At 47.4% G+C, this 72,089-nt stretch overlaps 1 protein-coding gene across 9 annotated transcripts; it reads left to right on the top strand.

The window, feature by feature from the left end:
- Nucleotides 1-14,716: 14,716 nt before the first annotated feature.
- On the top strand, nucleotides 14,717-67,434 carry SCAI (suppressor of cancer cell invasion). Of its 9 annotated transcripts, XR_013639473.1 has the most exons (19): nucleotides 18,483-18,644; nucleotides 20,708-20,844; nucleotides 22,281-22,376; nucleotides 24,057-24,143; nucleotides 25,460-25,558; nucleotides 34,107-34,203; nucleotides 34,901-34,996; nucleotides 44,344-44,499; nucleotides 44,947-45,057; nucleotides 47,269-47,364; nucleotides 47,659-47,737; nucleotides 48,599-48,707; nucleotides 50,756-50,837; nucleotides 51,882-51,954; nucleotides 52,961-53,131; nucleotides 54,236-54,336; nucleotides 54,551-54,666; nucleotides 62,570-64,890; nucleotides 66,264-66,344. XR_013639473.1 is itself a non-coding variant. In XM_078870650.1 (18 exons), the coding sequence occupies exons 2-18, from the start codon at nucleotides 20,714-20,716 to the stop codon at nucleotides 66,409-66,411; spliced, it is 1,848 nt and encodes a 615-aa protein (XP_078726776.1). In that variant the 5' UTR covers nucleotides 14,717-14,752; nucleotides 20,708-20,713; the 3' UTR covers nucleotides 66,412-67,434. The 9 variants fall into 9 exon arrangements, 6 of the variants coding, with proteins under 6 accessions (XP_078726776.1, XP_078726777.1, XP_078726778.1 ...); XM_078870650.1 differs by lacking the exons at nucleotides 18,483-18,644; nucleotides 62,570-64,890 and adding an exon at nucleotides 14,717-14,752 and having other exon boundaries at nucleotides 66,264-67,434; XM_078870648.1 differs by lacking the exon at nucleotides 62,570-64,890 and having other exon boundaries at nucleotides 66,264-67,434.
- Nucleotides 67,435-72,089: the final 4,655 nt, after the last annotated feature.

Here is a 72,089-nt window from a genome sequence, read left to right as displayed (position 1 = left end):
TAAAAGTGTCACGTTCTCTTCTCTCCGCCCCCCAACCCAATTGTGTGCACTTACTAGTATAGGATTGGTAGATACTAATATTATAGTGCTTAGATAGCATTATTGTAGCTCTTTTAGAAGGATGGTGGGGGGGGGGGTTGCGGCCCAGCCCACAGCCTCAACCGGCTGGGCAATCTCGGCGAGGCCATGGGCACTGTACGGGACTAGGCCTCACCACGGTACTTTGTCAGATGAGTACTTTGTGCTATAGAGTCGATATATACTGCTATAGAGTCAGCATGTACTACTGTGGTCATAGCAGATACCAGTCGGTATGCACTGCTGTAATCATAGCAGGGACCACCACAGTCAGTATGCACTGCTGTTATGAAACCAGGTACCACCACATTATGCACTGCTGTAATCATAGGTACCACCACAGCAGTATGCATTGCTGTAAACATAGCAGGTACCACCACAGTCAGTATGCACTGCTGTAGTGAAAGCAGGTACCACCACAGTCAGTATGCACTGCTGTAATCATACAGGTACCACCACAGTATGAACTGTTGCAGTGAAAGCAGGTATCACCACAGTATGCACTGCTGTGATCATAGCAGGTGCCACCACAGTCATTACGCACTGCTGTTAGATTTTTAAGAGTAGTTTTTAAATATTTTAAGACACGGGCAACGCCGGGTACTTCCCGCTTGTACCTAATAAATGAAACTGAAACTATAAAGCCAAAAATATCATGTATAGCCTTAACAAACTGTTGGGGCAAGTGCTGTTAGCGAGCACCTATGAAGGACGGCATGGCACACGAGGGTGTGGGTGGCCAGCACCACGCCCGGCCGCCTTTAACTCTCCAGTGGCGATATTCACACATTGCACCAGGTACTCATTTGAGTCTGAGTCGACCTAGGAAAGACCCAGGATCGGTTCAGATAATTCATCGTCACTGGTGTTGGCCGTGAGCGAGAATCGAACTCGGGTCCCCGGGTTCCCGGGTTCGTAACGCAGCGCGATAACCGCTACACTACCGCTCCCCAAGGCACACACACACGCGCGCACTGCCTCCTCTACGGTCACACTGACACACTTGGTCTTGAGAGCGATGGGTGACGTGGAGGTGTGGAGTGTTTTCTGAGTGCAAACACAGACCCAGTGCCTAGTAACCAAGGCACATTGTGTGTCGCACATTCGACTCGCCCGTTCGTCTAGGCACGACGCACGCAGGCACCAGCTTAGCGCTACCAGCGTTGTGGGTTTACAGGTGAGCCTTTAACAGGTTTACGTTACAGGAGGCCTATCCCATTTAATCAAATCCGTGTTCTCACGACCGTCTCCTGTCGCTTAGCATGTTGTTCTTCGAGATGTGTGGCTTACGGTGTAGATTAACTAACGAAAATCAGTGCCGTTTTTGTGGGCCTGCTATTCCACCATACTATTGTTGGTAATAATTTATAGACTCAATTTACTAAAATACGTTCTACTTATAGTATCATCATCAGCCTTATTCAACAGTTTCGTTCATAAACTGCGTTAGACATAACCTCGTGTCGCTCATTATATTGAGCCCAACTGTATATCCTCCTTAAATAAGTTATTCGATTTAATCATGAGGTTCGTTTCCATTAGTTATCATGACTGTTTTCTGCAAATTTGAGATGGCTAATACTTCCCCCGTGTATATTATCCCTTTATACAGTAATACCCCGATTTACGTCTCCCCCGTTTACGTCGTTTCGCAAATACGTCGTCACATTAATGTCGCTACCCGATATGCGTCGCCTAAACCTACACTAACATCGCTGCCAGCATCATCGTCCATCCTTTCTTGTATCCATCGCCTCTCAGCCTTCGCATTTACCTACTCTCGACACAAACTACTTTGTGTCGCACGTAAAGAAATGTACTGTAGAGTACAATATATGTACGCACAGTATTTTGTTGATGTTTTTTAATAGTATACTGGATAATTTATGTTAAAGTTTACTGCTTTACACTCGTATTGAGTACATTTTTTCGTCATTTAATTTAACGGTGTGGGTACGTGAAGGATGTGTGTATGTTGAACTTCTTTCCCACCGTACTTAGCCAACCGTGCGAATCGGAGGATGAAGATGTGCGCTTTAATACAGCTTCATATCCTACGTTACCATTGTTTAGCTCTCGTGAAAAAATCGCTTTGGTTTACGTCGTTCCAATATTCGTCGCACATTTCAGGAACGAATCCCCGACGTAAACCGGGGTATATACGACTGTATATCCAATCAAATGTTTTGTAACAAAAAAACACATCTTCTCGCGTTTCTGTTTAGTGCCCTGGTGAGAGCACATCTCCTTGATTGACTCTTCTGCCACTTTGTATTTTCATTCTCGTCATGAAACCCCAGTGTAGCAGATTTTTGCGAACCGATTCTCATGCAACCAAGGTACATGCAGAGTGGACGCTAACACATCTAACAATTCTAACCAATCACCAGCAAGAGAGAGCACTTGTACTGGTTACTATAACAATTGTGCCCAGTCGCGTGGCTGGCACGGACCTCGGCGATATACATGAATCGGGGCCCCCTGTCCAATTACTCCCCTCTACGTAGCCCGCCACGTGGGTCCCTCTGACCTGTGGATCTCAGTGCAGTTGCACCGCCTGCATTCTCAGTATCTACGTCACTGCTTCCCCGCCCCGCTGGCGACCATTCCATTGTTTGCTATGCGGGGTCTCGTGCAATCCTCCTGAAGAATATATGCTTTGTGATAAATGTTCATATTTAGTGTAACACGTACAACATGTGAATGGTTGCCCTATTCTGGTTGACAGCTAATCACTTTTGATTGCAGGTTCCTCGCATGCACGAATTTAGGAGATATTTAACTCGGGGACCGATTCTCACCCACGTGCGTCTGGATGGACGAAAAGGAGGTGGATGAGCAGAGATGGCCCAATCACGAAATACAAAGGTCATGATCCTATTCAAGACTATAATAAAGTAATACACATTTCGCCACTTTGGAGCACCACCCTGGTGATCAAATGGCACATTGGTAATACTATGGTACCCTGATGATAAGATGGCACATTGGTGATAAGATGGTAACCCTGGTGATAAGAAGGTACCCTGGTGTTTTTGGCATCGTGGATGCTACAGGCGTACATTCCTGCAGAGAGACCGTGTCGAGATGGCGAGGAGGGCCCAGGAGAGCCGTGACAGGATCGAGGCACAGCGGCTGCGCTCGCTCACACAGAGGAGGTGGCACGGGCAGTGCACGAGCGTGGGGCTCGTTTGCCTCGCTGGGCAGTCCCCAGGCCACAGACTCACGCAGCGCAGCCGTGGCTCCGGTCAGCATGTGGACAGCAGGGCCCAGCTGACACGTAGAGGTCTGTACCCAGGCAAACATGCCAGTTAGAAATCTGACACGTTACATTTTTTAGACCTTAATGTGACCCTACAAGAGACCAGCTGTAGTTTTGTTGTTCCACTTATTTGAAAGAGTTTTTTCCCATTTGTTTTTTTTTCAGTTTTGGTTAAAATCAGAATTCTTCACGTTTGACGGTTTTGAGTTCAGTTTTCAAGTTTTATTTAAAATTCTGTTATTTTTAAATGGAAGTAAATTTTTAAAGCAGGATCTGCAGATGAAATACACCTTACAAATGTAAATTATTATTATTACAGTAATACCCCAGTTTACGTCGAGATATGCGTTGCCGAAAGGTGCGATGACGATTATCAAAACGATGTAAATCAAAGCAATTTACAGGATAGGTAGATGCAAAGGCTGAGGTGATAAATACAAGAAAGGACGGACGATGCTGTCATCGACATAAGTGTGGGTCGAGGAGACGCAAATCAAGTAGTGGTACAGTATTGATAAATTGACAACGGATTTGATAAATGAAAGGGGGAGACGTAAATCGGGGTATTGCTGTATTATTTAACCTGGATTCTGCGAACCTCACTCCCTCACTGGGGTACGTGGCCAGCACGCGGTCATGGTGTCCTCCGCGCGACCAAGTCCCCGCGCCAAAACAAAAAAACTGAAACCCAAGAATGCCAAATGTACCGTTATATCTCTGGAAGGTGGCAGGGGTGGAGTGAAGTCACATCGGGAGCCGGTTAAATTCGAATAACCCTTGGGGTATGCAGAAAGCAGTGTTAGGGTTTGAACTGTCGTCCAAGGGCAACTGCCAGAACCCCGACAACAAATCAAGGGTGGAGAAGAACCGCACCCCTGACAAAGCGTCCAAAGAGTCATCCATCCGTGGGAGCGGTCACGCGTCAGCAACGGAGAATTTGTTGAGTTTGCGGAAATCGACGCAAAACCTCAGACTCACATCCTGCTTTTTAACAAGCACAATGGGAGCCCCCCATGGACTGGTTGACGGGGAAATTATGTCAGCGGCCAACATCTCGTCGACTGCGTGGCACACCTGTTTCTTCTCCTTGGGACTTAATCTATATGGGTTTTGGTGAATGGGGGCGGCGTTCCCCGTATCAATGTGGTGACATAACAGCGGCGTAGAGCCAATATCGTATTTAGTTTTACTCGAGCCTCTGTGCCTCGGATAAATCCGGGCTCTCGGAGCAGAGTGCCCTCGGAAGGTCCACTGCACGCGGCCACGGTCGCACGTTGCTGGATGTTGAAATGTGCCTGGAGGCACCGTGCAACTTTGAATGAAGACAAGTCGTCCTCTTCCGTGGCTGGCATACGACTTTAAATTCTTGGGCCAGCAGCAGCATTCTTTCGAGGACCAGGGAATCCCTTCCGACATGGTCCATCCCGGGGTACACAGACTTCGCCAGTGTCATGAGCGCACTGTGACTTCGTGTGGCGAACTTTTGGCACTTGTCGGACGGCGGTGCCATCTGTGCGAGGGCTTGAGGCAGCGTTGACTTGTCTTTGGATGGTGTCGAATGCTGCCAAGGCGTCATCATAGAGTGCTATGGGAAGCGCCCGCAGCGCCTCCACCTCTATCCACCCCACAAGATCACAGGCGACAGTGAAGCATCGTCGAAATGCCTCCCAGTCACCATCCGTAGCCGCAAATTCCTGAACGAAGGGAAGCCTCTTCAGAGTGCTTTCTTGAAGCTTCAGCACTTTCGGCGGGAGGTAATTTTTGGCGGGAGTCCCGTACCGCCCGTCCATCAAAATGGTGTCTGCTTGCGCGTTCCACGCCTCTGTTTTCCCGCGCACGGGAACCAATGGCGGCGGAGACATCCTGCCCCTGCCCCGGCACCCTGATATCCTTTTTCCGCTTTAAAGCGGCGGCCAGACCTGCCACGGTGGCCAGAAGGTCATCGATGTACGTGTTCCATGATCGGCGTTCCCTCTCCAGCGGCGACGGCGGGGCGAGGTCTGGGCTTTTGCCTTGCTCCGCTGGTAGACGATCTTCGTGCTCCATCACCGGGGCTGCAGCTCCCGGGGCTGTCTGTGGAATCACCCCGTCGTCCTCCTCCTCGTCTGAAGATGACTTAGTGAGTTGTTTCCACCTAGTTAACATTGTTTAATGCTAGGCTATCACCTATTTCGTTTCACTTCTGACTCCAGTTGTAGTGTTCTTCACGGAGGCACACACTTGACTTGGAGGCAACATGTTTATTCCAACACCCCAACCAGGTAACTACATAAATGTGTTGAATAACAACAGAGGTGATAGCCACTTTGAGTACTAACTAAACCACAACGGGGCAACTACATAACCGGGTCAGTCAGTAACATCCTAACTGACCCACGATGCCGAGCAAAGACCGAAGATCGGAGAGACGTAGCACCGAGGGTTGATTCCAGAGAACAGCCCCGATTGGGGCTCGGGACTCGGCCTTTATCGGCCGCGGCGTGGCCAGGCTCCGCCCCCTCGCTCACTCTCGTAGAGAGGACGCACTCAGAGGCGCGAGGAGGAATCACAGACAAGCAGAAAGGCAGCAGCCACGGCGTCAACAATTGCCAAAGGTCTGCGGTCTCCTATATACTAAGCTGTTATCGGTAAATTAATTCGCTTTTGCGTGTGGTAGAAAACAAGAGTACCCGGCGCGTGTAATGGGGAAACAGGTGGAGTTAACATTTTTGCTGTACTGCCTTCTCATGGCGAACCAGGGTATGACACCTCCTCGACGCCCACCAACCCTCGCTGCCTCCACAGTGCTGGGAGTACAGGCAGCCGCGTGCATCGCCACCACCGCCGCCTGGATGATCACTGAAGCTCTCTTGCGTCTTCTGTTGGCAGCTGTTTTTCTCTTGAACAGTGTGGCTTCGACTCCCTATGACAACAAACGACCTTCAGCAAAGCATCAGGATGTAGGGTCCCAGCTCTGCGTGGAGAGCTGCTGCACCAGGGTCCTGCCAGAGTGCAGAATGTCTCATCTCCACAGTAATGCCTCTGAGTACCCGTACAGGTAGGAAGGTTGTGGGATATAATCTGAGAAGAACGATTATCTGTGTGCCATCATCATACATTCATGGCAGTGCATTCCTTCAAGTGCTTGATATAATGTATTGCTACACAATTAAAGATACAGAAATCGCATTTAAAATGAGACGGAACTCAATTGACTCTTGCTTTGATTCAAGAAACACCATTTGTAAAAATAGCAATAAACAGGTACCTTATGTAACTGGTGTGTTATTGTTGAGTATACTTATTCCCCCCCCCTTTCCTCACAGATTGAGTTTAAGATTGGACAGATCTCGGCCGCAGGCAGTCCTAGAGTGGTCGATGATGACTGGGATTGACTCTGAGGTCCTCAATGAACAAGATAAGGTCAGCTCTGAAGGCAGAAGACCACAAACAACCAAGCACATATGTTCCATCCCTAGTCGAGGGTACGTGAGATTCATACATTTCAACTGAATGACTCGTTTTAAGCTGATGAAGCCTACTAAGATGTATTTACACTTTGTAATGGCTACATTAATAACATTACAAATAGACCATGCAGACTTTGTCCTGAATGTCCAAATTATGTTACAGGGCCTCTAACAACCTCTTTACACGTAGCACGCTGTGGTCGTGCATTGCAAAATCGCTAATTGATAAATTAATTGAGCTATAAAATGCATGCACGATGGATCCATTACTGCATAGACGTCGTGCAGACTTTCATAAAATAATATTAAATATTTAATATCTTAATCAAATAAAAATATCTTGTAAGAGCAATTTATTTTACATATATCATGAATGCCAAGCATTGCAGATCACCCTTCATGACATGGATTTAAAATATGGATTCTGATAACACAGAATAAAGATAAAATATATGCACAGAGAGGTGCATGCTGGAAAAATTATACTGAGAGACAAAATGGGAGCACGTAGATAAGAACACAAATAAGAGACGTGTTAACGGTTAAGAAACATAGAAGTCAGCATAGGGCATTGCTTAAGAGGATGCTGGCAAATTGCAAAAGATGAAACCCACTTGAGAGGATGACCACTGAAGAGATGGAGCAAAGAGATCAGCTCATACGTAACGATGAAATAGATGTTGTTATTTAAAAACCGTGGATGGTGACAATATGGGAAGGCACTCAACCAATTAATGGCTAATGATGATGATGATGACATTAAAGCAAATGGGTTCCAATTGATCGTTTGGAATTAATTGGGGGGAAGGACTTGTTTTGATTTATGTAATGAATGGATTTCAGACTACAACCATTACAAATCGTATTACATAGTGCCCTATATCACTCTGGAATTAGTTGTGTCCCTGATCATAATTTCCAACTAACCTCGTGCACCTGCTGAATTTCCTTTGTAGGGTTTACGTGGTGATCAAGAGTGAAAATCAATTGCCAGTGAACACCTTGAGCCCCAGGCCTCCACAAGTAAAGCGACTGGCGAGAAGTTACACATCGGGCAACATGAAATAATTTCCCAGAGACAAGGCCCTCAAGTTGTAGTTACAATCCGTGCATGCACTTACGAGCAGCTATCATAATATGGTACTTTGTTATGAGTCTACAGTATATGCAAATTGAAAAATATCCATGAATTTGTAAAATATAAAAAGTTATTTTTTTTATTTACATATTTTAAACATGCCCTCTTACACCATGCTCAACAGGAGGGTTGTATCTGTCTTTCAGTAGATAGCGTCGTTAACTTACAGGCAGACCTCCTCGAACGCGGGGGTTTTATTCATGGAAAATGCCGTGTTGAGCAATACCCAGCTAACTTTTCTGTGCTTTTCCTGTACTCCGAGAGTAAAGTTCTCTGCCTGGTTCTTCTCTTCGTCTTGGCTGCCCCCAGTCGCTGAAGTCCTCTGTTCCATCTTCAACAGACTCTCGATCTGCGTTACCGCCGTCCTATATAGTACGGTATAGTACTATATAGTACAGTACAGCCCCAGTCGTCACAACTTCACTACGATCTGAATTCTAGATTTAAAGTTTTCGTGACTGCAAGGATCTATACTCTTTGGTTCTCTCGGTAAAGTCACGTCGGTAAAAAATAATAAAAGTAAAAAATAAAAATAAGAAAGATTGAATTTATTTGATTTCTTATTTCATTTATATTTTTTAACTTTAATTATTTTTTACCTACGTGACTTTACCGAAATAACCAAAGAGTACCATCTGAATCTTTGCAGCGCTTCCCGACTCTCGCGGCTCACTGTCTCTTTAGCCATTGGTTCCTCTAGGATTCCACTCTCAGCGCCACGGTGGCAAGATGTTAACTACCTTGCTTCGGATGCAGGAAGTCGTGGGTTTGATCCCGACCATGAAGCCTGCTGTATATTTGGAATTTGTGTGTTCCCTCTCCTTGTAGTCACGTGTAATTTTATCCGGGTCCTCCGGTTTTTCCTTCCACATTTATAATCCACATACGAGTATTTGGCTGCTATAGATTTCCACATGATAAGCCACATAAATTGGGCATTTGTGGCCAGGTCACATCTGAAAACAGTTATATCTCAGTTAACTTTACCGAGTAAAATACGAATCGTTCCTAGTTTAGTTGATTTGCCCACCTATGATCCTGGCATCCTCGAGACGAGGTCTCCTCCCTCGCTTTCACAGCTGTCCCCCGATCGGACAATGGCATTTGAATGCTGGGCGTTTAAGAATACTGCTCATCCTGCATAGGCTGTGGGGGCCTCCTTAACACAGCAAGCGCCACACGATGCCAGCCGCACATCAGCCTCTCATATGCAGAGGCATCGACACCCCCATTATTATCTTCATCTCTGTTACCAACATGTCACCTTCATAATTGTGCAGTGTGCTAATTCAAAGGCACTAGTAGAAGGTACTCCCTTTTATTCCGGCCTTCACAGCCTTAGGAGATAACTATATACCGGGTCGGGACAGCCAACATGCTGCCAGACTCACAGCTTGCAGAGGGCGAAGATCACGACGACGACGGCGGCACGACAAGTTCCATTCCAGATCCCGGCCGCCCCGACTGTGTTCAGGATATAATGAGCTCGCCCCATATCTTTAACAGCGTGGCCAGGCTCCGCCCTCAGCCCCGCACCCCTCTGGATCCCCCAGAGCAGGGGTCCCCAACCCCCGGGCCGCGGACCGGTACCGATCCGTGGCCTGTTAGGAACTGGGCCGCACAGCAGGAGGTGAGCGGTGAGTCTGCGCGTGGCCCGCCCATGATTTTATTTACCACTTCTGTCCGTGCCTCTTTCCCGCACTGCGCACTTGTCTCAGTCAGTTTTGGTAAGCCCACAAGCTAACCCTAGCCAAAATGAGTAAAAAACAAACGTTGCTGGAGAGCTTCTTTGAAAAGGGGAAAAGACCCAATGATAACCCCCCCCCCGTCCGTGAAAAAATTGTCTTCCACGAAACCTGTCCCTGGTGCCAAAAAGGTTGGGGACCGATGCCCCAGATGGCTCCGTGCCTTGCCCACAAGTGCAACTGGTAAAACGGGCTGTTACCCCTAATTCTACAGAGTGTTTTAAAACGATGGACCCGATTTGAAATCGCTATATCTCTACAACCACGAACCGCCCATGAACTCTTACCACTTGGAAGGGCGGAGCAAAGAGTTTCAAACGATTACCACTAGATGCCTCTCCCAGCGCACAAACAGCCCCTAGCCCAGACATGGGAAAAGTACGGCCCGTTGGGCTTTTTAATCCGGCCCGCCAAACTTGTCCAAATATTATTATTAAATTAAATTTTACCTTCCGCCTGTAATGCCCCCATTTCGCCATTAGATGGCACACTTTGACCGGGAGTGTGGCGTATAGGGCTCGAAAGGGCACATGATCTCGCAATGCATTGTGGGTCGTCAGCGCCATTTTCAGGGTTTGTTTACATTGCTGAGTTAGATGCGGTGCTCCCTTCACTTTTTCGCTTTGCCCTGTGAGCCTTTCTGTAAAATGAGCGGATCAAGGAAACGAAAAGTGGACAATGAGTGCCGAGTGTCTAACACGGAGTGGACAACAAAATACCTTTTAACTGAAGTCCAATCGAAGGCTGTATGCCTGATATGCCGAGAAACTGTCGCAGTTTTCAAGGAGTACAACATCAGCCGTCACTTTGCTACGAAGCATGCTAACTACGCTAGCAAGCAGTCAACACAAGAACGGACGGCTACAGCTCAGAGGTTGGCAGATAATTTACAGACTCAGCAACATTTTTTTCACCGACAAGCTGCGATTCAAGAGTCAACTACCAAGGCAAGATTTTTGGTGGCATTCGAAATAGCAAAGGCTAGCAAGCCTTTCTTCGAAGGCGAGTTTGTAAAATAATGCATGGTACAGACAGCAGACATCTTGTGTCCGGAGATCAAAAGCAAATTTGAAAAAGTCAGTTTATCACGCAGGACTGTGACTCGCCGTGTGGAACTGATTGATGAAAATATAGCCAGTCAACTAAACAAAAAGTCTGATTCCTTTGAATTATATTCACTAGCACTGGATGAAAGTACGGACGTAAAAGACGCTGCTCAGCTCCTCATTTTTATCCGAGGCATTGACAGTTTTGCGATAACAGAGGAGTTTTTGACCATGGAGTCCCTGAAAGGAACAACGCGGGGAGAGGACTTGTATAACCAGGTATCTGCTGTCATCGAAAGAATGAAGCTACCTTGGAGTAAACTTGTCAATGTCACAACGGATGGATCGCCAAATTTAACTGGAAAAAATGTTGGGCTGCTGAAAATAATCCAGGATGAAGTGAAAGAGGAAAACCCTGTCCAGGATCTTATTTTCCTTCACTGCATCATCTATCAGGAATCCCTGTGTAAGTCTGTATTGCAGCTTAATCATGTCGTGAATCCAGTCGTAAAACTTGTGAACTTTATACGAACAAGGGGACTTCAGCACCGTCAGTTTATTACGTTCCTGGAGGAAACTGATGCGGATCATCAGGACTTGCTGTACCACTCTCGTATCCGCTGGTTAAGTTTAGGGAAAGTGTTACAACAAGTGTGGGAGCTGAAAGAGGACATCATCGCATTTTTGTAGTTGATGGGGAAATCTGACGAATTCCCTGAGCTAAGCGACAAGAACTGGCTTAGTGACTTTGCATTTGCTGTGGACATATTTTCACACATGAATGAGCTGAATGTGAAACTACTGGGGAAAGATCAGTTTGTTCACGACATGTACAAACATGTGAAAGCCTTCAAATCCAAGTTCACTTTGTTCTCTGGACAAATTGTGAACAAATCTTTTGCTCATTTCCCCACACTTGCCATGCAGGAAGAGGCACCGCGAAACGCAAAAAATACAGCAAATTACTTGAGGACCTGCACGGAGAATTCTGCCGTAGGTTCTCTGATTTCAAAAACATTGAACAGTCACTTCAGCTGGTGTCCTGTCCCCTGTCACAAGACCTTGAAACAGCACCACAGGAGCTGCAGTTGGAACTGATAGATCTTTAGTCTGACTCCGTCCTAAAGGAGAAGTTCAACTCTGTTAAACTGAATGACTTTTATGCTTCACTTAACAGAGCCACGTTTCCAAACCTCCGGAGGATTGCATAGAAGATACTGACTTTGTTTGGCTCGACTTATGTGTGTGATCAGACATTCAGCGTCATGAACGCCAACAAAGCCCGTCACAGATCAAAGTTAACGGATCAGCACCTCAGATCTATCCTGAGAATTGCCACAACCAAAATAACTCCAGACTTGGATGCACTGGCAAAAATGGGAGATCAACAACACTGTTCCCACTGAAACTGAAAGTGATTATGTGTTGCTGCGGCGAGGTTGGAGCCAAATCTCCGACACACAGCCTGCGTGGCTGCTCTAACCTGTTAATGTAGATAATAAATAAGTTCAAGTGAGGTAATTGGTTTGGGCGCAGGCCTCAGATGTCCTCATGATGTTTGATCAGTCACGTTACGACATGTTTTTGTATTGTTCATGTTCGTGAATTTGTTAAATTGCCTTGCAAATAAATGCTTTGCTACCCGTTAAAGGCCAAATCCTTTCATGTAATGATGTCATTTATATTAGTTCACACAAACACTCCATCCATCTGTTCCTGGCCCGGCCCCTCTGTCAAATTTTAGAACCCATTGTGGCCCGCGAGTCAAAAAGTTTGCCCACCCCTGCCCTAGCCTCAGTCATTCGCAAGACACACTGCCTCAACGTTAGATAGGTCGCACAGGACCCCAAGACTTGGCGCTACACTCTTGGCCCTCAAGATCCCCAGACGTCACACCCTGCGACTTTTTCTTGTGGGGATACGTCAAAGACCAAATTTTTGTGCCACCATTAGCGACTAATCTGGATGACCTCAAAAACAGAATCACGGCAGTGGAAGAATACACTTTGAGAGGCGTTTGGGACGAATTAAACTATCGTCTCGATGTTGTCCGTACAGCAGGTGGAGGGCACACAGAGCTTTATAAAATGGTTAGTAAAACTTAATAACTCATTAAACCGTTTGTAACTTTTTGTGTAATTGTATCATATTGCCATCGTGAAATATACTGCTTTGAAATTGTGTGCATCTTCTTTAAACACCCTGTATTGTCTACCAATCTCCCAGCGGCACGCGCTACGGTGACACATTCAATGTCACTACAATTGTACCCTACAACTCGTAAAAACAGAAATACAGTATTGTAATTAATGTTATCAATCTAATAACCGTAATTATACAATTAAAATGTGATGACAGTTTAAAAACAACACATTCTTGGACTGTCAGTTGAACAAATATAAGATGAATACGTTTACTCTAAAGCTTCCCTTACCCATGTAATGGGTGCATTATTAAATGTTAAGGCTTAAAACTCGTGGGGCGGGGGCTATTTCACAAAGTGATATTTGTTTAGAAGGAAACCCTACGTCTTCTTGGTTTTTTCGGTAAAGTCACGTAGAAGGGAAGTAATAAAATAATAAAAATAAAACAATAAAATGAAACAATTCTCACAAACCCTACGTGCCTAATTCATAATTGACGTTTTTGGTTAGGGGGCGTCCATAAATGACGTCACGCACCTAGGGGGGGGGTCCGACATTTGTGACGATGTGTGACGAGGGGGGGGGGGTGAGAAATGTGACGTCACATCAAAATGCGCAACTTTAAATAAATATCAACACGTTCTACTTAATTATATAGACTTTTAATAAATGTTTTCTCCTATAACATCCGAGTGCAGTGGCACATTAAATACGCACTACAATGACAATAGTTTAAAGCGATTTGAAGCATGTTTTATTTTTTGGGGGGAGGAAGCAGAGCTTTGTAACGTCATATTTGAGGGGGGGGGGGGGGGTCTGACGTTTTGTGACGCCGTGTGACGATGGGGGGGGGGGGTCAAAAATCGTCCAAAATCGCGTGACGTCATTTATGGACGGCCCCTTAGGAAACGTCATGATCTGATCAAATTTGCATGATTTAGAACCCTCCACCACCCGACACAGCAAACCAAATTAAATCGCTTGCTATCGCAGGAATACATTTGGTGTTTGACAACTGTTCTTCAACTCACCGGGGGAGTGAGCCGTAAAGCGACGAATCATCGCGTGTGAAGCTGACTGACTACAGGGGGACGGTTGTCACGTGTTGTGATATTACGTCACGCAGAGCTCTTGTGACGATAGCCCTGACACGCATGGAACAGAGGGCCCTGCCAATTCACTACCAGAATCTTTATTTCGACTGCAGGAGGAATCCGATGGGCTATGAAGCTCTCTTTCACAGATATCCAGCATTGGCGGATGAGCAAGTTACAATAGCAAACAGTACAAAAAACACATAGGAGTGCAAAATAGAGATAATGGTAAGCAAGTCACTAAATATAAATAAGAAATTAATTATACTGGTAGGAACGAAGTGAACCAGCCTACAATCGATTATATCGTCCGTCCATCCGTCCGTGTAGCAACATCGCCCCCTACTGCAAACACTTGGCATGACCCTACAAAAACCTTTAGACTCAGTGACGCTTTCCTGGCTAAACAAGTGTAATAATACATTATGTTTATATTCTTTGGTTATTCGTTCCTACCAGCCCACCCCGCAGGGTCCTGTTATAAGTCCGATTTATCAATATAGTGCAAGGCAGAAAAAGCAACACAGCCCCAGACAACACCAAGATAACACACAGTAGTCCCTCAGTACAATACTGTAGACGCATCTTTCCCACAATACCAGCCCTCTACACAAAAACAATTAAAGTATATTTTTGTACACATCCCATTGTCCGGTTTCGACATGCGTTGACTCATCAGCAGTTTGGTATTTTCCTGATTTTCGAATCGCGCTTTGCATTGTTCAGCGTGGCTTGTCGTAGTCGGCTCGCGCGTGACGTCACTCGCTGACGTTAAGCCTGGAGCTGTGCAGCGCGGGTGAGCGGTCGTGGATGCTGGAGCGCGTGTGCGTGTCGGGGTGTGTGCGTGTCGGGGTGTGTGCGTGTCGGGGTGTGTGCGTGTCGGGGTGTGTGCGTGTCGGGGTGTGTGCGTGTCGGGGTGTGTGCGTGTCGGGGTGTGTGCGTGTCGGGGTGTGTGCGTGTCGGGGTGTGTGCGTGTCGGGGTGTGTGCGTGTCGGGGTGTGTGCGTGTCGGGGTGTGTGCGTGTCGGGGTGTGTGCGTGTCGGGGTGTGTGCGTGTCGGGGTGTGTGCGTGTCGGGGTGTGTGCGTGTCGGGGTGTGTGCGTGTCGGGGTGTGTGCGTGTCGGGGTGTGTGCGTGTCGGGGTGTGTGCGTGTCGGGGTGTGTGCGTGTCGGGGTGTGTGCGTGTCGGGGTGTGTGCGTGTCGGGGTGTGTGCGTGTCGGGGTGTGTGCGTGTCGGGGTGTGTGCGTGTCGGGGTGTGTGCGTGTCGGGGTGTGTGCGTGTCGGGGTGTGTGCGTGTCGGGGTGTGTGCGTGTCGGGGTGTGTGCGTGTCGGGGTGTGTGCGTGTCGGGGTGTGTGCGTGTCGGGGTGTGTGCGTGTCGGGGTGTGTGTGTGCGTGTGTGTGGTGTCGGGGTGTGTACGTGTGTGTCGGAGTGTGTACGTGTGTGTCGGGGTGTGTACGTGCGTGTGCGTGTGTCGGGGTGTGTACGTGCGTGTGCGTGTGTCGGGGTGTGTACGTGCGTGTGCGTGTCCGGGGTGTGTACGTGTGTGTGCGCGTCGGGGTGTGTACGTATGTACGTGTGTGTGCGTGTCGGGGGGTGTACGTGTGTGTGCGTGTCGGGGTGTGTACGTGCGTGTGTGTCTGTCGAGGTGTGTACGTGCGTGTGTGTCTGTCGAGGTGTGTACGTGCGTGTGTGTGTGCGCGTATCGGGGTGTGTACGTGCGTGTGTGTGTGTCGAGGTGTGTACGTGCGTGTGTGTGTGCGTGTCGGGGTGTGTACGTGCGTGTGTGTGCAAGTGTGTGTACAGACGCGTGTGTGTGTGTGCTTGTCGGGGTGTGTACGTGCGTGTGTGTGCAAGTGTGTGTGCAGACGCGTGTGTGTACGTGCAGGCGTGTGTTTGTGCGTGTAAGGGGTGTGTGCGTGCGTGTGTGTGCAAGTGTGCGTGCAGACGCGTGTGTGTGCAGACGCATGTGACGGGGTGTGTCCGTGCATGTCCGTGTCTGAGCGTGCAGGCGCGTGTGTACGTGTGTGTACGTGTAAGGGAGGTGCGTGTGTTTACGTAGGTGTAGGTGTGCGTGTAGACGCGTGTTCGTGCAGGCGCGTGTGGTTAGGTGCAGGGGTGTGTACGGGCAGGGGCGTGTCTGTGTGTGCATGTGTGTACGTGCGGGGTTGTGTACGTGCATGTGCGTGTGTGTACGTGCGGGGTTGTGTACGTGCATGTGCGTGTTTGTGCGTACAGGGGTGTGTACAGTGAAGGAAACAACTATTTTATCCCCTGCTGATTTTGTACGTTTGCCCACTGACAAAGAAATGATCAGTCTATAATTTTATTGGTAGGTTTATTTCAACAGTGAGAGACAGAATAACAACAAAAAAATCCAGAAAAAGCATGTCAAAAATTGTATAAATTGATTTGCATTTTAATGAGGGAAATAAGTATTTGACCCCTCTGCAAAACATGACTTAGTACTTGGTGGCAAAACCCTTGTTGCCAATCACAGAGGTCAGACGTTTCTTGTAGTTGGCCACCAGGTTTGCACACATCTCAGGAGGGATTTTGTCCCACTCCTCTTTGCAGATCTTCTCTAAGTCATTAAGGTTTCGAGGCTGACGTTTGGCAACTCGAACCTTTAGCTCCCTCCACAGATTTTCTATAGGATTAAGGTCTGGAGACTGGCTAGGACACTCCAGGACCTGAATGTTCTTCTTCTTGAGCCACTCCTTTGTTGCCTTGGCCGTGTGTGTTGGGTCATTGTTATGCTGGAATACCCATCCACGACCCATTTTCAATGCCCTGGCTGAGGGAAGGAAGTTCTCACCCAAGATTTGACGGTACATGGCCCCGTCCATCGTCCCTTTGATGCGGTGAAGTTGTCCTGTCCCCTTAGCAGAAAAACACCCCCAGAGCATAATGTTTCCACCTCCATGTTTGACGGTGGGGATGGTGTTTTTGGGGTCATAGGCAGCATTCCTCCTCTAAACACGGCGAGTTGAGTTGATGCCAAAGAGCTCCATTTTGGTCTCATCTGACCACAACACTTTCATCCAGTTGTCCTCTGAATCATTCAGATTTTCATTGGCAAACTTCAAAAGGGCATGTATATGTGCTTTCTTGAGCAGGGGGACCTTGCGGGCGCTGCAGGATTTCAGTCCTTCACGGCGTAGTGTGTTACCAACTGTTTTCTTGGTGACTATGGTCCCAGCTGCCTTGAGATCATTGACAAGATCCTCCCGTGTAGTTCTGGGCTGATTCCTCACCGTTCTCATGATCATTTTAACTCCACGAGGTGAGATCTTGCATGGAGCCCCAGGTCGAGGGAGATTGACAGTTCTTTTGTGTTTCTTCCATTTGCGAAAAATCGCACCAACTGTTGTCACCTTCTCACAAAGCTGCTTGGCAATGGTCTTGTAGCCCATTCCAGCCTTGTGTAGGTCTACAATCTTGTCCCTGACATCCTTTGAGAGCTCTTTGGTTTTGGCCATGGTGGAGAGTTTGGAATCTGATTGATTGATTGCTTCTGTGAACAGGTGTCTTTTATACAGGTAACAAGCTGAGATTAGGAGCACTCCCTTTAAGAGTGTGCTCCTAATCTCAGCTCGTTACCTGTATAAAAGACACCTGGGATCCAGAAATCGTTCTGATTAAGAGGGGGTCAAATACTTATTTCCCTCATTAAAATGCAAATCAATTTATTACATTTTTGACATGCTTTTTCTGGATTTTGTTGTTGTTATTCTGTCTCTCACTGTTCAAATAAACCTATCATTAAAATTATAGACTGATCATTTTTTCGTCAGTGGGCAAACGTACAAAATCAGCAGGGGATCAAATACTTTTTTCCCTCACTGTACATGCAGGTGCGTGTCTGTGTGTGCAGGCGCGTGTGTGTACCTTCAGGGGTGTGTCGTGCAGGTGTATGCATGTAGGCTCGTGTGCATGTGAATATCTGTTACGAAAAAAAAAAGAATAATCAAATAAAATAAATATTAAGATTTTTCCACTGATCTGTGTTATAAATGTCATTTCTGTACGATTCCAATCATTTTTATAGTCAAAATCGCCGAATTTGCGGAGCTCTGCTGAAAATACTGGAAGCGACGAGTGGTGAGGCAGCGACGAGCTCAGCCTCCCCTCTGATTGCGAAACCCCTCAGTAACTGGATGGAGCGTGGGCAATAAGCGCGTGCCTGTTACTATCTCAGTATGTCACCAATGTAATGTTTGTAGACCCCTTCATTTAACGTCCTCGCCTTCCATACTCCAGGTAACTTATTTCACATGTGTGTATAAATATATTTTGGCTCGCTGGTCTCGTCATGAAACTGCAATGAAAAAGCACCAGGGGAGGCAGCTATCACATCTGCCTCACTGAGGGGGATGTGTCTAACACGCCCCCCTCAGTGAGGCCACGCCCCCCTCAGTGTGTGAATCTGGCTCTGACACTAGCCAGTGCCTCCCCAGCCATTGACCTGACCGCACGTCACTGGTATGTGCAGGGGTGTGAAGGTGTGTGCGGGTGAAGACGCATGTTTGTGTGTGCAGGCGCGCGTGTGTGTACGTGAAGGTGCGTGTATGTGCAGGTGTGTGTGCCTGCAGGTGTGTGTAAGTGCAACATCGCCACTGGGGAGACAAGGGCGGTCGGGCGCGGTGCTTGTCACTCACCCCCTCGTGTGCCGTGCCGGCCTTCATAGGTGCTTGCTTACAGCACTTGACCCTGAAGTCTGTGAAGGCTTTAGGGGGGACTTTGCTCTTTTGTGTGTATGTGCAGGTGTGTGTGCGTTCAGGTGGGTGTGCAGCCTCAAATGAGTACCTAGTGCAGTGTGTTAACATCGCTACTGGGGAGACAAAAGTGGCCAGGTGTAGTGCTAACCGCACTTGCCCCAAACATCTGTTCAAACTATACGGAGGATCTTTGTGTGCAGATGCGTGTGTGTAGGCGTGTATGTGCACGTGTAAGCACAACGTGTGTTTGCATGTGTGGGACGTGTCTTGTTCCTGCACGTGTGCCTGTGTGTGCACTTGTGTACGTGTGTGCGCGTTGACGTTCAGGCCCGTGTCTGTATGTATGATGAATGTATTTTGCACCGTACGTAGCCTAATCGGAGGCGCGTGTCGTCGTGTTCCTCCACGCACCACAAGTCGCTGCTGTGCGCGACAGAGAGACGTGGGTGTCCCGGGGAAAGGGAGGAATAATTAATGCATTCATGTTCATAAATACATAGAGACTGACAAAGGGATGAGGTCATCGAAGAATATCTTAAGGCTGGACTTGGGCAGGGAGTCGACAAGCACTGACTGCAGGGGGGTTCAGAGAATGAAAGCAGCACAAATGAAAAAGTACCCGTGCTGGATTATGTGATTCATGCATTGTGTGTGTCATTTACAATACATGTATGTGCGTATGTCAGACGGTTAGGTGCATGAGTGTATTATGTGTTCATTCGTTGCTGCACGTGTCCATGAATAATTCTAGTGTTGATGCATAGCATCATGTGGTGAGGTGCACATGTGTTCGTGTGTGTTTGTCATCCTAATGCACGTGGTCTGGTTTGTGTGCTGTACGGATGTCGTGTGAACCCTAATTACCTGCCCATTCGTTCAAAAGTAAATCTGTTGATGCGTTCATGCCTGTGTGAATACGTTAGTGAACATGTGTTGGCGAAACAGGCACGTGTGCGGGCACACGTGAACATGCAAAAATTATGCTTTGTATGATATCACACCATCATAATCTCCACTTATCCTGGAAAGGAATCGGTGCTTTTACCTCTGATTTAGCACTGAGATATCTGATCACTCAAGTAATCGATTACTCTACTGATTTTATCAGTTCGATAACTCAAATGATCGCATAAGTTGGAGAAAAAAGTTGCATTCTTGTTCCCAAATGCGCCGCTGGACGGGAGGTGATGGGTTGTGGCCTTATATCATCGGCATCATCAGCCATGTCATGCTCGCTGTGGCCTATAAGGAGTTTCCCACCATCAGGGGGGAGGCAGGATTGTTGGGCAGCCAACATTTATTTATAAAGGGGCTAGAGTAATTGATTACAAAGGAGTATTCAGTGATGTTTATGTGGTTCCCACATTTTATTTTTCTGCATTGCAAATGTTTTGGAAACTCATTAAGCAGAAAGCTATAGCAACTACCCCTAAACGCAATGATGTGGGTTTTTTGTTGTGTAGGTGATGGCGGAGGAGCTGCTGTTATTTCACAACACTGCACATTTGCCATTTACCTGTGCGAAATGTACAGTTGAAAGCTTTTTTTGCGTGACTTTTCTTGTTGTGCATATCACAATTAATGATTTTCACATTCTTGCCACATACACGTGATTTTTACAATTGTATCGTTATTTTGTTTTGCACCCATTAAATCTCCCTTGCTCACGAGACATTTGTCTCAATGGGCTATAAATATAGTTCACATATATCTGTGTATTTGTATTAACTTTACTTATTAATATATTTCACCTGGTTGATCTCTCGAGATGGAACGCGTTATTTTCTAGGGTGTCCAGTGTTGTCAGTTGACACACACATAGCAAGCACACGATGGCATATCCATTTGTATACATAATACAAGCAATGAAAGGCACACCTATTTATTTATTTAAGACTATTTTTTTAAAATAGAAGGCTCTGCAGGCTGTGTTAAGTTTGTTGCCATATGCTGTTGCGTGCTAAAGCGATTTGAGGTGAGTATACGGTGTGAATGCTGAGGGAGTTGATTGCTCACGGTGTGTGTGCTCTAGGGCAGGATGAGCGCAATGGTGAGTGGGCAGGGTACGGGGATCGAGACAGCAGAGCCCATGGCAGGTGACGAGAGGCGTGCCGTCTCCGAATTTACGTACCTCCTTGACAAGTCACGGCAGCTCTTCAACGGCCTACGGTATGCGCTCGTGTGTGGCGCACATTTCCATGTCGGCACACTAGGCAGGCGTGCGCGTAACGATTCACCACTATAGCAGTTAGGGTTAGGCAAATGGACGACATCCACTGGTTGATGCTGTCGATACACAAGACCAGGTGTGGAAGCTGTGTGATGCACGATGGAAGCTTCATTGTGAGAGTAGAGCCGCGTGTCATCAGCATAGGAACGCACACCGAGACCATGATGACGAGCCAATGACATCGGCAACCTTGAGGAAGAACAATAGTTCCAGCACACTGCCTTGCGCCATGCCGCCACCTGCACCGTTGATTTAGTCGACTGCTGTCCGAAAGCAGAGTTTGTATTCGTCACTATGAATTACTTGATCCATGGCAGCGTGGATCCGTGGATGCAGAAAGCTTTTTGAAGACGGTCGATGAGGATGCTGTGGTTGACTATGTCAAAAGTAGCCGACAGATCAAGTAAAGTGAGGAGTGTTACATTGCAATGGTCAGATGCCAGGAGAGCGCCTGAGATGACCATGAGAACTGAAGTCTCTGTTGAGTGGTACCACCTGTAAGCTGACTGAAGCCTTTAAATAAAGGCCATGTTGCTCCAAGAAGGTGACAGACCACTCTCTGGACACCCTTTGACATGAAGGTTAGGTTGCAGATTGGTCTGTAGTTCTCGACATCAGAAGAGTCGGCATTGGCCTCCTTTGGCCATGGTGTGGCGTGTTACTGACTCTGCAATGATGTGATAAATTGCACGTATTTGTTATGATTGGCTGGAGTTTCAGAAATGTCCCCCTTGTTATAAATGAATAACAGCAGCTCCAGAAAAAATGCCTTTAGCACATTTGTTGACAGCGAATCAAGGGCACAGGACGTTTTCAGAGCAAAATACGTCAAATGTAAGGAGCTTGAAAATCAAGCAGCAGACAAAGCATTATGTGTACACATCGAAGCATGAAGACTGCAGCTCTGTATCCACAAATTATTAATACAAGTCTAACAAGAAGATTTTTAATCAGCTGAATGTAGAGAGTAACAGAAAAGAGGACTGACTCAAGAACTCATCTGTTGGTGGCGCTGCGTCATTGCTGTAAATTTCACATTATCGTAGGGCTCAGACTACCCATGGGATAACCACTGTTGATTTCCTGCAAAATGGTACCCATGTTTTTAGCCCCAGAGGACTGATGGACCGTGTCGATCCCCCACTTGGATGTGAACTCATCATGTTTCACTTGTAAATGGAGTGCCCTGCCACAGAGCCACCCAGCCATATGATCCTGAAATAACCCTGGAATCATGTAGTGTTATGTGGTGTATGCTTCTACTAGTATTGTTTTTGTGTTTCTGCCCAATTGTAAATAATTTGACTGCAGGGGTTTGTTTTGTGACATTTTTTTTTTATATTGGCAATGTTTCCATTCTGGCTTCACTCTGCAGGGACCTGCCGCAGTATGGACAAAACCACTGGCAACCTCACTTCACGCGCACCTTCGATGTGTACACACGCCTATGGAAACACCAGCAGCAGAACCGGTGCGTCAGCTGCAGTGTCCTAAGTAAAGACACGTGCAATTATATGAGCGCCGCTTGCGTACCTGTGAATATGCTCGTGTTGGCCAAATTTAATGGTGTTGCTGTGTTTGTGCAGACAGTAAGTGGCTGAATATCTCCGTGGTTAGCGAGCTCACCTCTAAAGCCAATGTGCACAGAGTCAATAAATTGATTCCTGAGTTTGACCATTACTTTTTATTACTTTTTGGGCAATGGCGCATCTTGTGAATGTTCTAATGTTAGCCAAAATGTTCATATTGGCAATTATATATTCACATTTGAATCAGGGCCATTTCCCTAAACGTCGCCTGTGCACAGCAGTGCTTTCACACGCACCCTTACTGCGAGTGTGTGTGCGTGTCACCAGCAAATGTATTTAAATTCAAATATTAAAGTGTCAAAATAGAATTTGGGCATCGGTCATCTTCACTTGTGGTCCAGAGCCAGTGATGGAAATTATACATTCCCATGGTGAGGCCGAGTCCCTCCATAGGACAACCCCTGTTAACTTCCATCAAAGTGTTGCTCATTTCTATCAGCGATGATGGACTAAGTAAACCTCCCGCCAGGATTTGATACCGTACCCTTCTGAATATGAACTTATGGCTTTGCCAACAGTGTTACCAGATTGGATGTATATGCTATTAATATACCGTGTATATACAGTAGAGTAGTCCCACATTTTTCACGAACTTGCTATCCTTTATTTTTGCTGTCCACGAATCGCATCTGCAACTATACACTTGCATCTGGAGAGAGAGAGAAAGAAAGTAATGAGAAAAAGTGATGAGAGAGAATGTGATGTCAGAAATTAATGAGATAAAGTTATGAGATCAGGTAAGTTCATTTATATACTATTATTTTATACTTGAATATACATTTTTATTTACTTTATGTTTATTATCACCAATTTTTATTGTGTATGTGATCATAATTTGTGTGTGGATTTAAAAGCTTATTTACATATTTATGTTAGGTAATGCATTTAAATGTTTTTGTAGGCCAATATAATTTTCCATGAAATTTGCTATTCAAGAACATCCCGGAACATATCCCTCACGAATAACGAAATAATACTGGATATTTTTAAAATATATATATACACATATATATACACAGCATTGTATAGAATGCTCGACTCACATTTGGATAACTGCAGGGTAAAATTTCGTTTGGGGTAAACTGATCCCATTTGTGGCCAGGTGAGAGCCCATACACAACCGGCATCAGTGGTTGTAGTGTGGACAGCCTGTCCACTGTCATAGGAATATGAACTTTCTGCCAGCGGCTCAGGGTCACTGTGCTTCTGTGAGTTGTGCGTTGCTTTGGATTGACGTAATGTCGTGCCTATGCGTATTTATGTGTGTGGGCATGTATGGGGAGCGGTAGGTTCATGGTTAGCACGCTGCACTATGAATCCGGCAACACGAGTTAGATTCCCGCTCACGTTTAACACCAGTAATGATTATTTTAACTGGTCCTGGGGCTCCCCTAGGTGGACTCGGCCTCAAATGAGTCCCTGGTAAAATGTACTGGCTACCCACTTCCCCATGTGCCATTCCGACCTTCATAGGTGCTCACTAAGAGCACTTGCTCCAATTGTCTGCGAAGGCTATGACTGTGCATGCATGTATGTTTACCTGTCCGCATGTGTGTGTGCAGACAGTTGTTGGATGCACGGTTTGGCCTGAAGCGATGGCAGATTGGGGAGATTGCTTCCAAGATCGGGCAGCTCTACTATCACTACTAGTAACCATGCTGCACCGCACTGCTCACTTTATGACCATTTAACTTGGCGCTTAGTAGCATTTTTCTCAAATGTGACGGTGAAACGTTTTTACGGTATTTATCTGTCAAGGGCATTTTTAGGTTTGGCATCTGAAAAACTCACTTGTTAGCTATCGTAAAACTCCTCTTCTTCACCATGATGCTTGGGGAAAGGATCACAGTCAACAGAATGCATTGAGGTGACCAAATAGGATCTTAACTACATTCTATTAAATGCCAGTTAAGTTTCCGTAGACTCAAATAAGCTCAGGGGTTATGCCCATCTCCCACGGTGTTCCTAAGCCAGTGGTGGACATTCCACAGTGTTAAAACATGAACCAGCCACCTTGTAGGGCAGCCACTGATTCATGATAAATTAGTTTTTTTAACCCCTATCCACCCGACCCAGCAAATTAATCAACTTGTCACGTGATGAACAAACCTGGCAATGTTTTAATGCTTCAGCACACAAGTATGTTGGAGAGCGATCTCACAACATTTAACAATTCTCCCCAACAACACGCCAGTGGTGCTGAAGCAGGCATACATTGGCACGATTGTTCATCACGTAACAACTTTATTAACTGGCTGTGTCGGGTAGAGGAGGGTGTACGACACACACGGTTTGCTCATGTGGCGATTTGACCCAATTGTCAATATTAAATCATAATATTGCTCGCAAAGCCTATGGGTAAAATTTAGGGCAGCCACTGTTTACTCCCCACAAATTGGTGCTCATTTTAGTGACCCATGACAGGAATTTGAATGTGAAACTGTTTTATGATAATGAGTCAAATGCATTACCACCATGCCACTCAGCAGAATCATTAATACTCATATTGCATTAATAATAACAACACAGAAATTGTTATTGTTGGTGACTGCGTTAGCATTGCCGCATCAGTCTCGAAGGCCATGGTTTCATGTGAGACGTTCTTGTAGCGAGTATTTGTTGTTCCCAGTCAAATTCTTTGCTTGGGGTAAGCCACTCTTCACTTAGCATTGACTGTAGCCTAGTGGTTGTAGCGAGAGAGGCCTCTTGACATGACACCAGCATTATTTCTGTGTTGTCTTACTGTTGGGTTTTCATTATTGCAACCTTTCGGAGCTTTGGAAAATTTTGGATATTACATAATGACTCTTACTTGTACATAAATTTAGTGTAATTTTTGATAAACCATACACCAGATAAAACCAAACGTATTTCAGTGAGCTCCTAGCTGAGTTTTTGATCCTGCCTTGAGCGGTGTTGTGATGCAGTGCGGCGTGTATTTTAGTGGTGCCCGCTCTGCCTGCAGCCTGCGAACGTCTGAGACCGGGTACCTGAACGAGGCCTTCTCCTTCTACTCGGCGATCAGACAGCGCGGTTACTACAACAGCGCTGACACAGACACACGGTGAGGGCTGACGGGGGCCTGGGGCTGTGCCCGTGTCTCAGCTTGTCTGTCTCCACCTCTGTATATGTGCGTATGTCTGCATCTCCGCCGGTTGATTACTCATGTTTGCTTTGGCCGGTTTGTCCCCCAACCCTGGAAGCACCTAACCGTTCAGATAGCTACAGGTTTCGTGCTGCTTCGAAGCGAATCATCAAATAATACATTGTTTAAATGCATGCCTATTCAGGTCACCATACATAAATTAGCTGTTCGCAGATGTAATGTAGTAACTCCACGGGAGACGACTTCACGGGTAACACACTCTTTATTTTATCAAACTTGGTTACAGGTGACTAACACCTACTTTGTATCTCGGGTGACAAACACCCACTTAGCTACTTGGCGACTAACGCCCACTGAGCTACTCGGATGACCAACATCCACTTAGTACTCGGGTGACAAACACCCACTTAGCTACTTGGCGACTAACGCCCACTGAGTTACTCGGATGACCAACATCCACTTAGTACTCGGGTGACAAACACCCACTTAGCTACTTGGCGACTAACGCCCACTGAGCTACTCGGATGACCAACATCCTCTTAGCTACTTGGCGACTAACGCCACTGAGCTACTCGGATGACCAACATCCACTTAGTACTCGGGTGACAAACACCCACTTAGCTACTTGGCGACTAACGCCCACTGAGCTACTCGGATGACCAACATCCACTTAGCTACTCGGCGACTAACGCCACTGAGCTACTCGGATGACCAACATCCACTTAGCTACTCGGCGACTAACGCCACTGAGCTACTCGGCTTCACTAGGTCTTCAGCTCCGTCTTCGGGTCTTCAACTGGGTAACTCTCCCCGAGTGCTCTCGCGCGTCCCCCTTTATACCCCACCTGCGGACGTCGCTGCGAGCACCCACTTATTCGACCAATCGCCGGGCGCTGGCTACGATCCTCTTTTCCCACATCTCATCGTGCCTCACCACTCACTCCGCGCCGCCTCGTCATCTGTCACTCCCGGCGCGCGCGTCCACACCACGCCCACAACGCGTGCCCAACCCCGCACCCCGCGCCGCCCCGTGATCCATCACTGTCACAGTCGGCGCACGTCAATACCACCACTACATCACCCCCTACCACATAGCTCGCAGCCGCCCCGGCTGCTACAAAAATATACAAACCCTCCCTGTGTGCCCCGTAACACAACACAACAACAAGAACAACAACTAAGCTAACAACACAACACGACGCGAACACCACCATCCGCAACCCTCAACCAATGCCACCGCGACAATAGAACAATATATACAAACCGGCGAGTGACAATAGCAATGTGTATACAAAAAAAATAAATGGAAAAATTTTTTTTTTCTTTCAACTCGTGCAGTGTCCCCTTTTCTTCCGAGCGTCCCTACAACGGGACATTACCCCGGCAGAGGGGAACACCGGGCGAGCTCGGTGTAGAGCACAAAAAAACCGTCCTCATGAAAATTGTTGAGACCTAGCCCGAGTCCGCCTTGCCGGTCCGTCGTACGGCACCAGACGCGGTTGAACGTCCGGTGGTGCCGGCGGTTCAGGAAGACATCGGCCAGGCATCGAGGACTCGTGCGTGCCCCGGGGTTCAGGCTCTCGACGGTCAGCAGCCGTCAAGCCCGAGGCACCTGGGGGTGGGTCAGGTGGAGACACGTGAGGATCAGCCTGCGACACCTCCCTCCCCGAGTCGACGGTCACATCACACGCCCGGTCGTCACGGCACAGAACGGGGTCACACGGTGCCGCATAGGGCTTCAGTCGGGAGGGGTGCACATACCAACGGCGTTTCCCCCATTTAATCTGTATACTCTGGGGCCGTGCAACCCGCACAATTTCCACCGGTCCCCTCCAAGGTCTCAACAACTTGGGGGACGTAGCCAACGGTGCATGTGGACAATGCAGCCAGGCCTTATCGCCTGGTTTCCAATCATGCGTATGCACCCTCCGCTCATGCAATTTCTCGTTTGCAATTTGCCGCGACCGCGAATTCAACCTTGCCCCCTCCCGCGCTTCAGTCAATTTGGCGATATTAAATTTGATGTGGTCTGCCAATTTAGATTTTGCACGTGGCTGGGAAATCCCCAGTTGGACGTCCATGGCCGGATCGGCCTCCCGCCCATACATAAGAAAAAATGGGGAAAACCCTGTCGCCGCATGAGGGGCCATTCGATAGGCCGCGAGTACCCCCGGCACCTGTAAGTCCCAATCAACCTGATCGTCGCAGACCTGTTGGCACAACATAGACGTAATCGTTCTGTTCAGACGCTCAACCATCCCGTCAGTCTGCGGGTGGTAGGGGGAAGTACGCACTTTCTTTGTACCCAACAGGTCGCACACCTCGCGCAACAAAACGCTCGAAAAATTCTTCCCTTGATCCGTCAGCAAGCGTTCGGGGGCGCCCTTGTCCAACACATAACCCTGGACAAAGGCGTCCGCCACCGCCGCAGCCGACTGGTTGGCGAGCGGCCATGCCATAGGCCATCGGGTGAAGTATTCCACGCCAACCAGCAGGAACCTATTTCCCCTTGGTGTAACCGGAAAGGGCCCCAAGATGTCCAACGCTACCAATTCGTTTATACGCGAAACCTGAATGGATTGCAGCGGTGGATTAGCTGCCAATGGTGGCGGTTTCCTTTTGGCGCACCCTACGCATCCCTTAAGAATATTCGCCACGTCGTTACCCATCCCCGGCCAATAATAGTCTCGCTGGATTAGGGCGAGCGTTTTGTGAAAACCCAGATGCATGAGCCGTTCATGAGCTGCCAGAACAACCCTACCCCGCATAGCAACAGGCACAACGAGCACGTGACGCCGGGACATGTTGTCCCACCTCATCAACAGGCCCTGTCTGCACACCCAGGACCCGACCCGCGCCTCCCCTTGTTCGGGAGCGCCAACTTTCCGACGCAGCGTAAGTAGGGAGCTGTCGGACATCTGGAGGCGGCCCCACTCAATGAGGGGCAACGACAACAGCGAATCCCTCCCCGTGGGGGCGTCCTCTCCCGGGGTGTCAGTGGCGGCGAGCGCAACTCCCGGGGTGCCGGCGACCGGGGGTTTGCACCGCGCTGATCCCAACAAACATGTGCAGTCCGTGCACGGCGGCAACCGCGACAAGGCGTCCGCGTTTGAGTGCCGCAACCCCTTGCGGTAAATCGTCGTGAATTGGTAGTCTTGAAGGACCTCCAACCATCGGGACAATTGGCCCGATGGCTGCGCCACGCGCATAGCGTATTGTAGAGCCGCATGGTCCGTCCGGACCGTAAAATGACGGCCGTAAAGATACGGCCTGAATTGCTGTGTAAAAAACACAATGGCTAACAATTCACGACGAGTTACGCAATAGCGTTGTTCTGCGGGGGAAAGAACCCTACTACCGTAGGCGACCACCCGTTCAACCCCCCCGACCAACTGTGAGAGCACCCCCCCGATACCCGTATTGCTGGCGTCCGTGTCAAGCAAAAACGGTTGTGTGAAATCGGGGTAACACAAGGGGGGAGCCTGCACCAAAGCGTCACGGAGGGAGCAGAACGCATCCTCCTCCTCTGCCCCCCAGTGAAACCTCACACCCTTAGCCGTCAAAGCGTGCAGGGGCTTGGCTATGGTGGCAAATTGCTTGACAAAACGACGGTAATAGGAGGCAAAACCAATGAAACTACGAACCTCCGTGACCGAGGTTGGCGTTGGCCATGAGCTGACGCAATGCGTCTTAGCAGGGTCCGTCGAGATTCCTGAACGACTCACGATATGGCCCAAATACCTGACCGATTCCCGAAGCAGAAAACATTTAGCCGGTTTAAATTTTAGCTTAGCGGAACGCATCCTGAGGAACACCGCTCTCAGTCGCTTCGAGGTGCTCCTCGAAAGTCCGACTAAAGACGATAATATCGTCAAGATAAATCAAACAGGTATCCCATTGGAGGCCCGACAAAACCAATTCCATGAGTCTCTGGAACGTGGCGGGAGCGGAATGTAAGCCCATGGGCAAACGGTTGAATTCAAAAAGGCCCCCAGGTGTCCGGAAAGCAGTTTTAGGTTTAGACTCGTTATCGAGTGGCAATTGCCAAAATCCAGAAAGCAGATCGAGTGTGGAAAAAAACTGCGCTCCCGCCAAGGCATCCAGCGACTCATCCATCCTGGGGAGCGGATACGCATCCGCCATCGAGATTTTGTTTAAGCGGCGGAAATCGACACAAAACCGCAAGGACCCGTCCTGTTTCTTTACTAGGACAATAGGAGCACCCCACGGACTAGAAGAGGGCGAAATGATATCGGCCGCCAACATATCATTAACCGCCGATTGCACATGTTCCTTCTCGGCCGGGCTGAGCCGGAAGGGATTCTGACGAATAGGGGCCGCGTCCCCTGTAGCTATGTGGTGGCGCAACAGGTCAGTGCAGCCGATATCGTACTTATGTTTGCTGAACACGTCAGCAAACTCGATGAGCAAACCCCTCAATGCTCCCAATTGCACCCCGGACAAGTTAGCAGAACCCGCACACAGCGAGTCCAACCACTCAGTCCCCTCATCACTTTGAGGATGCGACTCGACAGTAAAATCTGCTTGAGCCACGAGCCGTTCCTCAACGGGCAGCGGCGCGGCGTGAGCCAGCACCGTTCCCTGCGCAATTACGGCCGGCCGCGACCCCGTATTCAGGACCATTACGAACGGCTCACTGTCCCCTCTCACCACGGTTTGAGCAACCGCTAAGTCGAGGCCCTTACTGGCCCTGTTTGACGGCCCCAACAGCACCCCCTGTGCCTCCGCACCCACCTCGAGTGGCTTCCTGAACCGAAGGGGTACTAACATTTGCGATCCCGGGGGTACCCGTACAGTGTGAGTCGCCAGCGCCTGCACCGTCGCACAAACCGTGCGCACTTTGATAGGGCTCGACAAGAAGGCAACCCGCCGACCTGACGGAAGCTCTATGCAGGCCTGATCAATAAGAATTTTGATGGGCATTTTTGACAAAAAGTCCGTACCTAGCAAACAGGGAACGGCCAGCGATGATGATACAAAAATAGGGCCCGCTAATTTAATGTCCCCAATGCAAATAGTCGCCCGAATCTGGCCGATGATCCCCAGGGATCCCCCATTCGCCGCATAAAATGGCACGTCTACTGGCAGAAGGGGTCTACTTTGGACGGGAAGAATGTTATAAATAAGGTCCGAGATGATGGTGGCCGACGCACCCGTGTCAACAAGCACCCGGACCTCAACCCCGTCAATGAACCCCGTTACCACGGACGACCCGGCTGACGCAGCCACGATCCTGTGGGCCAATTCGGACCACTCGACTGCTTGCGGGCCGCGTACGGACCCCCCTCGCCGAATTGAACCCCCGGCACCCAGCCGCGAACCCCCCACCGCGAAGCGGCGACCCGAATGTGCCGTGTTTGTGGACCGAACGTGTGAGGTGCCGCGACTTGCCGGGTTTTGTTGGGATGACTTGTGGCCCTGGTCGTCGTCCCGACGTGGTCCTGCGGCGCGCGGACGCGGGGCCCGGCACCCGGCTGCGACGTGACCCCGAAGGCCGCAGTTGTAGCAGACGACGGACGTCGTAGGTTTCGGTTGCTCCAGCTTGCGGGGCGAACGTGTGGGCGAACGACCTCCCGTTCTCCATTCCCCCGGACACGATGCAGCGAAGCCCCGCTCCTGCACCGCAGCTGGCTGAGGTTCGGCGATCGTGGCGGCCAGTGCCGCATTCCCCGGCCATTTGCAGACGACCCCCGGCTTGCGTTTGAGGACCTCGTACGCGTGAATGCTCGTGGCGATCGCCAGGGAGCAGATCTCCATCTCGTCTGCCACGTTGATGGGGACCCCCAACTCGTGGGCCAACACCAGCAGCTGCTCCGTCGCCATGGCGTCCTTCCCCTCCTTATCCATGCGGGGAAAAGCCGCGTCCGCCAAGGCGAGCAGTGCCGTGCGGTAGGCTAGCGTCGTTTCCCCAGCCACCTTCCGCCGATCGTAGAACTGGTGGCGGCACGTGGAGGGCGGCCCGAACACCTTCGCCATCAGGTGTAGTGCGGCCTGGAGCGTAGAGCGGGACGACCTTGCAGCAGATGTGAAGGCTGCAAGCGCGTCGTCGTCAAGCATCGCTGGCAACGCACGCAGGGCAGTGGTGTCGGACCACCCCGACATCTCCTGATGAGCGAGGAACCTTCGTTGGAAGGCTCCCCAGTCGCCCCCATCCGCCTTGAACGCCGACAGCGCGGGCAATCTTTGTTGGAGGACCCGATCGTCGTCGACGTCGGAGAGATTTTCCCGCGCTCCGCTGGAGTTGTGTAAAATGTCGGCTCGGTTGTCAGGCGCAAAATGGAGGGCTCCGGCGCGCGCCGATGACGTGGGCTGCGCTGCGCGGAGGTGTCCGGCCACATGGCGTCCGTCTTTCCCGCCAATCGGTGGCGGCCCCCCAAAAACGGCGGCAACTTCCAGGCTTTTGGCGCGAAGCGCCCTTTGGCGGGAATCCTCCACCGTCGCTTCCTCCACGACCCCCGCAGCCGTTTTTCCGCTCGCCGGAACGGAGATGTCGGCCAAGACAGCGGCGGCGGCGAGTAGCAACTCCGCCAAGCGGGCGTGCGCGTCCTGGAGGCCGGTGTCGGAGGCAAGCGGAGCGTCGGCCATCACCGCGAAGTGCTGCATCGGCGGCAACTCCTCGTCCTCTACTCCCGAGGTCGGTGTCCCCGGTACGCCGTCGTCATCCCGACCTCGCTCGTGGGTACGGGTAGTCTTCCTTGTGTCCATACTTCTTGAAGACAGGTTTACTTCTGACGCCAGTTGTAATGTAGTAACTCCACGGGAGACGACTTCACGGGTAACACACTCTTTATTTTATCAAACTTGGTTACAGGTGACTAACACCTACTTTGTATCTCGGGTGACAAACACCCACTTAGCTACTTGGCGACTAACGCCCACTGAGCTACTCGGATGACCAACATCCACTTAGTACTCGGGTGACAAACACCCACTTAGCTACTTGGCGACTAACGCCCACTGAGTTACTCGGATGACCAACATCCACTTAGTACTCGGGTGACAAACACCCACTTAGCTACTTGGCGACTAACGCCCACTGAGCTACTCGGATGACCAACATCCTCTTAGCTACTTGGCGACTAACGCCACTGAGCTACTCGGATGACCAACATCCACTTAGTACTCGGGTGACAAACACCCACTTAGCTACTTGGCGACTAACGCCCACTGAGCTACTCGGATGACCAACATCCACTTAGCTACTCGGCGACTAACGCCACTGAGCTACTCGGATGACCAACATCCACTTAGCTACTCGGCGACTAACGCCACTGAGCTACTCGGCTTCACTAGGTCTTCAGCTCCGTCTTCGGGTCTTCAACTGGGTAACTCTCCCCGAGTGCTCTCGCGCGTCCCCCTTTATACCCCACCTGCGGACGTCGCTGCGAGCACCCACTTATTCGACCAATCGCCGGGCGCTGGCTACGATCCTCTTTTCCCACATCTCATCGTGCCTCACCACTCACTCCGCGCCGCCTCGTCATCTGTCACTCCCGGCGCGCGCGTCCACACCACGCCCACAACGCGTGCCCAACCCCGCACCCCGCGCCGCCCCGTGATCCATCACTGTCACAGTCGGCGCACGTCAATACCACCACTACACAGACAATAACTGGTACTGCTATTTTATTGCACCAAACGACAGGAGGTACAAGAACAATGTGCATGCACAATGTACGTTGATTACCCTATGAAAAACCCAACCGGCAATGGATACCCATTGTAATTTGTATGCATTCATTAATCCCTTCCCCTTTTTACAAGAAGGGCTCAAAATTGACGTCATCACATCTATCCATCTATTTAAGGAATGAAACAGGAAGATTTCTCCACAAATCTGGCTGTCGCCTGATGAAGCTAGTTGTAAATACTGGGAAAACGTCGTACTCAGATTGTAAATGTTGTGGATTTGCTCTCCAACACACTGGTGTGCTGTATGTGTAACGAATTGGAATGTTCTATTTACGTAACAAACCTTACTAATTGGCTGTATCGGGTGGTGCCGGGTTTAACAACACATTTATATTTACGCGATCGAACCCAAAATAAATGTTATGGACCTCATCTAATGTGGTGCAACAGCCATTGCCAAGATTTAACTTTAGACTTTATTCTAATTCACGATATGCGTGACCACCATGACTTCGGTGACAAAATCTTAGCCTTATTTGTCACCTTCCGAGGTGCTCTTATAACATAGGGTGAAGTACTGTTTTCTGAGAGATATTAATGGAAATGTCTTCATCTTCCATCACGTGAGTCACAATATATTTAGGTAAAAAAACTGGCACAAATATAAAACATTATTGAGTAGGGTTTGATGAACTGATGATGACTGAACCTTTGAACTCATTTTCTTCTGCACTGAAATGAGACTGTGATGTGTTGGAACCTGTATGAGGAGGCCCTTTACGGACACAGTGGATGACGTTCCGTGTGTGCGTGCTGTGTTGTGTCGGTGGCTGCGCTGATGTGTGGAACGCAGTCCGGACCTGTGCGTGAAGAAGCTGCGCTACGTCGCGCGCTTCGTGGTCGTGTCGCTGCTGCTTCACAAGTACCATGTGGTGCGCGACCTGGTCACGGTGAGAGAGCTACCGGCATCTTCGATCAGCGGTGACAGGTGGATTCAACCCACTTATGTGCTGATCGACTTGGACCTAGGACCGACTGGCCTGACTGGACCGACTTCGAACAGAGAGGGTCCTTGCTTCTGAATATCTAGCAGTTCACCAGCATTGGTTCAAATGGGCTTGACTGGCCATGTTGGCTAATGTGATGTCTAAAAATGCTCATACAGTAGTCCCTCGATTGACGTTTTTAATCCGTTCCACGAATTACTGCTGTTAATCGAATATAGGATTGCATGAGTTTGCAAGATAGCTGTTTCTGCTGCCAAAACAGAAAATATAATGTAAACAAAGCCAGTCTAGGTCTATGCACTCATAAATGGACGTCACTGATTGGCTGAGGGCATGGCGCAACCCACTTACGTACTGGTCGAAATTGGCACCCGCGTGCATAACGTTTATGTACCGAATCTCACTTTTAACATTAGTCAAAACTATGCACTATGAGAGGTGAAACGTTAACCAAAAAACTTTCACTGATGTCACTGTTAACCGAGGGACGACTGTATTTTGTATGCGGCGAGATATAAATTTGAAGGAGGCGTACTATCCGCACGTTTATTTTGTTACTTATGTTCCCCTCAAAGACGCAAATGGATATGTTGTATATACACTGCTCTTCTGCATTTAATGAAGCGTTGTGTGTTCGCAGGAGTTGACCAATGAGGTGGGAGCGTACAGCAGACAGCACGGTGGCGATGAGCAGGAGTGGAGGATGGTTCTGCAGGAGATACAGGCGTTCGTAGACGTACGTACTGGCGCTGTGTGCAGTCGGCGTATAAGCTGCTTACAGTTAAATTTCGATTTAAAGCTTTCGTGACTCTAGGGATTTATCTTCTTGGTTCTTTCGGTAAAGTCACGTAGAAGGGAAGTAATAAAATAATAAAAATAAAACATAATAAAATAATTCTCACGACGTTTCGGCCACAACACAAGCAGCCGTCCTCAGGTGAAGACCAGGTCTGTCGAGGCGACAGCGTCTAAATGAAACACCACCACGCTTGGAGCGTCTATTTAAGCTGGGTTGGGAGGGGGGGAAAATGCGCCTTGACAAAAGAATCTGCATATCAAGAGGAATTTAGCATATTTATGGGAAATGCAGGAATGCGACTAGTGCTACTTGTGAAATGCATAGGAGGTGGGCGGGGGGTTTTCAAAGTCATATTATGCCCATGCATTATGCAGGATTTTCAGCATCAAAGGGAGGGGGCAGGGGTAGCATTAATAAAGGGAAGGAATGTTAATAGTATGTAGCTGCAGTAACTAAACAACCATGTAAAAAGCTAAAGTATAAACTACATAGTATCATCAGCATACTAAATATACTCTCAATAAGCTGAGCTACTAACCGTAAGTAATACATTACAATTCTAGGTCGCAAAAAATATAATAGGCTTCCAGCTAAACTTTTTAAACTTTTTCCTTACATCACACGGGTCTATCCCGTACTATATGCTGCCATAGACAAACCCAACATTAAATTGTATACTGTATTACTATACACTACCCTATGTCTTAGAATAATACATAGTGTAATATTACACTATGTATTATTCTACCCACCCAACTGTATACCACACTGCTGTATATTCACTATACAATTACGATACTATATATTACCTTATATATTGTATTAAACATTACACTTTAATACTATTTATTATTATAAAATATGCTATACACTATACCCTTGACCGTCGCGTGAAAGGTACTAAGAGGAAGCAATGAAATATGTCAATGGGAGAGTGGTGATAGGAAGCTTGCAGCGGAGCAAAGAATCTATTCCCTGCGAAGAATACAAGATATATAGTCCATGTCAGTGAGCGGAACGCGGTCTGAAAGTCACCGTAAACGTGGACACAATCAGTTAAGATCCGAAATGGTTTATTACGTCCTTCCAATGATTGCTAAGCCGGAATCCATCTTCTCGGTTGAAATTGTCTCTGTGTTTGTATATGTGGATTGCCTCATGAACGAATCTCTCATGGTAGCCAGATGGCTTGCAGAGAACCTCTGTCTTGGAGAAGTCAATATCATGTGAACCCACTGAATTGTAACAGTGATCTGCCACGGCTGAGGTGTTTGTCCTACCGTGTTTCAAGTCTGCTTTATGTTCACGGATGCGGTCCGAGACATGTCGTTTGGTTTCTCCAATGTAACTGCTACCACAGAGGCAACTTAGTTTGTAGACGCCAGGGTACTGTATGTCTGGAACCACATCTTTTACAGACGGGACCAGATCACGGATTTTATGTACTGTGTTGAATCGGACCTGGATCTTGTGTTTAATCAGGATTTTGGAGATCTTTTTTGTGACCCCAGCAATGTAGGGTAAGGTGATGGTCTTGAGAGGCTCCTCAACAGGATCCTTCTTGATGGTTGGAGCGATGGCTTTGCGGATTGTGTAGTCGGAGTAACCATTAGCCTTAAGAGCTTGGCGTACGTGTTTGAGTTCACTGGCAATGTGTTCCTGGTCGGAAATGCATTGGGTTCTATGGTATAGAGTCTTGATGAGGGAATTCTTCTGGGATGGATGGTGGTGGGAAGAAGAATTCGTGCATGAGGTGATCCACATATACAAACACAGAGACAATTTCAACCGAGAAGATGGATTCCGGCTTAGCAATCATTGGAAGGACGTAATAAACCATTTCGGATCTTAACTGATTGTGTCCACGTTTACGGTGACTTTCAGACCGCGTTCCACTCACTGACATGGACTATATATCTTGTATTCTTCGCAGGGAATGGATTCTTTGCTCCGCTGCTTCCTCTTAGTACCTTTCACGCGACGGTCAATGGTATAGTGTATAGCATATTGTATAATAATAAATAGTATTAAAGTGTAATGTTTAATACAATGTATAAGGTAATATATAGTATCGTAATTGTATAGTGAATATACAGCAGTGTGGTATACAGTTGGGTGGGTAGAATAATACATAATGTAATATTACACTATGTATTATTCTAAGACAGGGGTCCTCAAACTACGGCCCGCGGGCCACATGCGGCCCGCCGAGGGCATTTATCCGGCCCATGGTCACTAATTGGGCTGCGCTTGTGAGCACTAATTGGGCTGCGCTGGTGAGCACTAATTGGGCTGCGCTGGTGAGCACTCATTGGGCTGCGGTGATGGGCACTGATTGGGCTGCGGTGGCGAGCACTGATTTGGCAGCGCTGGTGAGCACTGATTGAGCTGCGGCGGTGGGCACTGATTGAGCTGCGGCGGTGGGCACTCATTGGGCTGCGCTGGTGAATGGTTCAATGGGCCAATTGACTGGACTTGCCCCCCAGGCCTAAGGCTGCCAGCCCTCCCCTGGCTGCGCTTGACTGGCTCTCCCTCCCTCAGCTCCCTCACTTGCCCCTCGGCTCCACTCCCAGTTATATTCCTGTGTCCTGGGGATGTAGATGTAGATCCCCAGCACACGCACCACTGAGTAAATGATAGAGGGGTAATAACAGAGTGATATCTGATCTCTGGAGGGGATGCCTGCTGTTTTCCCGTGCTGGTCAGTGACAGACAGCCAAGGAGTAGGAAACCCAATTTAAATGACAGTAAGTGCATTTATATTCTGATTGCTATTCCGTTGTATGAGGTTATATGTTGTATGTTGTGTAAGCCCCGGTTCATACTGTTACGATCTCTGAGCAGTGCGAGTTCAGCCATATGCTTGTATGGCTGAACTTGCATTAGATTCGGAAGAAAAAAGGCACATGTGCCTTCTTTTTTCCTGCAGTGGAACCGGATCGCATGGGTCTTCTCCCCCATGCGATCAGATTCCTATGCGAGTTCGCAGATCGCACTGCGATCTGTGAACAAAACTGCAGGTGTAATTAACTTTTTAATGGCACCCGCACCAGTGTGAGCCTGGGGTAAAAGCGGAGTTCCCCCAATCAGACTGCATTGATGGGCAGTGCAGTCTGTATGTCTCTGTGTGGGCAAAGTTATTTCTGGTATATTGTTTTTGTAGCGCTGTATATATATTGGTATTTTACTAATAGCAATTTTGACTCCCTAGGAAACAATGATGTCAAGAAAGAGAAACATTTACTCGGAGTGTAGGATATTCAAAGAACAGTGGACTTATGATTACTTTTTCATGCAGTACAAGGAAAGAGCTGTGTGTCTGATATGCCAGAATATAGTGTCTGTGTTCAAAGAATACAATTTACGTCGACACTATGAAACTCAACATAAAGAAAAATATGATTGTTTGGTCGGAGAAGTGAGAAAAGATAAAATATTAAAACTGAAAAATACATTAACAACTCAGCAAAATACTTTTGTGAAGCAGAAGCAGCTAAATATTTCATCACTGCGAGCAAGTTTTCAAGTTGCCAAGCTAATAGCGTGCACTGGCAGACCATTCGTGGAGGGAGAATTTGTTAAAGAATGCCTTCTTTCTGTTGCCAAAGAGATGTGTCCAGAGAAGGCCGATTTATACTGGTAGGAACGAAGTGGACCAGACCACCAATAGATTAATGTGTCCGTCCGTCCGTCTGTCCGACAAGATGGCCGCCCGCTCCCCCTGCGATCTGTGAACTAAACAAGATGGCCGTCGCTTCCGGCGCCTCACGGCGAAACTTTAAACTTCGCTTCAAATTTACTTTACTGAAACACAGCACGTTTTTTTAACACAGAGACAAGATACATTTATTAACACAGAGACGAGATACATTTAATCGCCTTATTTGTGCACGAAAAGCACGGCGCGAGGCCTAGTGTGGCAGGCTTCGCGAGGCCTAGTGCGGCAGGCTTTGCGAGGCCTACTGCAGAAAAGGCATCGCGAGGCCTACTGCAGAGAAGGCTTCGCGAGGCCTACTGCAGGGAAGGCTTCGCGAGGCCTACTGCAGAGGCTTCGCGAGGCCTAGTGCAGAAGGCTTCGCTAAGTCTACTGCAGAGAAGGCTTCGTGAGGCCTAGTGCGGCAGGCTTCGCGAGGCCTAGAGCGGGAGGCTTCGCGAGGCCTAGTGCAGAAGGTGGTGGTCAATTAATCTCAGATGTGATCGTTTGGAAATGAAAGACTACGAGTCTTTAAATCTCACAGCGTTTCTTGTCAAAACAAAGACTTTTAATTAACGTTACACTAGAATACAGTAATTTTTTCTTTAACTCCTCTATACCCGGTCGATATCCCTGTACCGGTACTAAGTATTATTCCTACCAGCCCACCCCGCAGGGTCCTGTTTTAGTACAGTGAGTCTTTCAGGACCTACAATTACACGGAGGATTGAAGAAATGGGAGACAATTTGCATCAGCATTTGCAAAACTCCACAAAAAAACTTTCCTATTTTTTCTTGGCACTCGACGAAAGCAATGATGTTCGTGATTCTGCACAACTTCTAATTTTTATTCGTGGGACGAATGACTATTTCGAAGTCACAGAAGAGCTTGCTGCACTGCAAAGCATCAAAGGAACAACTACAGGAGAGGATATCTATGAAAAGGTTTGCCAAACTGAATGGTTTGGAGCTGAACTGGGCTAAACTAGTCAGTGTGACAACTGATGGTGCTCCTAGCATGGTGGGGTCTAAGAAAGGAGTAATTGCTCGCATTAACCAAGAGATGGACAAACATAACCATTCTCATCCAATAGCCATACACTGCCTCATCCACCAACAAACGCTGTGTAGTAAATCACTGAAGTGGGACTCTGTTATGAAAATTGTGGTATCTTGTGTTAACTTCATTAGAGCTCATGCACTAAACCACAGACAATTTCAGGAATTTCTGTCTGAGCTAAATGTTGACTATGAAGATGTTCTGTACCACACATAAGTCCGTTGGCTGAGTCGAGGGAGAGTTTTGAAACGTTTCTATGACTTACTTCCACAAATTACAGCTTTTCTGCTTTCAAAAAACAAAGAAGTACCAGAGCTCAATGATGCAGAATGGAAATAGCACCTTGCCTTTCTGACAGATGTAACAGAGCTACTCAACAGTTTCAATGTGCAGCTTCAAGGAAAGGGGAAGCTCATCTGTGATATGCAATCACATGTCAAAGCATTTGAAGTAAAATTAGGCCTCCTCATCAAACAAGTGAAGGAGGAAAACTTCTGCCATCTCCCCACAACTCAAAATCTGTTAGCGGAAAAAACATTGGTTGCATTCCCAAACAAAACATGTGTGGATTCACTGGAAAAATTGCAAAAGGAGTTCCAATTTAGATTTAAAGAGCTTCATCTCCATGAACAGGACATACAGCTTTTCCGTAACCCATTTTCTATTGACATTGAAAATGTGGATACAATTTACCAAATGGAACTGGCTGAACTGCAGAATTGTGACTCTCTGAAAGACGCATTCAAGTCAAGCAGCCTTCATAATTTCTATGCATCTCTCCCCTCTGAGACATATCCTCAAGATTATACGGCTTGCCAAAGATACATAAAGAAGATACACCTCTTCGTCCCATTGTTTCTACTATCAACTCCCCCACCTATAAATTGGCTCGTTTTTTGTCTGAAATTCTACGGCCTTTCACTGGAAAAACCACCTCTGCAGTACTAAACTCTACTGACCTGGTATCGACAATCAAGGGGATTGCCCTGTCCCCAGACGACCTGCTTGTCAGTTTTGATGTGGTTTCCTTATTCACCAAGGTTCCTGTACCTGACACCATCGCAATCATTGAAGACTTGGTTCATCAAGGACTGAATGCTGGGGTACCCCCCCTGGTGAGACACTGCTTAACCAATACATACTTCACTTGGAATGAAACTTTCTACAAGCAAATTGAGGGCACCCCAATGGGCTCCCCCCTATCTCCGGTTGTAGCCAACATCTTCATGGAGAAATTTGAGACGGACGCCATCCAGACTGCCACTCTACGTCCGACCTTATGGAAGAGGTACGTAGACGACACTTTTGTCATCTGGCCACATGGCCGGCCTGCTCTAGACCAATTTCTCGACCACATCAATTCCATACACCCAGCCATCAGATTCACCATGGAAGTCGAAAATGATGGCAAGCTACCCTTTTTGGATGTCCTAATCAAAAGGAGACCTGATGGTTCAATGAGCCACTCTGTCTACAGGAAAACCACCCATACGGATGCTTATCTAAAACCGGATTCCCACCACCATCCATCCCAGAAGAATTCTCTCATCAAGACTCTATATCATAGAGCCCAATGCGTCTCCGACCATGAACACATTTCCAGTGAACTCAAACACGTACGCCAAGCTCTTAAGGCTAATGGTTACTCCGACTACACAATCCGCAAAGCCATCACTCCAACCATCAAGAAGGATCCTGTTGAGCCTTTCAAGACCATCACCTTACCCTACATTGCTGGGGTCACAAAAAAGATCTCCAAAATCCTGATTAAACACAAGATCCAGGTCCGATTCAATACAGTACATAAAATCCGTGATCTGGTACCGTCTGTAAAAGATGTGGTTCCAGACATACAGTACCCTGGTGTCTACAAACTAAGTTGCCTCTGTGGTAGCAGTTACATTGGGGAAACCAAACGACATGTCTCGGACCGCATCCGTGAACATAAAGCTGACCTGAAACACGGTAGGACAAACACCTCAGCCGTGGCAGATCACTGTTACAACTCAGTGGGCTCACATGACATTGACTTCTCCAAGACAGAAGTTCTCTGCAAGCCATCTGGCTATCATGAGAGATTTGTTCATGAGGCGATCCACATATACAAACACAGAGACAATTTTAACCGAGAAGATGGATTCTGGCTTAGCAATCATTGGAAGGACGTAATAAACCATTTCGATACACATTAGGGTGGGTAGAATAATACATAGTGTTATGTTGAAATGTATAAGGTATAGGGTGGTTTATAGTAATACAGTATATAATTTAATGTTGGGTTTATCTATGGCAGTATATAGTACGGTATATGCTCGTGTGATGTAAGAGAATAAAGTTTAGATGGAAGCATATTATATAATTTTTACGACGTAGAATTGTAATGTTTTACTTGCTGTTAGTAACTCAGCTTATTGTAGAGTATAGTAAGTATACTGATGGTGCTATGCAGTTTATACTTTAGTTTTTTATGTAGTTTATACTTTAGTTTTCTACGTGGTTGTTTAGTAACTGCAGCTACATATCAATAACATTCCTTTCCTTTGTTAATGCTACTCCCTGCACCCCCCCCTTGGTGCTGTTGATCCTGCATAATGCATGGGCATAATATGCCTTTGAAACCCCCCCCCCGCCCACCTCCTACGCATTTTCCATGAATATGCTAAATTCCTCTTCATATGCACATTCTTTTTTGTTAAGGCGCTCTTCCACCTCCAACCCAGTTTATATATAAGCTCCTAGCTTGGTAGTGTCTCATTCTTCACCTGAAGACGGCTGCTTGCGTTGTAGCCGAAACGTCGTGAGAATTATTTCATTTTATTTTGTTTTATTTTTATTATTTTATTACTTCCCTTCTACGTGACTTTACCGAAAGAACCAAGAAGACATATCCTCATCTCAGGAACCATGCACTCAAAATGGCAACCATCTTTGGCAGCACTTATGTCTGTGAACAGACTTTTTCCAGAATGAAACATTTGAAATCTCAAACCAGATCTAGACTAACGGATGCACACTTGCATCACTTCTTACGACTAGCAGTGACAAATATGGAACCGGACATTGACCATCTCATTAGCCAAAAGCAGGCCTATAGTTCCCATTGAAATACCGCCCCCTCTCTATATTTAAGGCCTCGTCACAGAAACGACCTCTCTCTTTCTGCCGATACGTGTTCTCTCTCTGTGTGTCTTTGTGATGTCTGTCTGCTTGTGTGTCTGTCTATAGTTTTCTGGTTAGATATTTGTTTGCTATTTCTTTTATACCTGATGATGATTGCTTGTGTTGCAATCGAAACGTCGTAGTATGCTATTATTTAATTTATTATTTTATCTTTATACGTGACTTAACCGAAAGAACCAAAGAATAATTAACTTTACTTGTTCTTCATTTTAAATATTGTATTTGTTCCCGTTTTGTTTCTTCACTTCAAAATAAGATATATGCAGTGTGCATAGGAATTTGTTCATAGTTTTTTTAAACTATAGTCCGGCCCTCCAACGGTCTGAGGGACAGTGAACTGGCCCCCTGTTTAAAAAGTTTGAGGACCCCTGTTCTAAGACATAGGGTAGTGTATAGTAATACAGTATACAATTTAATGTTGGGTTTGTCTATGGCAGCATATAGTACGGGATAGACCCGTGTGATGTAAGGAAAAAGTTTAAAAAGTTTAGCTGGAAGCATATTATATTTTTTGCGACCTAGAATTGTAATGTATTACTTACGGTTAGTAGCTCAGCTTATTGAGAGTATATTTAGCATGCTGATGATACTATGTAGTTTATACTTTAGCTTTTTACGTGGTTGTTTAGTTACTGCAGCTACATACTATTAACATTCCTTCCCTTTATTAATGCTACCCCTACCCCCTCCCTTTGATGCTGCTAATCCTGCATAATGCATGGGCATAATATGACTTTGAAAACCCCCCGCCCACCTCCTACGCATTTCACAAGTAGCACTAGTCGCATTCCTGCAGATTCTTTTGTCAAGGCGTATTTTCCCCCCTCCCAGCTTAAATAGACGCTCCAAGCGTGGTGGTGTTTCATTTAGACGCTGTCGCCTCGACAGACCTGGTCTTCACCTGAGGACGGCTGCTTGTGTTGTGGCCGAAACATCGTGAGAATTATTTTATTATGTTTTATTTTTATTATTTTATTACTTCCCTTCTACGTGACTTTACCGAAAGAACCAAGAAGATGCTTACAGTTAATGGAGTGGATTTGTTGACTATACTTCGCCACCCATAAAACTCATCTATGATGAATAATGGAGTAAGGACATAATCAGCATTGTATTTAATTGATCCATGAACTTACAGATAAGTTATTGATGAAAATGAATCTCCGTTTTTATTCCCGGTGTGTTTTATGGTCGTACCACATGTTGCTCGATACGATGTCTGATGTTTCACTCCACGTGACTGGACCTTCTTGAGCAGCTTACTTTCTCCCTCGATGCAACACGACCATGAAAGCCGACACAGTGGAAATCTCTGTCCCATTAACTGCACTTTCCCCAACGCCACTCTAGGCCGATCCATGGCAGTTTTTGGGTGAGGGAGGCCCTATAGCCGTGGCGACGTGCCGGCTGGCGCCCAGTGAGGCGCTTGCCCTGCCGCACGGCCTCCTGGTGCCCACCCCTCTCGCCCTCGCCGACGCCATCCTGGTCGGCAACTGCGCTGAGCAGGTTAGAGGTTGGATGTCTGACGGGGTCGACTTTTTCCATCGCTCCCCGATCCGGTTTGGTATTTAATACTCACCTGAGCAATGGGGAGGTGTTCATCATTATTATTTATTATTATTCGTACCCTTGTTCACCCAGGAAATCCTCACTGAGTTTCAAGATTCTTTTTTCTTTCGGGATGGCCCTGCCGGCTTTTCGCTGAAATTAGTGACGATTGCGATTTGTTTCCCAATTAAGTAACATGCGGTGTAATCTTTCAAATCTGGCAAATTTGAACCATGAAATTGGCATGCACCGGTTCACTCTTATTCGAATGACGTCTCGGGATCTTTAACATCCACGCAACAAGCGGTGAACGTGCTACCGCTCGGCCATGTCACCGTAGTTTATCAGATTTGCACTGCTTGTCAGGACTGAAGGGCTTGCGTGCCGTGTGTCGTGTGGCTGCAGGTGAAGTTTAGCGAACTGACGCTGGACATGTTCCGCATGCTGCAGGCCCTGGAGCGAACACCCCGAGGCCACGTAGCCCCGGCAGATAGGACCCCTCCAGCCAGGCCCCAGGTGCGACACCCCTTCTTCCTCTCCAGACTAATTTGGTACTTGTGTAGTGGGTTCCATGGAGACACACACTTGAGGCAACATGTTTAATCTAACACCCCAACAGGGTAACTGCATAAACGTACGGGATAACGACGTAGGTGGTGACCACCACAAGTAACTTAGACCACAACGGCGTAACTAGATAACCGGGTCAGTCAGTGACGCACTGTCTGACCCACAAACCCGAGCGTAATGACCGAAGAGTGACGACCGAAGAGACATAGCACGGCGGGTTGATTCCAAAAGACAGCCCGGATCGGCGCTCGGGACTTTCTTTTTATGCCCCTGAGCGTGGCCTGGCTCCGCCCTAGGCCACGCCCCCTTCTAGATCCTACTAGAAGGTTCTGGGCCTTATGTCATGTGTCCCTCTCGCCACCCCTTGGCCCCCCTCGCTACCCTCTCCTGGTCACTTGGCCTCTCGGGTTCACCCAGACTGTGATGTCCTGAAGTGCCCTCTTTCTGGCAGTCACCAGAAGCATGCCCGCTTAGGGCCGCTTCTATGCCATACACACTCTGGTGCTAGATAGAGACGCTAACATGCACAGTACCACTCTTCTTCCAGTAGCGAGTCATTCAGAGACACTATTTAGGAGGCAACAACGTTTATTCTACACTTTACGCAACACTGTTACACACGGGACTAAATACACCTTTTCTCACTCTTGTTACGCATAGGACCCCAATACACCTATTTCTCTTGCATATGGGATAACTATAATCGGATCAGAGCAGCCAACGTGCTGCCTGACCCACGATGTCGAAGACGGGGATGAAGACGTAGACGTAGCACTTGGTTTCCACTTCACCTGCAGACAGCCCGGATCTGTGATCAGGGCTTCCCTTTTATCTCTCGGCACAGCCTGGCTCCACCCTCGGCCGCGCCCTACGTCCAGAATATTCCCGACGGTTCCAGGCTACACCGCACCTGTTCCCTCTCTGGCTCCGCCCTTAACCACGCCTCTTTCGGGAACTCTCTCGACGTTCTCAGCCACTCCCCCCGTGCCCCCTCGTTCACCTTTGGCCCACATTACTCACCCCGGCCCATCACGTGCTTAACCCAGTGCCGGGGTGACTCATCTTCACATGGCCCCTACCACCAGCCGCCCCCCACCACACTCTTCCAGTGATCCACTCTGTGGTAATTCCCTGTGGCGCTGGTGGATGCTGCAATCCCCTACTCTGTCGGTAGGACTCATCAGGCTTCCTTCTGCGAGCACCCAGTACCATGCCCCTAGTGGCCCACTGAGTGGTTCTGCATGGTGTGTTTGCCTCTGCGCCTGTTTCAACAGCACTTGGCACTACACACCGTAGTGATCCATTTAACATCACTACATTTGTTCCAATTAGTTTGATGAAAACGTGGGCTCTTATCACAGAGTGTGAACAGTTTATGTGTGGAAAGTAACGCGACGACTTCAACGTGGCTGGGACGCACCGTGACGCGGCCTCGTGTCCACCACCGCGGGTGGTCACCGAGGGCACGAGCGGGATCCAAGTTCACTGCGCTTTGAAGGCGGCAGCCAGCAGCAGCTGGATTCACAACTCTAGAGATATGGATTCGTAGTTGCTGCTCAGTTCACGTCCATAAGGAAGAGAGAGGTGTAATGTCTGCAGGGCACCACAGGAGTGCACCATCACGTCGTCCGTAAGAGTCAAAATCTGATTTGGTTTGCGGTAGGGCGGACTGGCAGAATTGTACGTGGGCTTTCTGGATCTGGATTTTAAATTCACCTTCATTCCACCACCTGTGTGGACTTTGACTGGCCGTTCTGTATTAGGTTTGCAGAGGATAGAAGAATGACAGGGAGCAGCTGAGGGATGTGAGTAAGAAACGTTGGTGCTGCAAGGCAAGTATTGCAGCGGTTAGTGCACTGCGCTAAAAACACGGCGACCTGAGTTAGATTCCCGCTCATGACTACTAACGCCAGTAACTAATTTCTGAACCGGCCCTGGACCTCCCCTAGGTCGACTCAGCCTTAAACATCTGCCTGATACGAGTAACATTGCCACTAGGGATGTTGCTCGTACCTTGTGTGATGTGCGGGCCTTCATAGATGCCCGCTAACAGCATTGAGATAGTCGTGCTGACCGCACGTACCACACCTGCGTGTGCTGCATTGACTAAATCAAATGGCCATGTTTGGTAAGTGCTGTGTCTCTTTGTGCGCCCAGGAGCCTCCGGAGCGTCGTAGAGAAAACCCCCACAAGTACCTGCTGTACAAGCCCACCTTCAGCCAGCTCTACACGTTTGTGGCCACCGCCTTCAGGGTGCGTCGGTGTGTGTGTGTGTGTGTTAGCTGCCCTGTGGCACAGCTCAGAGACAGCCAGCAGTTCTGATGTATGTGTACGTATATGTGCTCCCAAGATAAAATCTTATGCTCACACCACTAGCCACACGTGTTGCATGGGCAGTGGTGGTGGTGGCGTGGTGTTTACTGCAGTATTGTGCCACGCGTGGCTTGTGTTGATGCACACCAGTGGTGGTTGGTAAGTGGCGGCGCTCTCCGAGGGACGTGTGTTTGTGGTTTGCATGTGGCCGTGCTGTCTGCTTATGCGTTGCAGGAGTTGCCGCCTGACTCGGCACTGCTGCTCTATCTCTCGGCATCTGGAGTGTTCCCTCCTTCCGACTGCAAAGAGCGAGGTAATGCTCTCCGATGAACAGCGCAGCACTCGGTCTCTACATTTCTCCATTGTGAGGAGTAATCTCTAAAAAAACTTTTTTACCGCTTACCACATAACTTTGCATGTAATTGTTGTATGTTGAACCTCTTTCGCACCGTATGTAGCCAACCGTGCTATAGGAGGTGTTGGTGAAGGACAACAAACTAAACACAAAAAACAGCTCTAAATTAAGAATTTTTAAATCTTGCTGATAGGGAGTCTGAGGCATTATCCTTTTGTGGTCTTCCCAAATCCCTTTTGTATGGCCTCCCCGATTCTCTTTATCGTACAAAACACCTCTGTCAGACTTTTCACCACTCCTGTAAAAGGAGACCACATCACCCACTCAGATGCCTTTACTTTACTCTCGTCATTCTGAGATCAATGTCAGGATCAGCTCAATGTTCTCAAATCCATCGTCGACTTGGCCACACACCTGCCTTTCTCTTCTCATCTCTAGCCGCTCACTTGTTCATTTTCTCGGCTCTACCAACCAAGGCCATCTTCCTGAACCTTCACGCAACCTCTATACAGTTGGAGGTCACTCCCTTTCTGCCAGTGCCACCAACATCTGCGTCTGGGACTCTTTCCTTATGACGGTTAACGCTGGTAGTTCCTTCCACTTGTCCTGTACTTCATTCTTATCTTTCATTCGCTCCTAGATTAGTTTTCTCCAAACCCCAACCCGTTTCAGTGTCCACCCCTCTGGGCGTCTCAACGTGCTTCTGTATCGATATACTTCATGCGTACAAAAAGCATTCCTGTTAAAAGCAGCGGCCGTAGCCTGCGCCGTGGGAGCCGTTCCTGTAACACCGTGCGCATGTCGCCCGTCCCCGCCCAGGGCCGTACGAGCAGGGAGGCGTGATGACATACACGCGTCGCGACATCGCAGCGCCAGACCCGGCCACGCCTGCGGCGGCGCACACCTCACTGCTACGCCACATCCACTGGTGCCCGCCGCGGATTCATGCCCATGCATTCAGCCGCTGTCCCAGCGTGCTTTGTCCGTAACTTTCCCAGCACCAAACTGGGATTGCCTTGCTGAAGTAATAAATGCTTGTATTTAAGTACTCCTTGTTAACTTTCATGACTACCTCACACGTATATTTCGTGACCTGAGGATGCTTGACACAGTTCCAAGCGAAATGTCGTATCTCTTTGCTAAATTTGATTGTGAGATTTGTTCTCGTGCACATGACAGTTTAATTTGATAGTTTTGGGTGGTGGAGGGATTCCCAAAGAAAAAAAATCTAGATCACGACATGGCATAACCTAAACCTCGATTATGAATTATTCCTTGCCTATATTTGATGATGGTGATGTGGAGGCCTGGCCTGCCATGTGACCATTTGATTTCACCTTTATGTCAATGGCCTTGCCCATTGTGGTGAGTTCTGTAATCAGTGCGGAAACATTTCCCTGTAGACAACAATAACCCTCAGTTGTTATAAGTTTCTCTGTAATGCAATCTCCAATACTCTTTGGTTCTTTCGGTAAAGTCACGTAGGTATAAAATAAAATAAATCACGACGTTTCAGGCGCCTGGTGATGGACGCTTGTGTTGCGCCCGAAACGTCGTGATTTATTTTATTTTATACCTACGTGACTTTACCGAAAGAACCAAAGAGTATGGATTCCTGCAGTCACGAAAGCTTCAAAGAAATCTCCAATACTTTGCTGCCACCATTGACTCTGATAACGTCATAGTTAAACTCTTGATAATTAAAATATGGAAATTTTAAAACTAAATCAAACAAAATCCGCTTTTTATTTAAATATTCTCAAAAGGAACAATCTTCACTATATTAAGAACATATTCCTCTGCAGTCTGTCATTGGAAATATTTTAAAATATTACCAAAACTGTATGAATGCGAGTGTAAAAGTAATGTCTCTTTTGCACTGATTCTAGATTTTTAAAGATCTATTTGAATTTTGTGTTTTTTCTTTCAATCGTGTGAGTTTTTCAACATGGTTTTGTTTTCTACTCTCAGTTATGATTATCTGTGTGTGCGTCTACATCGCTCATAGCTAGTGAAGTGTAATTGCAGCTCCCAAGAATCTAACAGCTATACATGGATGTAAGTTGAACTTTTTTCGCACTATATGTAGCCAACCATGCTCATCGCAGGTGCAGGGGAAGGACAACAAACTAAACACAAAAACAGTTATAAGGAAATTAGTTTTCAATTTAGAGTTGAAATAGACTTTTAAAAAATTTTGAGTTAAAACTCTAGTTGCGGGATGACAACGTATCCCTTCAGCATGAATAAAATTCATACTACTTTGTGAGAATTTAAACATTGGTGAGCCGCTCGCTACCTCTTCATGGAAATGTGGAATTTGCATTACTGACTGAGGGCTGCTGAGAAAGATGGACACCATCTTATGCTCACTTAAGCAGACAGATGCTCAGGCATCTTATGCGTCATTTTTGGATCGCGAAAATGTATTTATAGGGTAATGCAGACAACAATGTAAACTACAGCGTTATTACATGGTGGACATGTGCCTGTATATTTGGAGTTTGCATATTCTCCCCGTGGTTGCGTGGATTTTTCTCTGGGTCCTCTGGTTTTTCTCTCCACAACTATAAACTTGCATTTGAAGTATTTGGCTACTATAAATGTCCACATGATGAGCCACTATTTTGAGCTATCATTTGTGGCCAGGTCGCTTCTGAAAAAGAGCTATCAGCTCAGTGGGCCTTACCTGGTAAAATAAAAAAGTGTATAGTTCACTAGTTTTAGTTTATCTTCCAAGTTTCGCTATGAGGCCCGTATTCGTTCATCAGCAGCTGCCCGGGTTCACTGCTGTCGTTTCCCCTCCGCGGAAGCATCACGCTACAGGAAGTGGAACCGTTGCGCACAGTGGCGGTGCTCGTGTTGGATGTTGTGGGCAGTGCCAGTGCAGCGTGCCCACCTTGCGACCGTCGCCGAAGTCGCCCGCTAGGCGCCGACGCTGGTGTTGTGTGTTTCGCGCCGTGGCGCTGAGTGCAGCCTGCACCCCGGTGACCTCCTCCCCTTCACCCGAAAGCCGCTCGTCGTCGTCGTCGACTCGCCCAGCAGCTCAGCCTACAAGGTGTCCACGTGGAGCCCTCACGGTCGCCATGAGTGATGAGCCAGCCCTCATCAATTCACCCCAGTTACACGTTCAGGCACCTCCCTATCGCTCTTCTATTGCGACTATTACCATGGTTACTGTTTCCGTGAACTTCACTCATTGCTTTCTCTACCCACGTTGAGGACTCGGTTTACCAGACTGACTGTTTTGTCCACAACACCGCACTCCGGGTCACCTCACTTTCATTTTCCCTCCATCCCTTGCACTGCTCCACTTAGAAATTCCCTCCCATCGTCTCTTTCCCAAAGCTCATATAATAGCCCAGCTCAATTAAATAAACGTGTCAACTCTTATTTATTACAACTTGTCTAGTTTTGGGCCTGTGTTCAGCAACTAAAAAATACGAGTGTCATTTGCATCTCTCTACCAGCCATGGCAGACTCATCTGTGGAATCACATTCGTCACAGCCTTCACGATCACTCTCATCTCTATGTTCAGTGTAGTGGTTTTGTTAGCTGTGGTGCTGGCAACCCCACCCCTCGTGCTCAGAACCGGCCTTAATGGGTGCTCTCTAACAACTCTTGTCTAAACAGTCGATGAAGGCTGTATCGTATTGCGGCATGCAAGCCAGTGTGTTTCGCCGCAGAGCAGCTGAACCGTATGGTTGACTTTGAGACACATTCCATGTGTGTGCGTGTGTGTAAGGTGTGTGCATAGGCACTCGCTATCAGCACTTGCTCCAAAAGTCTGTTAAGGCTATACGGGGGATTTTTGCAGGTTACTTGGGGTTGTGGTAGTACAGCGGTTAGCAAGCCGCACTACAAACCTCGTGACAACAGTAACGATTATCTGAACTGGTCCCGGGTTTCCCCTAGGTCGACGCAGCCTCAAATGAGTACCTGGTGTGATCTGTAAACGTTGCCAGGAAGGACACAAAAGCAGCTGGGCGTGGTGCTGGCCACCCACCCCCTCGTGTGCCATTCCGGCCATCATAGACACGCACTAACAGCACTTGCCATAACAGTCTGTTAAGGCTATACGGGGAATCTTTGTCTTTGTAGGGCGTGTACAGTCCATTTGGCGTTCCCCTGCTGTGCCTGCTGTCCCCCACATCGTGCCCCAAGCACCTCACAGGTGACCACGCTCGGCACCGTCGTCACGGCGACGCACTCTGCGCAGCATGCACGCACAACCCACACGTGCTTGTTCCGCAGGTATCGAGCTTCACGTGTGTTGAAGTTGTTTGTGTAATCTTGTGCCTATGGCCACATGACTCAATTTGCACCCGACCTCAGATTTTGGGAGCTAAACTTAAACTGTTAAACTATAAACTTATTGTTTTCCCAGGTAAAGCCCACTGAGCTATGTAGCTCTTTTTCAAAAGCAACGTGGCCACAACTTATAGCTCAACAAAGTGGCTTATCATGTGGAAATGTATAGTAGCCAAATACTCGAAATGCTAAACAGGGGTATGCCCGATTCGTACTTGGATGGGTGACCACCATACACAACGGGTTGCTATAGGCTGCTGCGGGGCAGTGCAGTAAAATTCATGGTTGGACTGTATTATGCTACCACGTCTATGCTTTATTTATCTGCCTGCTTAGTACAAAAAAACTATAATTGTTACCACATTGTGGGGAAGTCAACAGTCGTCCTTTCGGAGACTCACCCCTGCCATGGGAAGTGGGAATTGATATTACTACCAATGCCTCAATGCTCATTTGAGAATATCACTTAAATATAACATTACGTTCGTACAGTGCATGGATGTGTGTGTGCGCAAAGGTGCTTGCGAACAGCACTTGCCCCAACAGTCTGTTAAGGCTATACGGGGGATCTTTCTCTCTGTACGAACCCGGCGACCCAAGTTCGATTCCCGCTCACGGTGATGAGGTCCTGGGCCTCCCCTAGGTCGACTCGGTCTCAAATGTTGTGATGTGTGAACGTCGCCACTTGGGAGATGAAGGCCGCCGGGCATGGCACTGCCACCCACCCCCTCATGTGCCGTGCCGCTAACAGCATTTGCCCCAACAGTTTGTGAAGGCTATACAAGGGGTCTTTGTAACCAAGCGTTCGTATTTGTTGCTGTGGCTGTATGTGCCTGCCTGTATTTATGCACGCATGCACACACATGCAGGCTCTGGTGGCGGTGGGCTGTTGACTCTTTTCCTGGCGTGCCCTGTGGCGGGCATCGCCTGCTTGTGCGGCATCGGGGGGCCCTTGTCCGCGTCACTCGTCGCCACCTGCTGTGAGCGGGTGCAGCAGGGCGAGGTGGAGGCGCTGGCGCTTCTGGGGGCGTCTCAGCCAGGTAGGGCATCCGGAGCTCTCGCTGGGAGCCTTTGCGCTTTGCTCATACACGCATGGACCATGCGCAGGACGAAACCGTTCAAGTGCATTTTGCGTAACCATGTGGGGCGCCGCAGTGGCGAGATGTTAATTCCCTTACCTGGTATACAAAAAGAGGTGATGGGTTTGATCCTGACACTGACACCTATATATCTGGAGTTTGCATGTTCTCCCCGTGATCGTGTGGATTTTTCTCTGGGTCCTCCGGTCTTCACCTCCACATTTACAATCCACGTGAAATTAGAGTATTTGGCAATCATACATTTTCACATGATATAAGAGTACTAAAACCCCACATTTTTTGAACAGGCCAAACGATGAGCATAATGCTAACGATGATGAGGCATTTAACAAAATGGGGGAGGCAGCTTTTACGTGGAATAAACTGGAATAGAGGTTGCATATTTACGAAATAATTAATGTCTAATTTCTACAGCTATTAATATTTACTTGCTTTTTGTGTTCAGTTTGTTGTCCTTCCCCCACACCTCTGATTAGCACAGTTGGCTACATACGGTGCGAAAGAACTCCAACACATAGCTTACATAGATTACTAATGATATTTCCTGGCAACAGTCGCAGCTAAAATATACAAGCGCGAATGACATTTAAATACATTTACAGCTTCTAAGAAATGCACTAACTGTACATTTTCACGTGGTTGTTATCTGCTTCTATGCATTGCAAGGAATGTGTTTCTGCTGTTTAAGGTATCTGCACATTCCCAGAGATGCACATTCTTTGAGCCCCTGGTGTAATGTCTCCATCAGGAAAGTGAACCGTGTTGACGTGTATTTTTGCAAATGTTAAAGCCCTGGTGTATGAACTCTGCTTGGCTAGTTTCTGCGCAGGTGTTTCAAAAAAAAGTCAATAGATCTTGAGTCAACCATACGGTCTCATTTGCTAGAGTCACCTGCGTCACCAAATTGACAATAGTAACAGAATTGACAGAAAACGTCAATTTCAGCTAAAATGAGATTGAGTTGAAGCATCGATTGGTGGTGGCCATCCCGACGAGAAATGCACATGAAGCGGGGTGCTTGTGTGTTGCGTATGTCCGCGCTAGAGCCCTCCTGGCTGCCTTTCCTGGGGGACGTGTTTATCCGCCGCCTGGTGGCTCGGTTCATCCTGATGTCGTGCGCCATGCGCGCACATCGCCAACTCCGGGTAAAGCATGCACGGAACACGCATCATAACACAGCGTACGTGGCACACACAGCACAAGCATCACAACACAGCATGCGTGGCACACACGGCACATGCATCATAACACAGCGGCACACGCGGCGTGTGCCCGGCATGGCACGCTGCATGCAGGCCTGCGCATCACGCTTGCTCGTACCACGAACGTTTATCGTGCCGCTTGGTCTGTGTGCCCCAGGCGTTGGGCTCATTTCCTGAGTCGTGGCCTCCCCTTCCCACGGAGGATCTTCTCTCGAATCCGCGTCTGCTGGCGCTCGTGCGGGAGCTGGCCACCTCGCTGGACGCGCGACCCGCGTTCGTATGAGCGGCTGCGTTGATGACCACGCATGCCACCATCGCCATCACCCTGCCACCGTTGCGAACGTAGCCGTGTGTGAAACTGTACGTCGGTAAATTCTCCTAAACATCTTCACGGAAAAGCAATAATTGTAGCGACCAGGTTTTAATATTATCTGATAAAACTTGATAGGAATATTACCGTGATGAGCAAAACAGATTTTTAGAATGGGTTAAATATTTTTAAACATCTAAGAAGGCAAACAAAAGTGGAACGTATACTTTCTATTCGTACGTCATTTTTACCGTAAGCACACCAGGAGTGATGGAACATGGATCACCGAACGACTGAGAAGCGCGTTGTTTATGCACACACAGAGAGAATTGTTCCAAACAGATTTTGTGGTATAAAAATAATTACAGGAGCACCAATTTTTTTATCTAACGAATTACATAAAATATTACCCGTATTGAGAACAAAAGCACTTGCTATCACAACATGTTAGGACTTATTTAAAATATAAACACAACCTTTAATAGGTAGAAATCACACGGTTGAACATTTCCAAACGTAAACTTCTGAAAATCACAAATCCCCCACACATTTTGCATGCTGTCTACCATTTGTTTAAATCACGCTTCATGAGCACAGGCCCAATAGCCTAACAAGTCAAGCAGCCAGCAGCAAAGAGCACTCTCACATTTCTAAATAAGTTAAGAGTATATGAAATCTTGGGAATTCAAGTACTTTAGTTAGGAATATAGTTGATATAAATGCCCAGGGCTGATTATATTTTGGACTTAATTATGAATGTACCATTTAAGTTACCAATTTTTTTTTTTCTGATCGGTGTACAGGATAATAAGGTTGTCTATGGTAGAGAATGTTGAAGAGAGGGCAAGTGTACTTTTTACACATGTGAGTGAATTGTCCACTCGTGTCTTCAATTACAACACAACTCTTACCCTAGTTTGTTTTGTATAGCATCCTCACACATAGTTGATCCTGCTCTATGGACTGGCTTGTGAAATATTCGCCTGTCACGGTTGATTATGACCTTAAGCTAGCAGATGGCACTGCGAGTCTGTAACCACTCGCGACCGATCTCCATGGGCCGGAAGCATCGCGCGTTCCGGGATCATCCACATGGCTGGGAATATCACGTCCCCACACGGCTCCGTGCGCCAGCCCTTTCCCCCCTTGACCTTCCCCACACCCTCTGTGGCCAGAGGCTGACAACATTTAGCATAGGCACAGATTAGGTTAGATTTTTTTAAGTGAGCTGTGTGTTTGTAATTATCCGACAGCATTTTTTTTACGTTGAGCAGAGCTGAGAAGATGAACTGAACGAGGAACGTCACCAAGCACGCGCCCCATTTCCGTGCCGACCCTGCGATGTGACGACCCCGCGACGTGACGACTAGACTCGAAGTCGGCTCACGTGTAGGGCTGCTTTCTGCCTGGGTTTGACCCGGGCACTCCGGCAACCGGCATCTGTGTTCGCGTGGCAGAAATTTATTTGTACCAATATCTCAGTAGCGGCACTATGTTGAACCTTATTTCAGTTTTGCTGGACAGTTTTTGATGATAGACCGAGGCTGACTGAGAGATGTTGCCTGAGTTTGGTCTGCAGTGGAAAAGGTGGCGAAACCCCACTCGTGTGTAAGTGGCTCGGTGTGAGCACGTGCTCGCGAGTTCACTTGCAGTCATGGCCCGAGGCCTCTTGGTGGCTCGGCCCGGCAGGGTGCTGTGGGACACCGGGCTGAGTCGGCGAACCTGGTTCCAACAACTGAGCCGGCACATTTCCCATTGGACAACCAGATAGAGCGGTGAGTATCGTGTCCAGTGATAGGAACATCACAAGGTGTACGGTTAAAGTCTAAACACGGGAGGCTGGGTTTTGTTATCCAAGCCATTCTGTGTACTTTGGGGAGTACAATGATGAAGTTGAAGGGAATTAAACTTAGCCACTTTACAAGCATGGACTTAATGTAATCTATGCCGCACATTAACCTACAGCATAAACTTATATAGTTTTTTTTAATGTTGCAATATATTTGTGTTTTACAAACAACCTATATTTGAGGGCTGCACCTGTACCTTGTTTTACGTTTATGTATTTAAACTCATCCCGGAGCCTCCTGTTTACAATGCAGCCGTCCTTAGCAGTGGCACGTTTTGATTTTCTATGGCCTCGACTCGAATCCCTTGATTCTACAACCAAGGCAAGATGTAGGGGGACCCAGGCCACGGGCGGCCAGCCTCGGAACAGTCCCACCAGTCCCACGCTGAGCCCTCGGTCCCTAGTGTGCAGGTTATAAAGTAAATAATCAGACAAACCTCTTCCGTTACATATGAGACCCCTCCACATAACAAGTAACTTTTTGTTTTTACACAGCGCATAATTTCAGCAGTACAGCTTCAACACAAGAAAGCTCTTGACCGTTTTCTTGGTTCTCTCGGTAAAGTCACGTAGAATGGAAATAACAAAATAATAAAAATAAAACATAATAAAATAATTCTCACGACGTTTCGGCCACAACGCAAGCAGCCGTCCTCAGGTGGAGAACAGGTCTGTCGAGAAGACAGAGTCTGAATGATACACCCCAGGCTTGGAGCGACTATTTAAGCTGGGATGGAGGGGCGAAGAGCGCCTTGACAAAATAATTTGCATATCAAGAGGGATTTAGCATATTTATGGGAAATGCAGATATGCGATTAGTACTACTTGTGAAATGCGTAGGTTTGGCGGGGGGTTTAAAATCATTATGCCCGTGCATTATGCAGGATTAGCAGCATCAAAGGGAGGGGATAGGGGTAACATTAATTAAGGGAAGGAATGTTAATAGTATGCAGCTGCAGTAATTAAACCACAACGTAAACAACTAAAGTATAAACTACATAGTATCATCAGTATACTAAATATACTCTCCAATAAGCTGAGCTACTAACAGTAAGTAATACATTACAATTCTATGTCGCAAAAAATATAATATGCTTCCAGCTAAACTTTATTCTCTTACATCACACGTGTCTACACCGTACTATATACTGTCATAGACAAACCTAACATTTAATTATATACTGTATTACTATATACATTGTAATATTACACTATGTATTATTCTACCCACCCTAATGTATATCACACTGCTGTATATTCACTATACAATTACGATACTATATACATGTATTACTTTGTACATTGTATTAAACATTACAATTTTATACTATTTATTATACAATCCGCTATACACTGTACCATTGACCGTCGCGTGAAAGATACTAAGAGGAAGCAACGAAATATATTTGCGACATAGAATTGTAATGTATTACTTACTGTTAGTAGCTCAGCTTATTGGAGAGTATATTTAGTATACTGATGATACTATGTAGTATATACTTTAGTTGTTTACGTTGTGGTTTAATTACTGCAGCTGCATACTATTAACATTCCTTCCCTTAATTAATGTTACCCCTATCCCCTCCCTTTGATGCTGCTAATCCTGCATAATGCACGGGCGTAATGACTTTAAACCCCCCGCCAAACCTACGGATTTCACAAGTAGTACTAATCGCATATCTGCATTTCCCATAAATATGCTAAATGCCTCTTGATATGCAAATTACTTTGTCAAGGCGCTCTTTGCCCCTCCATCCCAGCTTAAATAGTCACTCCAAGCCTGGGGTGTGTCATTCAGACTCTGTCTTCTCGACAGACCTGTTCTCCACCTGAGGACGGCTGCTTGCGTTGTGGCCGAAACGTCGTGAGAATTTATTTTATTTTTATTATTTTATTTCCATTCTACGTGACTTTACCGAAAGAACCAAGAAGATGAATCCCTGCAGTCACGAAAGCTTTAAATCGAAACTCTTGACCATTTTCGACATTAAATGTCTCGTCAGCAGTCAGGCTTGCTTGAGCCAATACTGGTCAACTGCCAGATGGGTATAGACAAGGGATCTCTCTGTTCGATACGGGTCCTAGTTTGATGCAAATCTCTGTCATATACGACACAGGATAACTATTCGCGTCGGTGTGAAGAACAAGAAACTGAGACTTGATGTCTCCCTCTCCATGTCACCTGCCCTCTCCATCTCCTCTGCCCTCTCCATCTCCTCTGCCCTCTCCACCTCTCCATCTCACCTGCCCTCTTCATCTCCCTGCCCTCTCCATCTCCCTGCTCTCAATCTCCCCTGCCCCTTAAGTCTCCCCTCTCCATCTCTCCTGCCCTCTCCATCTCCCCTGCCCTCTCCCCCGTCACCTTTTCGCTCATGTAGGCTCAGCTTAGTTTCTCGCTTTCCGAGGGCACACCTCCACGGGCCAGCACCCTAGGTGAGGTCAGGGTCGGTAGTGGGGAAATGGCACAATAAATCGTTGTTTTCCGTGACTATCTGTTTCGGATAGGTGAGGCCATTAACGATTACAGTTGGCATTTTTTTATGTTTGCCTTGTAGTTTTAAACTCGGCTCGGTGTTTGAGTTGTTGAACGATGTCACGGCGTGACAGCGTGGGTGCCTCGCCGTGTTGTCGCGCCGTCACACTCTCACACCGTGATGTTGCGCTCTCGCACCATGATGTCAAGCCCTCGCACCGTGATGTCAAGCCCTCGCACCGTGATGTCACGCCGTTGCGCTCTCGCACCGTGATGTCACGCCGTCACGCACTCACACCGTATGTTGCGCGTCGGCAGCACAAGTGTCTCGCTGCTATGATTAGCCGTGAGGTCGTGGCTGGTTCTGTGTTTTGCTGGCCCTAAGGGGGCAGCACATTTAGACACGCGGGCCGCTTAGGCACAGCTCAGGGCCCCGCTCGTGGAAACCGTGGCAGCTAAGCAGCTCAGCCTGAGGCTGAGCCTCGCTCCGGTACAGCTCTGGGTGGTTATGGAAACGGGGCAAGCATTTCCCTCGCGTCGTTACCGCTCCGCGAAGTGCACCGCCTGCCTGTTCTGCTGCGCACAGCGGAGTTTGAAGGCTGCACATAACCCAAGTGCGGTCTTTGAAAGTAAATGGGACCCATAGGTGGTGGAGCATGGTGCTCGAGGCTAAGTTGAGCTGCAGTATGTGTGTCCTGCATGCGCTTGTCGATTTGCCTCTTGCTTGATGCGTATTGTGGGTACCCGAGACCCCCTTATCTGTAACAGTGACACTTGCAATACATGAAGTTGATGTGCGATAACCATGAATAACTTGTATATTTTTTACGACGTAACTCAGCATTGAGAGGATTATTCATTAACCTTTGTGAGGTGCCTGTGCATCTCACAGCCGGTGTTCGTGTCTGTCACTGAGGGCCCGTGCTTGAGTTCTGGGTAACCAACTAGAGGCAGGGCCAGGTTATTTTATGAAGTAAATTGATGGTTCCAGTTCACTCCCTTAGAAGATGCGTACGTAGCACGGGTAAGAGTACGGGAAACCGTGGAGATTGATATGTGATGCGTAGCGCACGGTGCAGTACGAGTACGTGGAACCGTGGAGGCTGTCTAAGGCAGTGACGTCGAGGCTCAAGAGAGAATGAGGCACGTGGCTCTGCTGTTGTGGATCCCGAATTGGAAACACGCTTCATTGTGAACCGAAATGCCACTCCTTAAACACAATTGAAATTTTGTGAAAAAGGACCAAAAGAATGTTCATTGTTTGAATGAACAAAAGGTTAAACGATAATCGTTTTAAATCTTGCTCAACGCCACGCAATGTTCGTGGTGTGTTCCCTATCGTTATGTTATCGCCATCAGCATTTCATTTCCACTGCTGCGGACCCGCCGCCTCCGTCTGATGTGTTGAGATACCCGGCCTCGGTGGCCAAGTGTGTCCCGTGCCATGCACATCCCACAGAGGCCACGGCTTCACACTCACAGACCACTCGTCTAAAACGACAGACAGGGTGCAACTAGTTCCAAGGAGATTACTGTGTGGAATTGCAAATAAGTAGAATAGCAATCGTGTACGGTACATGCGCATATCTGTGTGGCTTGTGATGTGTGTGTGCGTGTTTGTAGCGCACGATTTGTGTGGAATAACCCGTGTTGTTTTTGTGGGGTGCACATTTGTGTAGCGATGACATCATACAGTATATATGCATGTGTGCATGTGAGGATGTTTGGCACGACGTGTTTGGACGGTGCGACTCTCCGGTCTCCGCACGTTTACGTCGGTGCCCGGTGACTACACCAGCTGTCCCAGGGTGTTCTGCCCGCGAGTGCTTTTCACTTGTGGGGTAACAGGCGGCTGTTTGAGCCAACGCAGGAGAGGTTTGCATCCACGGTGGCACAAGAGGTCAGTGAACGGATTAGTATCAAGCAATAGCCACTATTCACTGCCATAGACAAAGGCAAGACAAATATCTCTTTATAGCCTTAGACTTTTGGGTCAAGTGCTGTTAGCGAGCACCTATGAAGGCCAGCACCACGCCCGGCCGCCTTTATTGACGAAGGCACGCACACACACGTTTGGTAACAGCTACAAAATCGGTGTGTGAGCATGAGCTAAAATGTGTGAGTAACTTGTATGTCCGATGAAGCTCTAAAGTGGGAATAGTGAAGGTATTCAGGGGTGAAACCAAAGGGTGATTGTGGTGGTTGAAGGCTGTTGTGAATAGCATGCGCAGCAGGCGCTTTTCTTATAAAGATGCAAATGCAAGCCTGTGCTGTGCAATGCCAGGAAAGGTCTAACGCCATATTGCGCACGCGTCGAGCACGTTTAAATCTACAAAAGCCACACACACAGATACTCGTGATTAATGTTATATCCCATCGTCGTTCATGCAAATTGTAACTCACAATGGCTGAGGAACAAGAGACAAGCTGGAATGATGTCAGGTGGTGAGCCAGTGCCAACAATTGCTCTGCAGTTCTCGATATGTTAAGATGTTTTCAGCAAATTAGTGAATGTTTATACGTGGGAGGAAACCGGAGAGACTGGAGAAAACCCACGCATGCAAGCGGCAACACTATCCCATACAGAAGGGACAGATTGTATCGGTCCACACTTTGCTGTACTGCATTCTGCTGGCAAAACCTGGGTATGATACCTCCACGCCCACACGAAGGGAGTCTCGCAACATTTTGTTATTTTACCGATCAACCAACCCTCGCCTCCAGTGATGGATTACAGGACACGTGCAGCTTATTCACCAGCACCACCACACAACACCAATCTAGCACTGTCGTGACACAATGACACAGACCATGTTAAACACTGCATGCGCTACTTCCAAGAAGGTTAATTCCCACATTAAGGCCAGGGTTATGTTGGTTCCTCAGCACAAGTCTTGGTCATCTGGGAGAATGAATCCGTAGAAATTGCAAGAAATGTGTGAATTATCATTAATGAAGCGGCGATGTTTTAATTTGAAATCGGTAAAGTAGCAAGGAAGTTTTCTATGAAGTACAGAGAGGGTGGCAGCCCCGACGCACTGCCGCCTCGTCATCACAAGGCCGTACCCGCGCCTGAACTGCTTTTGCATAATTTATTTTTGCCTGCCCACCACAAGCACATCTTTAATCACTCCTAATAGGTAGTTTAATTCGAAAAGTGAATACATTTTTACGAGCGACTATTACATCGCTGAAGAGTGAAAAGAGACAATGCTTTCTCGGATTTGCGTGTTTACAGGTTGTGTGAGCAGAGGCATCTCTTGTGTGCCTGGGAGGCCGTATTTTTTTGTTATGAAATTGAGTCTATGTGGGAATTGGGGAACCGGAAGTTTGTAACCCTCTGAGAGCTGAGACATTGTGGAAATATGACGCCCTTTGAGAGTGACAGGTTTCGGTGTGCGGTTGTTACCCATAAACTTCCGGTGACATGGTGCTATATACGTGCTTTGTTTATGCCAGTGAGGAACGTAATGGTTCCCGTTCAACTGCCCTCTGTATTTACACCCAAGCGTCTACCTTGTTTACTGTTATCTCTTGTATACAGTACTTTACTCCGCCATCGCTCGACACGCCCGAGTCAAGGGAGCACCTCCCCTCGTCTCTGAAACCTCGTGTGAAGAAGCTAAGCACAGTGAGAGATATCGAAGTTGCCTCTGACTTCACCGAGACAGTGTGGTTGCTTTTTCTCATTTCTCAACGGCACTGCAATGGACGGGTCTTGCTCAATTTGGCATTGAGGTGACGCTCATCTCTTGCTTACAGCCCGGAGCCAGTGGTGTAAATTCCCTAATTCCTGTGGCAGGGCGAATCCCTCCATAGGACAACCACTGTTGACTTCCCCATCAAGTGGTGTTTGTTTTATTGACACTGGAGGGATGATAAATGACGGAGTCATTCCCAAACCGGGATGTGAACTTGAAACCTGAGAACTGCTCACTCTACCGCAGAGCCTCCAGGTCGGATATTTGGTGGAAAGACTCCTATTATTAGAATTACAATTATTCCTATAAAGCCAGTACCTTACACCTCCAAAACACCAGATTTGTGTAATTTACCTCTTCTCGGAATATCCTGACCAATGCCTCCAACTACACACCAAGTTCAGTAACCCAGCTCTATAAATACTGTCCTTTGTTCCTTTGACTATAATGCCTGATTAGGGTTTCCCAAGCGGGATGTAGATTAACCCTAAAAGTATATATGTATATGATCCTGTGTTTGATGGCTTTCATGATGGTAAGATTTTTGGCGTGACAGCCGATCACTTTGGCTCTCTAATCTCAATTTATTTGAGGCTCCCTCAGACAGTGGGGTCAATGCCTGTGTGTGCATTGGGAGAAAGTGTCGCCCTCGGTGAGTTTCCCGACCATAGCTTCTCAGTGTTACTTCTTTAATTGGCAGTCGTGAAACTGAAAAGCCTATCGGTTATGTGAATGACCTATGCAGTCATAAAAAAAAATTACTTGCAGCCTCAACAGTTGATAAACATGTCAACCTTTGGGGGTGGGCAGAAGTTGATCAGGCGCCCTGTCTTCGGTTAAGAGATGCCAGTTTGTAGGTTTAGTCTGTGCTCTCTTGCTGACATTGGTCACTGAATACAACAGCCCTAACACAGCAAGGTTAATACATTCCAAGATATTTTTTTATGTATATTATTTTATAATTGCAATATATCACCGTATACTAAATGCCAAAGTACACCAGCAATTTTTTTTGTTAAACAAAAGAGTTATAAATGAGTGTGCCGATTATTCCGTAGACGTGAAACCAACGCATTGTTGAGGCTGAGTGATGTCACTGGAAACAACAGATTTGTTGCACAATGGCTGTGACGCCGCACACAAGTTGCGTGACATGCATGTAATTACAAAGTGTTTAAGTGTTTAACGTTTGTCAACAATAAAGCAAGCACAATGTAGTTCCCCCTTGTGCCTAGAGTGGTGCTTGCGCCGTGATGGTGGTGGTGGTAACGGGTTGATTTAGAACCTTGAGGCGGTTGCAGGAGCTGGTGAAGCAGTGGGGCAAATTGCAGTGCTTCCGTATGCACGTCTGAGGTTTCCAGTTGGGGTAAAACCAGACTCTACGCACATTGAGAAAGTTTGACCAGATTCAAGATCGTTTATTGGGTCGGATCGCTGCGTGAGTAAAATGTCTGTTGTAAACCCTCCTCTACCCGACACAGCCGATTAGTGAAGTTGTGACGTGAGCAACGGCGAGTGTGTTGTAGAGCGATCCACACACATCTCTACTGATGCGCGAAAGCAGTAATTCATTGGCACGATTGTTCATCACGTGACAACTTTAATAATTGGCTGTGTTGGGTGGAGAAGGGTGTACAATGCACATTTTACTTATAAGCTCTGAAACAATAAGCAATTACACTGGTCAAAAAAAATCTGGCCTGAAATTTTGCAGCTGTTTTAGACTTATTTCAGGGTGCTGATTCCAAATCTGATCTCAGATTTGCTCTATCACATCTCATTTTTATGCTGTCGGCATACCCCATTTTCATTGATTTTACCCGAAATTAATTCTGTCACTTATGATTGCAAGTTGTTGCGAGTCATTGACTGCTTTAGTGTTAAAATATGGTGCTGTATTTTTAGGATAGTGTGTTTATAATATCATTTTATGTAGATATTCACATTTATTTAATATTTTTCTTCTGCAGGGTGTGATCTAACAATGACTACAACATCCGAAAGAAGGAAATGCAGTAATAACCCAGATATCTTCTGCTACATCTGTGGCAGCTTCACTTTGCAGGATCAAAGGCGCAACATCAATACCTTTGTCAAGAAGGTTTATCTTGCCTACTTTAAAGTACGACTTGGAGACCAAGACAAAAATTGGGCTCCTCACAAAGTGTGTAAAACCTGTGTTGAAACTTTGCGATCATGGTCTAAATGAAAGAATGCTAAGCTGAAGTTTGGTGTGCCAATGGTTTGGAGAGAACCTACAAACCATTTGGATAACTGCTACTTCTGCCTTGTTAATGTAAAAGGTGATAATTGTTTTTTTACCCTTCTATCTGGCAACAAAACTGACACCTTTTTTACAAGGAGTCATGTTTACATAAACCACAATACCTGCAGTCATAATGCAAACAAAAAACATAACTCTGATAATGTGCACTGTCCTTGAAGTTGATTGTTCCACACCCGAGACAGCTTTCCTTAGAGCCTAGTCTCACATGGGTTGGACCAGATGATGCCTTTTGCATGGGGCGGATGTGCTGGTCGACGATGTGTTGCAGTTGCCCCGCTCCGTATGGATGCGCGAGCAGCTGTTGGATGACTCCTCAGGGGCTCCGCGGCGTCAGGCAGAACAGACGCGTGAGGGTTCTGTGTCAGTGGAAGGTGGTCGATTGGCTTTTCAGGAGGGCCTTTTGATGTGGAGGGATTATATAGTGGACCATTGGCGCATTGTGGTTTGCGTATTGCACGGTGAAAAGTTGTTGCACCTTGGTGTCCAAAAGTCCTTGCTAACGTTGCAACGGGATTATTATTGGCCCGGTATGACAGCCGACTTCTCTAAACATATTCGCTCCTGTCATGAGTGCGCCCGGCGGAAGCCGCCGCGCCTGAAATGCCATCCGCCGCTGCAATCTATTTCCGTTACTCGCATCAATGAGTTGGTGGCTCTCGATGTCCTAGGGTCCTTCCCGATCACTCCCAGGGGTAACAAATACCTTTTGGTGGGTGTGGAATTTTTTCCCCAGTGGCTGATGGCTTGGCCCTTACCTGACCAATCCGCATCCTCCATCGCTGATGCATTTTTGAATGGCTATGATCGCCTGTTGGGGGCAAAAATTGACCCTACCTGACCATGTGCGGGACTCCCTGCACTAGATTTTTGAGGCGCGGGAGGCGGCTCAGGTTAACACCGCTAAAACGCAGGCGTGCAATGAGCGCTGTGCGCGCAGGTCCGGCCACAACTTGTCATGATCCGTCGGCGACCGGGCCTGGCTGCATTGCCCTCAGGCACCTCTCCCAAACTGCACAAGCCATGGCATGGGCCGGTTGAAGTGATTGAGGTTAAGCGCCAACAGTGTGTACGTATTCGGGCGGGTCGGCGTCGTTGGTTCGTCCACCCGTCGCGGTTGAAACCCTTCGTTCCTCCACGTGTTGCTTCGTCATCTCCACATATTGGGTTGCCGAGGTCTGGCATGTCCGATGAGCCGGAGGGGGTGCGGTTGCATGTTGATCCTCCGAAGATTTCTGTTTTGTCGCCCACAGCATCCGAACCCCTGACTGCCATCGCGGACAATGGCCTTGCCGGGTCCGGCCCTGTTACATCGGACCCTTCCGCTCTTCCGCCCTTCCGCCGACCACTACACTTCCAGCTGGCTACCACGGAGGGTCCGGCGTCACGGACCCGTTCTAAAATGCCTCGATTTTTCTGATGTTCCGATTTATCTTTGCTTGGTTATTCGCCTTTTAATGCCGGCTCGTACAGTTCGTGTAAGGATTCAATCTAGGCCAAAGGTAACGGGCAGAGCTACGGGAAATATTCGGGAGCCATCTAGAGCAGGGGTGTCCAAACTTATTGCAACGAGGGCCAAATTTGATAAAGCGAAGATGCCCGGGGGCCAACAGTTCCTTCTGACATTTTTTTTACCACACAAGTTACATGAAAATACACACTGTTATAAAACAATTTTCATTGTCACAATTACCTTTATTTTTCAAATGACAATGTAACCAAATATAAGCCACTCAGGCAGACGTGAACAACTCTAAAAACACAATTCTGCCTTTCATTCAGTCACGTAACATTGAACAAACTGTATAGAATACCTTACATTTCCATGTGTTAAATATCTTTGCCTCATGAACATTTTAAACAGGAGTTATAAGTAATGCCAAGTGGTCTGTTATCATCATCTATATATATAAAATCGCAAATCTGTCTGTCTGTCTGTGTGTGTGTCTGTGTGTCGCCGGACCATACGCAGTTTCATTGGACGGCGGTTGCCCCTGGCAACGGGTAGCGACGCATTCGCTGCCGGGTGGACGCCATTTTTAATTCCCGTTAAAAATATGCGCACGCATTTGTGGTATAAACTCGATATACCCAGCGTTGCCCGTTGGGAAAATACATTTAAAATCTTATGAAAACTTTCAAACATTACATACCAATGAAAAAACAACTGTGTAATTACTTTTAAACCCGACGCGCCAAGAATCGATTCTCTGAATCGCGCAAAGGAATCGAAGGTTGTAGATTCCTTTAGATTCGGACGATTCCCGTTTACTATAAGTTGGTTAAAGTCGATATAAACTGCTACGAACGGGAAATATCCGGCGTTGACCGGGGCAAAAATGTAATTAAAAACTCCTGAAAAAATAAAAAAATAAAATAACAATGAAAATGAAACTCTATCATTCAAAATGTAAACCCCCAACATGCCAGGAATCGATTATTTGAATCGCACAAAGGACTAATCGAAGGTTGTAAATTACTTTAGGATCGCGCTTTCTGTTTAATATAAGTTGCTTATAGAGTTAATATAAACTGCTACGAATGGGAAATATCCGGCGTTGACTGGGGCAAAAATATAATGGTGAGGGTGGTTGTGAGTGGCGATTGTGAGTGGTGATTAGTGAGTGGTGAGGGGAGGTTGAGTGGTGAGGGTGAGTGGTGAGGGTGAGTGTTGAGGGTGAGTGGTGAGTGGTGATTGGTGAGGGTGTGATTGGTGAGGATGAGTGGTGAGGGAGAGTGGTGAGGGAGAGTGGTGAGGGTGAATGGTGAGGGTGAGTGGTGAGTGGTGATTGGTGAGCGTGTCATTGGTGAGGATGAGTGGTGAGGGAGAGTGGTGAGGGAGAATGGTGAGGGTGAGTGGTGAGTGGTGAGGGTGAGTGTTGAGGGTGAGTGGTGAGTGGTGATTGGTGAGGGTGTGATTGGTGAGGATGAGTGGTGAGGGAGAGTGGTGAGGGAGAGTGGTGAGGGTGAATGGTGAGGGTGAGTGGTGAGGGTGAGTGTTGAGGGTGAGTGGTGATTGGTGAGGGTGTGATTGGTGAGGATGAGTGGTGAGGGAGAGTGGTGAGGGTGAATGGTGAGGGTGAGTGGTGAGTGGTGAGGGTGTGTATATATGTAAGGTTATTAAGAAATATATTTTTCACCCGGGCAACGCCGGGTACTTATACTAGTTAAACTTTAAAACAAGTGAATTTTACCCTTGTCTTTTACAATATCTTTCAGAAAGCAATAGTTTGTGTCACATCTACAGGCACATAACATCAACAGTTATAACCAAATCTTATTCAAGAGTTTAATAAAACAAGTGCCATAAGTCCAAGTGCATTAGTATGCTTTAGGCTTTTCACTGTTAATAGTGACAGATGTTACCGTTCAAAACACTCAATTTCAGATTGATCAAGGAACAGATAACTTGCTGACACTAATGAGAAGGGTGATACTGAGATCTAGATTTCAGTAAAGAGACCAGGTCTGGCTTGAGGGCAGTGGTTGAGATGCGTAAAATGTCACACAAGTGGGAGTCACTCATCCTTGACCTCAATCGGTTCTTGTTTAAGTTCATGACTGAGAATGTTTGCTCACACAAATATGTGGAGCCGAATAAGCTCAGCATTTTCTTAGCGAATAACCGCATTTCTGTAAACCTGCTTTTGTCCAGCTGCCGGTAAAAGTCAACAAGAGAACACTGTTGGTGTTTTCCGCGGCACTCATTGTCACACTGCAGCTCAATGAGCTCCAGCTGCAGCTGTGGAGGAGCATCATCAGGGTCCACGGAGAAAGGAGAAGAGAAAAGCAACATGTCCTTTTCAATAACTGCAAAGTCCCTAAAGCGTTTCTTAAATTCCACAAAAAGAGATGCGATAGCTGTTGCATAACTTTTCATTTACGCACCGATGTTGTCCTGTGGAAAACTGTCAATGACCTCTTTCAAAGCTGGGAAGTGCGCAGTGCAGGGCTCTGTTTGGGACAAGTGTCTTTGGAAAAGTTGCAGTTTGGTTCCAAAGGCCTTGTTGTGAGCGTATAGCTGGCTCACCACTGCATCTTTTCCTTGAAGATTAACATTCAGCGCATTCAGATGCTTCGTTATGTCAACCAAAAAAGCCAGATTTGCCAGCCATACAGGATCGGACAGTTCTTCCATTGGTTGTCCCTTCTCACCCAAAAAATGTCCAATTTCCTCTTTGAGAGAAAAATCGCTGCAGTGCAGACCCCCGACCTAGCCACCTCACATCGTTGTGATATATTACGTTATCGTATTCAGCCTGGATGTCACGCAAGAACTGCTGAAACTGTTGGCGGTATAGAGCTTTAGAGCGAATATAATTGATTGCCTTTGCCACTGGTTTCATAACATCGCCAAATTTGAGATGTTTGGCGCAGATAACCTGCTGGTGAATGATACAGTGAAGTTTAATAGCGTTGCCTGCTTCTTCGCTGACTTTATTGCAGATCAGTGTGGACAATCCACTTCGCTCACCAGCCATGGCAGGCGCACCATCGGTAATGATCCCAGAAACTTTACTCAATGGTAGTTTCATATCATCAACAGCTTCACAAACAGAAACGAATACATCTGTTCCTCTGGTTTGCCCTTTAAGGCTTTTGAGGTCAAGCAGCTCCTCTGTCACGTTCATGTTGTCATCAACTCCTCTTTAAAAATAAGTAGTTGTGCAGTGTCAGATGCATCGGTGCTTTCATCGCAGGCTGATGAAAAATAATCAAAAGCCACTCCCCTATCCTCCAGTTGTCTCTGAATATCTGACTATGTCCTCAACTCTCCATGCCACAGTGTTGCGTGCCAGGCAAACATTCATATATTCTTGCTTCTTCTCGGGGCAAATGTTCTCCACCATTTTCATGACACAGTCTTTGATAAACGCACCTTCAGTAAAAGGTTTGCCATGTTTAGCTATTAACCTGGCCACTTCGTAGCTGGCTTTGGTGATGTTTTCCTTTGACTCACAGGCCCGGTTGAAGAATCGCTGTTGCGATGCCAGAGCAGCTTGGAGTTGCTTCACTTTTTCAGCACGGTCACTCCCTGTTAGCTTGTCGTATGTTGTAGCATGTTTAGTCTCGTAGTGTCTCTTTACGTTAAAATCATTAAACAAGGCAACCGTCTCTTTACAAATTAGACAAACACAGTTGCCTCGATTTGCAGTGAACAAGTATTGTAATTCCCACCGCTCCTGAAAGCGGCAGCCCTCACTGTCAACTTTTCTCTTTTTTTTTGCAGTCGCCATGGCATAAATGATTCGAGAAGGGTTCGCGGCACGGATGCAGAGCCAGATAGCATAATGGTGCTGCCACCGTGTGGTGAAAGGAGAAATTACATCTTTAAAGTTTTATGATTTATTTATTCTGACAGAGCTATCGAGCCATAAATAACACGTTATAAGACCGAAGCTGTGGGCCATATGAAATCTGACCGCGGGTCGTGTTTGGCCCGCGGGCCGGACTTTGGACATGCCTGATCTAGAGCGTTCCATGAGGAGGCGTGGCCGTAGGCGGAGCTTAGCTCCGCCGGGGGGCATATAAGCGGAGGCAGGAGATTACTTGAGGTCAGTGTGGGAAGCCTTGTGTCTGGACTGCATCACCGCTCTACCTCTCCTCGCCAGCGACCATGTGGTGAACCTCCAGTGAAGCCGTGTCTCCTCCGGGAGCGCACCCAGCCAGCGGCGTGAACGGAGAGAGAGAGGGAGACGTACCACAGCAGCGAACGAGGAAGCGAGAGAACTACCCAGAGAGAGAGAGCACGGAGCTATGCAGACATTCTGTTAAATAAAAGACACCAGTTCAGAGTCGCCGTGGAAGTCGTTTATTACACTTGTAATGATACAGCCAAGTTTCAACCTTAACACAACGTGGAAAGCCTAAACTGTGTCCAAACTACACTCGTACTAAATGTACTGTACATGACATGACATTCCTCTACAACTTTACTTAAAATTAGTTTCTACGAACAATGTATCCTACAGTTCGCCTCGAATTCGACTCGTGCACAATGTGGCGATGCGGTGAATGAAACCCAACTCGATATACCTCCTCGATGTACTTCGGCGACTGCTGAGCGAACCGTGTCCAGTTCCGATAGCACAGAGATGACATACACTGTGTGGAGCAGCGCTGCTCCGGTGGAGGAGTGTGCCGAGCCGTTTGAGAGCGATGGTTCCGCGTCAGTTTGCGATGTCCTCGATGAAACCGAGGAACTTGTAGACCCTGGTGAAGACGCCGGGATATGCACGTGCTGGTGGGTAGTTGCATTGGTTGCCCCAGCTGGCCAGGCCAGTAACATACCACCTGTCGTCCTCCTCTCTGCACACCAGCGACTGGGCCGTGTTTGCCTAAAACACAAATAATGATTATAATTACGTTTCAGAAAGAAATTCAGAATCAGAATATTTATTACTGGAATAATCCGATGAGCTATGTTTCACATATGTGCAGTAGGGGCGGGTAAGAACGTTACAACAACAAACAAAACTAAAACACGATAGTAGTGAAAAGTACAAGAAAGGTAAACAAATCACCAAAACACAAATTAAACTAAACCATCCCCATCCTACTAGGCAAAGCCCACTGATGTATTAACTTCTTTTTCAGAAGCGACCTGGCCGCAAATGTTAGCGCAACAAAGTGGCACATCATTTGGACATCTGTAGCAGCAAAATAAAATTTAAGACGCGGTGGAGAAAACGTGATGAAAATAGCACTGCAAAATGTCTCTCCAATGGGGAATGCCGGCAGTAGGTAAGAAAAGATGGGAAAAGTTGCTCAACATATTTCGGATAGGGGCTAAACACAAGGCCTATCTGTCCGTCAGGAACTGAGACCCTCTGCAACGCTATGTTCATCATCACCATCACGTTTGTATCGAGACACTTTTCAGAAGGGTGCTGCCAAGTTTTCGCAATGGAGAGCGATGTTGCTGCGTGTAATCCCAACTACAGTAAGTAGATTTCAGGCGTTTTTTTATCATTGCGATGCGTGGCCGATAACAGTTACACTGCGTGTGTTTTTGTAGCTATGGAAGGAAACCCGTGTAGAACAGGGGGAGAACATACAAACTTCACAGAGAAAGGCGC

The sequence above is a fragment of the Lampetra fluviatilis genome, chromosome 30, assembly GCF_964198595.1.
Source record: "Lampetra fluviatilis chromosome 30, kcLamFluv1.1, whole genome shotgun sequence".
NCBI classification, from domain to species: Eukaryota; Metazoa; Chordata; class Hyperoartia; order Petromyzontiformes; family Petromyzontidae; genus Lampetra; species Lampetra fluviatilis.
This window is presented reverse-complemented; position numbering and strand designations above follow the sequence as displayed.

Bases quoted from the DNA above. Each gene is read 5' to 3' on its own strand.
- SCAI (XM_078870650.1), top strand. From the start codon at position 20,714: ATGAGCGCAATGGTGAGTGGGCAGGGTACGGGGATCGAGACAGCAGAG. The intron at 24,144-25,459 runs GTAACCATGCTG...CTCTGCCTGCAG, and splicing joins CAGCTCTACTATCACTACTA to CCTGCGAACGTCTGAGACCG. The intron at 50,838-51,881 runs GTGTCCACGTGG...TTGTCTTTGTAG, and splicing joins CCAGCAGCTCAGCCTACAAG to GGCGTGTACAGTCCATTTGG.